The 72,089-nt window shown below is 45.9% G+C and overlaps 1 protein-coding gene across 1 annotated transcript; it reads right to left on the minus strand.

Moving 5' to 3' along the window:
* Positions 1-19,154: 19,154 nt before the first annotated feature.
* LOC134967003 (fish-egg lectin-like) lies at positions 19,155-50,326 on the minus strand. Its single transcript, XM_063944004.1, has 4 exons — positions 50,276-50,326; positions 35,374-35,601; positions 21,362-21,695; positions 19,155-19,412 (listed from the first exon to the last, which is right to left on the minus strand). The coding sequence occupies exons 1-4, from the start codon at positions 50,322-50,324 to the stop codon at positions 19,247-19,249; spliced, it is 777 nt and encodes a 258-aa protein (XP_063800074.1). The 5' UTR covers positions 50,325-50,326; the 3' UTR covers positions 19,155-19,246.
* Positions 50,327-72,089: the final 21,763 nt, after the last annotated feature.

Here is a 72,089-nt window from a genome sequence, read left to right on the forward strand (position 1 = left end):
GCAAGGGTCCCCTTTTTACACATTATGACAGGTGTCCCCATTTTACAGAGAGAGAGAGAGAATACTTACAGAGGTGATTCCCGCTCTTCAGCCCGCCTCACCAGTCGCTCCTCGTGCCGGCCACCTCTCCCTCTTCATAGCTTGGCTCCTCCTCCTCCTCAGTACTCCACTCCGGGGGGTGGAGTTTCACGGAATGACACGGTTACGTCGTGACGTCACGGTGCAATTGCATCATTCCACGAAACTTTGCCCCCCGAGCTGGGTACTCGGGGAGAGGGAGGAGGGGGAAGCCATGGAGCCACAGTCAGTGCCGCGGCAGGCGCCCCATGCGATTGCACGGCTCGCCCGCCCCAAGAAACGGCCCTGCACACGAGTTCCTGGGTCAAGAGGGAGCCCACACTGCACACAGTGCACCCATTTCGTCTATACTTACCTTTCTGGCATCCATCGGCGTCTCCACGTGTGGGCCCTCTCCTCCCCCATAGCCGGCAGTGCCAGAGACAACAGCGCTTGCGCAGGTGTCTGGGAAAATGGCATGGCGGACATTTTTCCGGAGACCTGCACAAGCGCTTTAGACTCTGACACAGTGCCAGAGTCTCTCTAGTGCTCATGGCACTAACTGCTCTGCCGGCTACGGAGGAGGAGGGGGCCCACACGCGGAGACGCCGATGGACAGCACACTGGTCCACTCCTCCGTAGATACACCCCTGGTATGAGTAATATGTAACCTCTGATTTTTTGAACCTTCTGATCCCTCTAGGTGCTTGTTCGAAGAACCATATTACACTCTGGTTTGTTTTTCCAGATTTAGTTTACATCATGTAGACCACATTTCCAAGCAAAAGGCCAAATGTTTGGAATAAATGGGATAATATACCACTACTGTACATTAATATGAATAGTATGAGTCGCTGAGCAGTTCTGCACCATATTAATGTATCTAACTTAAGCTTTTCTCCAGATCATGGAGCAAACTCCTAAGATCACTGCGGAAGCTCTGAGGAAGCATCTAATATCTTCAATGACATATATTTTACATGTTATTTCTTATGCTACACATGTTTTCCTAATGTCTTTCATAGGAGCCAACTTGTTAAAATGAATGGGGGTCTTCATAAGGGCCATTACTAAAAGTTTGTGATGTATAGATACAGTATGGTGAGTGTCTGTGGCAGTACAAATTTTGGGGGTACTCATGGAATCATAAAACCCACAAAGCTTACTCCTATGATGTCCACCAAAGCTATGATTAATGACATCAGAGCATACTGTATATACAAATATTATATATTTGCATATCTTAGCATCACTTGTGTATTATAAATACTGCCCATATAAAATATTGATGTCAAAGTGATTCTGGAAACAGAATGAGATCTGCAGGATGCTGAGGGCACATCATAAAACAGTGCAAACCTCATCACCACATAGACTAGTGGGCATCAGAGTCGCACCCACAGCGGGCAGCCACGAAAGCCTGAATTACTGCCTTACGCATTATTTACTACCTTATGTATTATATACTACCCTATTACTACCTTATGCCTTATATACTACCTTATTACTACCTTATGCCTTATATACTACCTTATTACTACCTTATGCCTTATATACTACCGTATTACTACCTTATGCCTTATATACTACCTTATTACTATGTTATGCATTATATACTACCTTATGCCTTATATACTACCTTATTACTACCTTATGCCTTATATACTACCTTATTACTACCTTATGCCTTATATACTACCTTATTACTATGTTATGCATTATATACTACCTTATGCCTTATATACTACCTTATTACTACCTTATGCCTTATATACTACCTTATTACTACCTTATGCCTTATATACTACCTTATTACTACCTTATGCCTTATATACTACCGTATTACTACCTTATGCCTTATATACTACCTTATTACTATGTTATGCATTATATACTACCTTATGCCTTATATACTACCTTATTACTACCTTATGCCTTATATACTACCTTATTACTACCTTATGCCTTATATACTACCTTATTACTACGTTATGCATTATATACTACCTTATTACTGCCTTATATGCTACCTTATTACTACCTTATGCATTATATACTACCTTATTACTACCTTATGCCTTATATACTACCTTATTAGTACCTTATGCCTTATATACTACCTTATTACTACCTTATGCCTTATATACTACCTTATCACTACCTTATGCCTTATATACTACCTTATTACTACCTTATGCCTTATATACTACCTTATTACTACCTCATACATTTTATACTACCTTATTACTACCTTATGCATAATATACTACCTTATTACTACCTTATGTCTTATATACTACCTTATTACTACCTTATGCCTTATATACTACCTTATTATTACCTCATACCTTATATACTACCTTATTACTACCTTATGCCTTATATACTACCTTATTACTATGTTATGCATTATATATTACCTTATGCCTTATATACTACCTTATTACTACCTTATGCCTTATATACTACCTTATTACTACCTTATGCCTTATATACTACCTTATTACTACGTTATGCATTATATACTACCTTATTACTACCTTATGCCTTATATGCTAACTTATTACTACCTTATGCATTATATACTACCTTATTACTACCTTATGCCTTATATACTACCTTATCACTACCTTATGCCTTATATACTACCTTATTACTACCTTATGCCTTATATACTACCTTATTACTACCTCATACCTTATATACTACCTTATTACTACCTTATGCATTATATACTACCTTATTACTACCTTATGTCTTATATGCTACCTTATTACTACCTTATGCCTTATATACTACCTTATTACTACCTTATGTCTTATATGCTACCTTATTACTACCTTATGCCTTATATACTACCTTATTACTACCTTATGCCTTATATACTACCTTATTACTACCTTATGTCTTATATACTACCTTATTACTACCTTATGCCTTATATACTACCTTATTACTACCTCATTCCTTATATACTACCTTATTACTACCTTATGCCTTATATAGTACCTGATTACTACCTCATACCTTATATACTACCTTATTACTACCTTATGCCTTATATACTACCTTATTACTACCTTATGCCTTATATACTACCGTATTACTACCTTATGCCTTATATACTACCTTTTTACTATGTTATGCATTATATACTACCTTATGCCTTATATACTACCTTATTACTACCTTATGCCTTATATACTACCTTATTACTACGTTATGTATTATATACTACCTTATTACTACCTTATGCCTTATATGCTACCTTATTACTACCTTATGCATTATATACTAGCTTATTACTACCTTATGCCTTATATACTACCTTATTACTACCTTATGCCTTATGTACTACCTTATCACTACCTTATGCCTTATATACTACCTTATTACTACCTTATGCCTTATATACTACCTTATTACTACCTCATACCTTATATACTACCTTATTACTACCTTATGCATTATATACTACCTTATTACTACCTTATGTCTTATATGCTACCTTATTACTACCTTATGCCTTACATACTACCTTATTACTACCTTATGCCTTATATACTACCTTATGCCTTATATACTACCTTATTACTACCTTATGCCTTATATACTACCTTATTACTACCTCATACCTTATGTACTACCTTATTACTACCTTATGCATAATATACTACCTTATTACTACCTTATGTCTTATATACTACCTTATTACTACCTTATGCCTTATATACTACCTTATTACTACCTCATACCTTATATACTACCTTATTACTACCTTATGCCTTATATACTACCTGATTACTACCTCATACCTTATATACTACCTTATTACTACCTTGTGCCTTATATACTACCTTATTGCTACCTTATGCCTTATATACTACCTTATTACTACCTTATGCCTTATATACTACCTTATTACTACCTTATGCATTATATACTACCTTATTACTACCTTATGTCTTATATGCTACCTTATTACTACCTTATGCCTTATATACTACCTTATTACTACCTCATACCTTATATACTACCTTATTACTACCTTATGCCTTATATACTACCTTATTACTACCTTATGCATTATATACTACCTTATTACTACCTTATGCATTATATACTACCTTATTACTACCTTATGTCTTATATGCTACCTTATTACTACCTTATGCCTTATATACTACCTTATTACTACCTTTTGCCTTATATACTACCTTATTATTACCTCATACCTTATATACTACCTTATTACTACCTTATGCCTTATATACTACCTGATTACTACCTTATGCCTTATATACTACCTTATTACTGCCTTATGCATTATATACTCTATTATTACTACCTTATGCCTTATATACTACCTTATTACTACCTTATGCCTTATATACTACCTTATCACTACCTTATGCCTTATATACTACCTTATTACTACCTCATACCTTATATACTACCTTATGCCTTATATACTACCTGATTACTACCTTATGCCTTATATACTACCTTATTACTACCTTATGCATTATATACTACCTTATTACTACCTTATGCATTATATACTACCTTATTACTACCTTATGCATAATATACTACCTTATTACTACCTTATGCCTTATATACTACCTTATTACTACGTTATGCATTATATACTACCTTATTACTACCTCATACCTTATATACTACCTTATTACTACCTTATGCCTTATATTCTACCTGATTACTACCTTATGCCTTATATACTACCTTATTACTATCTTATGCATTATATACTACCTTATTACTACCTTATGCATAATATACTACCTTATTACTACCTTATGCCTTATATACTACCTTATTACTACCTTATGCATTATACACTACCTTATTACTACCTTATGCCTTACATACTACCTTATGCCTTATATACTACCTGATTACTAACTTATGCCTTATATACTACCTTATTACTACCTCATGCCTTATATACTACCTTATTACTACCTTATGCCTTATATACTACCTGATTACTACCTTATGCCTTATATACTACCTTATTACTACCTCATGCCTTATATACTACCTTATCACTACTTTATGCATTATATACTACCTTATCACTACCTTATGCCTTATATACTACCTTATTACTACCTTATGCCTTATATACTACCTTATTACTACCTCATGCCTTATATACTACCTTATTACTACCTTATGCCTTATATACTACCTTATTACTACATTATGCCTTATATACTACCTTATTACTACCTCATGCCTTATATACTACCTTATCACTACTTTATGCATTATATACTACCTTATCACTACCTTATGCCTTATATACTACCTTATTACTACCTTATGCCTTATATACTACCTTATTACTACCTCATGCCTTATATACTACCTTATCACTACTTTATGCATTATATACTACCTTATCACTACCTTATGCCTTATATACTGCCTTATTACTACCTCATACCTTATATACTACCTTATTACTACCTTATGCCTTATATACTACCTTATTACTACATTATGCCTTATATACTACCTTATTACTACCTCATGCCTTATATACTACCTTATCACTACTTTATGCATTATATACTACCTTATCACTACCTTATGCCTTATATACTACCTTATTACTACCTTATGCATTATATACTACCTTATTACTACCTCATGCCTTATGTACTACCTTATTACTACGTTATGCCTTATATACTACCTTATTACTACCTTATGCATTATATACTACCTTATTACTACCTTATGCCTTATATACTACCTTATTACTACCTTATGCCTTATATACTACCTGATTACTACCTTATGCCTTATATACTACCTGATTACTACCTTATGCCTTATATACTACCTGATTACTACCTTATGCATTATATACTACCTTATTACTACCTTATGCCTTACATACTACCTTATGCCTTATATACTACCTTATTACTACGTTATGCATTTTTTACTACCTTATTACTACCTTATGCCTTATATACTACCTTATTACTACCTTATGCCTTATATACTACCTGATTACTACCTTATGCCTTATATACTACCTGATTACTACCTTATGCCTTATATACTACCTTATGCCTTATATACTACCTTATGCCTTATATACTACCTTATTACTACCTTATGCATTGTTAATGAGAGAATTTGTATGGCTAAAGCAGGGTTTGCATGTCTGGAAGCTAGCGGGAAGCCAGCATTAGTATTGGCAGATGCACCAGCCCCATGCTAGATGAAGGGAGATCCATCGGATACATGGCTTCCCTTCACCATACGCACAACTAAAAGTCGCACTAAGCTTTGGATACACCGCTATTACACTTCCACAAAGAGAGGGGATCGCATTGTTACCGTCCAGTTACCGTCCCTAAACACCTAATTTCATGGAAGGACAGATCTGGCCAAATTCTGTACGACTCAGAATAGGACGGAGATATGAAAATATACATACATTTATATCAGTGCATGCTCTGTATGCAATATCTGGCCATTTGCATCTGTGAACAGAAATCCATCCAACTCAGAAATGGCCTGCAGCACTAATTGGTATGTGTTGTATGTATGTTTAACATATCACACTAGAGGGCGTCCTCTTCATTTTTCAGAACCTATAGTATGTAGGTTCACATGGCACACATGCACAACATTTTTTAGCAGGGTAAAAAAATGACGCACGTGCACATAAATTGGCTTCTAGGGACTGCATCGATTGCAGTCACTAGAAGTCCGGTAAGGCTGATGCATGGGCAGGGGAGTGGCTTCCCACTGGAAACGTTCTATACTAATCGCAGTCCAGACCGGCAGTCCTAGGGAGAGAAAACCGCATCCCCGGGGACTACCTGTGTGTAGCATGTGGTGTGATTAGCAAGGAACGCTTTCTATGTGAAGACAAAAAACAGAAGAGACCACCACACAAAAAGTGCACACAATACTTAGTATAAAGATTCACAGTCCTTCAATTTGGAAGATTCTCATAGTTTTCTTTGGTGTTCTTTTCCTTCTTGGTATCTCAAACCAGGGCTGTTTCTAGCTAATTTGGCTCCCAGTGCGAGATTTAAAAATGCGCCCCTCCCCATGACATCAAAAAATGTGCCCCCCCCCCCCACACACACACACACACACTCACACACACTTAGATCAAATAAAATACTTGGGCGTGCGCCCGGCAAGGGGTGTGGCCTCATCTAAATGGGTGTGGCCTCATTTAAATGGGCATGGCCTCGTCTGAAAAGACTACCTCACAATCCAGTTGTTTTTGACCCTGCTCCAACAGATCACAACCACCACAGAAAAAAAAAAATCTAGCATATGAAGCCCCACACAGTAATGCCCCCTGCACCATATTATGCCACACACCGCAATGCCCTTGATACATTAAATCCCCACACTACGGCAGGCAAGAGTCCCCATTTCACATTACGGCAGGTGTCCCCATTTCACACATTGAGAGAGAGAGAGAGAGAGAATACTTACAGAGGCGATTACCGCTCTTCAGCCCGCCTCACCAGTCGCTCCTCGCGCCGGCCTTTCCCTCTTCCTAACTTGGATCCCCCTCTGTACTCCGCTCGGGGGAGGGGGGAGTTTCGCGTCGTGACGAGGTTGCGTCGTGACGTAACAATGCAACCGCGTCATTCTGTGAAACTCCACCACCCGAGCGGGTTACTCGGGGAGGAATGGGAGGGGGAAGCAGGGAGCCACAGTTAGTGCAACTGCCCCAACAAACGGCCCTGTCTCAAACAAATGAGAACATGGACATCATAGTTTAAAAATGGAAGGTTACTGAGTCATACCAAAATATATGGTCTACCACAGCAATGGCAGACAAACTTAGCTTAAGGGGGGTAATTCAGACCTGATTGTAGCAGCAAATTTGTTAGCAGTTGGGAAAAACCATGGGGGTAATTCCGAGATGATCGCACAAAGCTACTTTTTGCAGCCCGTGCGATCAACTAGATGCGGCCTATGGGGAGGGATTTTTTTGCATAGCAAGGCTGCGAACGCTTGTGCAGTCCTGCTATGCAAAAAAAGTTTTGAGCAAAAGAAGACCAGGGTCAGACCTACTTACCCTGTGCGACGGATCCAGCGGTGAAGGTCCCGGAATTGACGTCAGACGTCCGCCCTCCAAACACCTGGACATGCCTGTGTTCGCCTCACCATGCCTTGAAAATGGTCCGTTGACGCCCCGGAACGCCTCCCGCCTGTCAGTCTTCTGGCGATCGCCGCTGCAATCACTTTTTCCGCTGGCGGCGTCGCTGCCCGGCGACAGCCGTTGTCAGGCAATGACGCATGTGCCCAATGCGGCCGCCGCGCATGCACAGTTCCGACCAGTTCGCACCGGTGCGATAAACTGCAGCATGCGAACGGGTCGGAATGACCGCCCATGTGCACTACAGGTGTGGCAGATATAACATTTGCACAGAGATTTGGGTGGGTTATTTTGTTTCTGTGCAGGGTAAATACTGGCTGTTTTATTTTTACACTGCAATTTACATTTCAGTTTAAGCACACCCCACCCAAATCTAACGCTCTCTGCACATATCTGCCCACACCTGCAGTGCACATGGTTTTGCCCAACTGCTAACAAATTTGCTGCTACGATCAGCTCTGAATTACCCCCAAGGGCAGGATGTCAAACGTGTTATACCGATGACTTGCTGTAATTCCACACTTTAGTCCTTAAGTAATCCGGCAATATGTAAATTAAAAAAGACTTTCCATAGTGTAAAGACGACAAACAATTTATTAAAACACATAGGAAACATGCGTACTGGCAAGTAATTCTACTAATTGCAGTTAGACACAAAAGCAAATTGTAAAACACAGATAGATGAAACTCCTACCAGATGTTATTGTCCACTCAAACAAGCAGACATAAAGAGCATGGATTATGGAAGATTACAGGCGTCCTTGGATACTGTCCATCCGGTACTTAGGTAAGTGTTCCACCTTCTGTAACCCTTTCCCCGCCAACGCCTTTCGATACCACCATATCTTTCTCAAGATGCCTTAGGTCAATCAGGCAGAAGCAGTCGCTGGCCGAGAGGGGGCGGGCCGGGGGCGTTTATCCGCCATTTAGTGGGCGCGGTCGGGGCAACGCAGGCATGCCCAGACTGTTGGGGGAGCGGGCCGCGGCAGCTCCGTGACGTCACGCGCAGCCGCTGCGACCCAGGCAGCAACGAGTAACTCCCTGCCACTGTGCGATGCTTTTGTACTTCTGCGACGGAGCAGGGACTGACATGGGGGGCGGGCTAGCTCTGTGCTGGGCGTCCCCCCGCATGTCAGTGTGCCTGATCGTAGCTGTGCTACAGTTACCCCCTATACTAATTGCAGACATGCTTATGTGTATACAGGCAAAATCCTGTATTATTGCCATTGTTGGTATTTCAGCCACAATTCTATATATCTGTTTTGGGATATGCACATACATTTCCCTATATGGTTATCTTCCAGACAGAAAATAACTTAAAAGGTATAATACTAAGTTAAACCACAAACACCAACGTGCAATAGAATGACAGTAGTAAACAGATATGGTACATACAGGTCTAGCCGATGCCCTGTCCTGTTCTCACCCACCTGTTACTGATTCCTACCTTGTCTGTTCCAGGCTGTGCGGTGTATAATTCCTTCTGCAGGAGAGCTGCTATAGAAGCCCTTATCTGTGCATTTCAGAAACTGATATCTGTCTGCAAACAAGCTCAGGAAATCACTGAACAACACGGTATAATATATTACGCTCAATATATTATATCTCTGATTCTCAATATTTGTTCATTTTTGTCTTTGTTACTTGTTCATCCCTATAAATGTTGAGTCACAGGATTTTGGCTATGAAAGACTTAAGGGAAAACCCATATTATTGCCTTATGAAGACTTAAAAAAATCCACTGGAAAAAATGTTGTTTTGGGTGGTGTACTAATCAGGTGCTGTTATTCCTAAATGGCCTGTAACACCATTATTGCATACTTGCCTACTTTTGAAAAAGCATTTCAGGGAGATTGTGAAAGTAACACCTATCAGCGCGGGCGAGTACCGCTACATCGGGGAGGCGTGTCATGAAAATGACTTACATCCAAATGTAAATGAGCCCCAAAGTTAGTAAGATCTATTTGTTGAAGAAAAGACACTGATATTTTGCAGGATTTGTTTGTGTATTGTGACTTACAAGAGGTACAATATACTGTAAGTGGCCATAGGGATCCATTGTGCCTTATAACCAATGCAGGGAAATGGCACTAAGGATCCCATTTGAATGTATGTATCTCTGATTTCTTTTTCTCCCAAGAATGAGGGAGATTGATGGACTTTTCAGGGAGTGAGGGAGATTGCTGCTATTTCAGGGAGTCTCCTGCAGAATGAGGGAGGGTAGGCAACTATGCATTATTGTATTCGTTACCAAAAATACACAAAAATGTGTCATCTCCCCCGGGACGTTCAATTATTGCTGCCGGCAACTCTTTGATGCAGAATTGTTCTGTGTCTTTAGATGCGCTGTTGCAGCCCTGCATTGTTGGACCCCCTGGCTATTTACCTGATACCACCTCTTTCTTGAATAAGTTGGCTGAACTACATGCTATCCTGGAGGGCAGGTTTTTGTGTAGCCTTGATATTTCCAGTTTGTATACGGTAATACGTAATGTGGATGGAGTTCAGGAAGTGGGATACGGTCGTTAGGTCACCCCAACTTAGGTCGACAGTCATTAGGTCGACACGGGCATTAGGTCGACATGTTCTAGGTCGACAGGTCACAAGGTCGACATGTGTTTTAAAAAAATGTTTTACATTTTTAGACTTTTTCATACTTTACGAACCACATGGATTACAATTGGGAACGGTAACATGTGCCGAGCGCAGCGGTAACTGAGTGAGGCACCTTGGCCAAAGTTCGCTCACCATGCGAGGGGACACGGTGCACTCATTGGGGTTCCCCGTGACTTTACGAAGAAAACGACACCAAAAAAAGTCCAAAAACTCATGTCGACCTTTTCAACTGTCGACCTAGAACATGTCGACCTAATACCCATGTCGTCCTTCAGTGGTCGACCTAATGACTGTCGACCCAACGACCCATACCCAAGGAAGTACATGATGTGGAATTGTTTTGTGATCTCCTAAAAATGATTCTCACATGTAACTATATCATTTCTTATGGCAAGTATTTTTTTATTTTTTTTGCAGCAGTCTGGGTGTCTGATGGGGTCCAGTGTATCTCCATCGTACGTGAATGCATTTATTGGGGCCTAATTCAGACCTGATCGTAGATGTGCGATCAAAATCTCTGACATGCGGGCGGGTCTTGCCCCCCCCTCCCGCTGCAGGTGGCTACCGCCATATTTTGGGCTGCAGTGGCTGTATGTGACTTCACGCGGCTGCCGCAGCCCACCACCACAAATGGTCCAGACACGCCGAAAACGCTGCCGCAACGCCGCCGACATGCCCCGCAACCGCCTCCGCCTGCCAATCACACAGAGGCCACTGCACAAGTGAGATGCCTTCGCATCTCAGTTGTGTGCGCATGCGCAGTGCGGCTGTTGTGCATGCGCACACCTCACTGGGCTTCAGCCTGCGACCACTGCCGCTGCAGCAGCTCGGTCTGAATCAGGCCCTATGTTCCAGACACAAAAGAGTATATATTTTTTTTAGAACCGTCTGTATCTGACATGATCAAATTTAATGTCAGGTACCGAGACAATTTGTTTTTTAATATGATCAGGCTCTAGGGAACAATTTGAATCCTTCATTGGGAGTCACAATGCATCAAACAGTCCGATTAAATTAATTTATGTCATGGAACAAGATGTGGTCAATTTTTTGGGATGTTGAAATTTCCATACATGAAGGCAAGCTTTGTACTAATAGAAAATGACCGACAGGAATACATTGCTACACTCTAGTAGCTTTCATGGGGCCTATTTATCGCCAAGGATGCGGATGTGGCGTGATAAAATCGCCCATATCTACACTGCGATAATTAATGACATCGTACGGATGTATTCATTATCGCATGCAATGCGAGCAAGCTCTGTCCCTGCGATAACAATATGCAACTTCATCAGGGTATTTTTCAGGGATAAAAAATACCCTGATGTCCTGCTGCGCCCGCGCTGCCGCTGCCACAACGCCCCCCGCCCCCACACACACGGTAAATATACTTACCAGTACAGGAAGCCTGGCTCTGGATCCTGTGTGCTGCTATAACCCCAGGTGCTGTAAAGTGAGTTGCCATTTTGCGGCGTCACATTACTGCACTGGAGGTCACAATGCAGCACATGGAGAACTCTGCACCCGGCAGCCCGCACCAGAGCACCGATCACTGACTCCCTGGACTGGTAAGTATGGTTTGTTTGTTTTTTAACATTTTGATCTTTGTATTCGTTTTAACCAGTAATCAGCTTGTGTGTCCATCGGTCACACAGAGCTGATCACACTGGCCTGGGGGGCAGAGAAAGCTGGGCAGAAGTAGGGATCTCGCAGTGCAGCCCTGTGATTTTACCAGCCTGAGTTAGCGTCAATATCACAGGGCACACTGCAGTGTTTTGTTTTGTTTTTTAAATTTAAGTAAATCCGCTAATATCGCATTTCCCATTATAACTATGGGGCATGCGGTATGGGTTACTAAAAAAATGACAATTAAAGGGTTTGGAGCAGTTTTTCACAGTATTTTTTTTTTTTTTTGTAAAAATAATGTTAATAAATAGGTCAAGTCTTTAAATTACGGGCTCCCATATTCCCAACTAGGTGATTCATCACGCCCTACGGGCGCTCTTCACGCCGTCGTAAGGGGCTACGCCCCCTTAACCCTTGCACACCCTTGTGGCATGCAATATTTTTATTATATTACCTCCAATCATAATTTGTGTGAGTGGTTAAATATTGCACGGACAAAGGGCGTGCAATGGTTAAGGGGTCGTAGCCCCTTGCAATGACGTGAACAGCGCACGCAGGGCCTGATGAATCATCTAGTAGATGCTGTGGTTGGGGGGGAGTGGCGGGTGCGGGGAGACGCAGATGGGGGAGAGGATCCAGGGATGCCGCAGGTTGGGGAGGGGCGGTTGTTGGGGTGCCGTGTGTGGGGGAGGGGCGAGTGCATGGGTGCCATGGATGGGGGAGGGGGTCAGGAGCCACTGCGGGAGGGGGAGGGGGTCCGGAGCCACCGCGGGTGGTGAAAGGGTGTGTGGGGGTGCGGAGGATGGGGCCTGGAGGTACTGAGAGTGGGGGAGGGGCGGGTAATGCTTCTCCTCATGGAAGCAGCTAAGCTGCTGTCCTCCCTTTGGCAGTGGCTCCCCCAGAGACTCGCACAGCAGCCAGTCACTATTGTTAGCTGACTGCAGGGGCAAACGCAGGATTTATTCAGGGGGGTTTCCGTGGGTGTGTATCTGTGAATGGGTATATATGTGTATGTATATATGTGTGTGTGTGTGTGTGTGTGTGTGTGTGTGTGTGTGTGTATATATATATATAAATAAATAAAAGAAAGAAGAAAAAAATAAATATATATATATACGGTGAAATACAGACGAATGGAATCCCAATATCCGCAGGTATTCCCACTCGGTTAGTTGCTCCACGCCACCAACCGAGTGGGAATCTAACCTGTGGCAAGCAAAGCGAGCAACCGTGCCCGCAGCGAGCCCACGAGGGTTCTCGCCACCTCGCTTCCGGCAGACGGGATGCCACTGAGAACTGGCACCCCGTGTGCTGGTAAAACATACTGATATTTTATATATATATATATATATATATATATATATATATATAAAATATACATAGACGTGTATATATATATATATATATATATACATAGACATATATATATATATATATATATATACACACACACACACACACACACACACACACACACACAGACATATATATATATATATATATATATACACACACAGACACACATATATATATATATATATATATATATATATATACACACACATGCCACACACATTCATACATACACCAACACACATGCGTACATACACAAATACATACACATCCCTGTAAATACACACTCACACTTCATATACAGCACTGGTGGTATACATACCACCAGGGGCTCGGAGCAGTGGGAGACACGAACAGCCTATTCTGTGAGGTGGGAGAGAGCTGCTGCTGCTGAGCATGCGCAGCCAGCAGCTCTCCCCGGACATTCTCTGCAGAGAGCTATGTAGCTCTCTGCTCCTGCAGTAGCTCCGTGGTCGCGGTCGCGGCTTTTGCTGAGACGGAGACACTGCTGTCTCCGTCTCACAAATAAACATTTGGCTCATCAGGGGGGGTTTCCAGGTACTCGGAAACCCCCCCTGCGTGCGCTACTGCACTCACTGAATCAATGTAAAAAGTGAGAGTGCTGTGCAGTGTCAGTGACACTGCACACCCACTGCACTGCACAGCACTGTCACCTTTTACACTGATTCAGCGTCCAGACATTACCCTCCGTGATATCACCCACTCTATACGTTACATTAGCCATCTCGAGGCTTCCAGGCCGGCAGGCCAGGTGCTGTGTTGTGGAGACAGGGCCTCTTGGGATCTGGGTGCGGCTGTGGCTGGGAGGCACTTCTGTGACATCACGCGCAGAGGAGGCTCTGGGGCTCAGAGAGTATGCGGCGCAGAGAGGGCTATGAAAACCTTCCTCTACACCGCTTTCATACACATCTATGCCGGTGGCCGCAGCAGCTTTTGTTCCACCTTCGGCGCGGCTAGGGAGTGGTGATTGTCGATGCAGGAGGGGGCAGGTGGACCGGGAGCAGGACATAGGTGGATCTGGCACTGTGTGGGCAATTGTGTATCTGGCACTGTGGTGGCATTTGTATATCTGGCACTGTGGGGGCAATTGTGTATCTGGCACTGTGGGGGCAATTGTGTATCTGGCACTGTGGTGGCATTTGTATATCTGGCACTGTGGGGGCAATTGTGTATCTGGCACTTTGGGGGCAATTGTGTATCTGGCACTGTGGGAGCATTTGTGTTTCTGGCACTGCACTGCCATGTGTATCTGGCACTGCACTATTGGGGGCATATGTGTATCACGTTCCATTTTAATTGGCAACACCCATTTTTGGGCGGGCACTCAGTACCTCTAGCGGGAAGAACTACTGGGGGTAGCAGGGTCATTTTTAAGTTGAGAATTTTTGTATGGCCCCCTAAGGATTTTATAAATATCCAAATGGCCCTTGGTAGAAAAAAGGTTCCCCACCCCTGCATTACAGCATGCCGGATCTGTGATCACAACAAGGCTAATAAACATATTGACAAAATTATCAAAAAATGTCTTGTGATTTATTAGATGCTAAACAGAGAGCCTTGGCAAGACCCAGGGAAGATCTTCTTTGTACAGGGAGCAAGCGTGATTCAGGGAGACGCTTGTCCTGGGTGAATTATTTTAATGTAGCCAGTGGTGACATCAAAGGGGTCTGTAAACGATTGGAGCCAATTGTAAAATCAGATGATGATTTGAATCTGCAAGAGGTGAATGTAACGCTGTGTTATACATGGTGTTGCAATAGCCATGATTGGGTAATAAAGACCGATATTACTGACATGACTGCAGTCACCCCTTCCTCACACTTTTTAAGTTGGAAAATTTATGCTAGAGCGGGCCACAATATGACCAATTTGGGCTAAATGATTATAGATCATGTGTCTGACAGCATGCGGGGTAGCAACCGATCCTTGAAATGATTAAAATGTGAGTCGAGGTGGATCCATAGACTGAATACATTGGCGCCTAAGGGCCTCAATGACAACCTAGGATTAAATGCGTTTATTTGAATGATTTATTACCAGTTATTTATATAGCGCACACATATTCCACAGCGCTTTACAGAGAATATTTGCTCATTCACATCAGTCCCTACCCAGTGGAGCTTACAATCTATATTCCCTACCACATGTACACACACACATACACATTAGGGTTAATTTTGTTGGGAGACAGTTGCCCAACCAGTATATTTTTGAATTGTGGAGGAAACCGGAGTACCCGGAGGAAACCCACGCAAGTACAGGGAGAATATACAAACTCCACACAGGTAGAGCCATGGTGGGAATCGAACCCATGACCTCAGTGCTGTGAGGTAGTAATGCTATCCATTACACCATCCGTACTGCCCTAATATATATATTACTATAGAGGCTCTTTATTAGGGGGTCTCCTATAATGCAGTAATACAATGTATGTTTTGATGTTCTCATAACCATAATATATGGGCAGGATGTTTACCCTTTAGCGGTCACTTTGCTTATGCAAGTGCCAGTTGTCTTGGTTACGAATGATATGAGATGGGCATCATTCTTCCGGTTCCTGGAATGCCACTGGCGGAGACACATGTGGTGGGGTTATAAGTTGAGCTATGCTTGTTGTAAGTTTATATGCCTGATGAGGATGTATGATTAAACATTGAAACGTTGCATTTTGACCTGCGTCTGTGACTGAGTTGATTATCGAGTTGATTATCCGGGTGCCGATGTTCTGTAACTGCATGTTTGGACTCACTACCTAGTCTCAGGGTATGGCTCGACCAATGTTTGTAGTACAGTACATCAATCTTCTTCCTCAGTGCAGTATTAGGAACATACAGTTGGATTTTGGTAACCATATTAGTACATTACATTATATATTTTAACATTTCACTTTCAGGTATTTATTCCCAACTTCTGGACATATGGAAACTTCTCCGGTTAAATGATCTCCAAATTCGAACGATTTACACTGTGTATCGGAATCGGTAATATGAGAACACACCCTTATGATAAGGAACTCTTCTAGAGGTATTATTGTAACAGTTCTAGAGGGTATATTCATTATCCTTTATTTATCAAATTGGGACAGTCTGGGAGTGAATCTTAGCTTCTTAAAATTGCGAACGATGTATTCGCAATATTGCGATTACAAACTTCTTAGCAGTTTCAGAGTAGCTTCAGACTTACTCGGCATCTGCGATCAGTTCAGTGCTTGTCGTTCCTGGTTTGACGTCACAAACACACCCAGCGTTCGCCCAGACACTCCCCCGTTTCTCCAGCCACGCCTGCGTTTTTTCCGGAAACGGTAGCGTTTTTTCCCACACGCCCATAAAACGTCCTGTTTCCGCCCAGAAACACCCATTTCCTGTCAATCACACTACGATCGCCTGAGCGATGAAAAAGCCATGAGTAAAAATACTAACTTCATAGAAAATTTACTTGGCGCAGTCGCAGTGCGGACATTGCGCATGCGCACTAAGCGGAAAATCGCTGCGATGCGATGAAATTTACCGAGCGAACGACTCGGAATGAGGGCCTATATACAAAGAACTGAGTTTTTCATCTTTGGGAAAAATACCGTTCAAACGCTGTGGATATACAAGCTATGTTGCACTTAAATTAGTAGTGGAACTATTATTAATTGTTTCTAATAGGTTTGAACACTGGATGTTTAAACAGAGAAATATTACTATATTATTATTATTATTATTATTATAAATTTTTAGAATGAGCTCATAATGAGTATGCATGCATATTGAGTTTTTAATATACTGTCGTATGGGACATAACGTTTGTACTAAAATAAATACCAGAGAAGTGATGAAAACGTGTCTTTATTCATATACGCACCTGGAGGGATAGCGCAATCAGTGGCGGTTCTTGCCACGGGCAAGCAGGACTTTTGCCCGGGGCGCCGCCTTCCGGAGGGCGCTGGCGCCATCCGGAGGGCGCCGCACCGTGGCAAGATCCGCCACTGCTGCCCGCTGTGTCCCCCATCCGCCTCCGCTGCCGTCCCCGTCCTCGGCGCCTCCTGTGAAGGGAACTAGACGCTATGCGTCTAGTTTCCCTTCGTGGAGAGTAACTGCTGAGCGGTGCGCGATGACGTCATCGCGCACCGCACAGCAAAGGTCCTCTCCACGAAGGGAACTAGACGCATAGCGTCTAGTTTCTCTTCGTGGAGAGGACCTTTTGCTGTGCGGTGCGCGATGACGTCATCGCGCACCGCTCAGCATTCAAGCGGCGCTTTCAATGTACAGGGGGCGTGACTCACCACGCCCCCTGTATTAGGCCACGCCCCTTTCCTGCCCGGGGCGCTCTGCGCCCTTGAACCGGCCCTGAGCGCAATCAGTCATTTCCCTTTTTTTTTAAATCTATGTTTACCTTCAGCAAATGTGTATATATATGAACTTTAACTATATTAATGTTTATTATTTTAATTATTTATATTAATTACCTTATAGTTCCCTTAAACCCATAACATACATATAAAATGATCTAATTATTTCAATCCCATTCACCTACAAAGAATACTACTATATTACATTTATATTCTCTGTAAAGGGCTGCAGAATATGGCAAACCTCCCAACTTTTAAAGGGGAGGAAGAGGGACCCCTGCGCGGCAAAGCCACGCATGGCCCGAAAAGGGGCGTGGCTTATCGAGGATGGGGCGTGGTCTCGACCGAGTGGGCATGGCCGAATGCCACGGACCCGTTTTCGGCATTTTGGGGGTGTGCCCAGCGCTCCCCGAGCAGCTGTGGCAGCCCCCTGCTCCCCTCCCAGCATTGAATAGATGCGGCATCTATTCAGTGATCACCGGCTGCTTTGCAGAGCAAAACAGCGGATGATCAAAGCCTCCCCCAACTGCCCCCCTGCTCCCGGTACACAGCAGTTTGTGCAGTCTCTGTACAGCCCAGGACTTACTCTTCCAGTGCGATGATCGGGGCCGGAGCTGACACCAGAAGCCCTCCCTTCAAACGCCTGGTCCCTCCTGCGTTTCTCTGGACACTCCTTTAAAACAGTCAGTTGCCACCCACAAACGGTCTCTTCCTGTCAGTCACCTTGCAATCGCCGGTGCGATCGTTTTTCTTGCACATTCTGACACTGACCGCCAATCCACATCGCTACGGACCACATGCGTAGTTCAGACCTGATCGCAGGCTGTGCGAAAACGCAGCCTAGCAATCAGGTCTGAATTAGGCCCTATGCGTGCACTGTAGAAATAACCATTCCTAAGTAAAATAATACAAAATAATATAAATGGATGTTTTACATTGGGACATAAAGGAGAAATATTTGATTTTGCAAGCTTTATTTGGGTACACCGCTTTTATTACACTGTTAAATCCATTATTTGAGAATTTATTTTAATTCTGCTGTCATAAATGTATTTACTCTGTTATCAGATGTTCACGATCACCGAGCCACTGACTTTACACCTAAAGATGTCTCCATTCTGTGAGAGAAGCCACAGGTAACCAGCATCATAGGATACGTGCTTGATACTAAAAGTAAAATTTACTAGTGCCCACGATGTTCCAGTAGGACTAGCAGAAGTGACACCATTCCTGGAATAGAGAGAGAAGGCTGACTGAGTATCAAACAGTGACATGATTATTGCAGTAATAATAATAATAATATGATAGTTATAATAGATAAAAATTAGATTGAAAGTCACCTGTCACCTACACACACAAATGGAGGCAGACATTTTGTGAACTGGACCAGTAAGTGTTCATAAGATTTCAACCTGTCAGCTCACTAGGGGCATATTCGTTATCCTTTGTTTGTCACAATTTCTATATTCCCCATACTAAAGTATGGGGATGTAGAAATCGTGACATTCATCAAACTCTGAAAATGCTTTCTTTTCAGCGTTTGAAAGTGAATCTGTTCGAACAGCCCCAGAATCTCTTCACAAGATGCCGTTTACAGAGGTACAGAGTGGGGTAGGAGGGGAGCTGTGTCTTCAACAGACCTGTGGTGCCGGGCAGCATCGGCAATAAGGTATTGGCGGAGAAGGAGGGGGCAGCGGCTGCAGCGGACCTCCGGTGTCGGTGGAGGCGCTCAATAAGGTGCCGGCGTGGGGGGGTGGAGGGTAGTGACCAGGCAGCCCCAGCAATAAGGGGCCAGGTGGAGGGGTGGGAGGCTGCAGCAGACCTCTGCTGCCAGCAGGGGGAGGGGGGGGGGGAATCGCAGTAAGGTTCCGGAGGGGGAGGAGGGGAGCCGCGATTGCAGCGGACCTCTGGTGCTGGCGTAGGGGAGGGTGCTGCTCTTGACCTCTGCAGCCGGGCAGCCAGAGGGGAAAATTATTACTTCCCAAAAATACTGACTTTGCAAAAAGTCCAGTTTTTCGGGAGTGAACATTTTAAGAGGGCACCATGATGAATCATGAAAATATTGTGAGAGAATGCAATGAGAATTTAAAACTAAAATTTCTCATTGCACAATTTTTTCATGATGAATATACCTGTAGGAACCAGTGTCCTTTCTCAGGGGGTAGATGTATATCCCTGGCCTTAGGGATAAACGTAATAGCCTGCAACTTGTAGGCATCAGCGAGTCTGGCCCGTGCTATAAAGTACAGTCGCAATCATACAAAAGTAAAACCAAGCGCTGGGTATAGTATATGAAGGCGCTATAACTTCCCAGTGAGCACTCTCCTCTGCTTAGCCCATATGCTTCGCAGGTCTGTTACACTGAAGTCCAGTAGGCAACCTAACTTTTGAGTGTACATTGAGATCAGTTTTATGAATAATCAAATTATTATTATTCTTTTTTAAATACCACTGCCATATTCTTTATACTGTAGTAACAGCATCTTCCAGCATATGAAGGGTTATGTAATAGGCTCTGAGATTATAGAATCAGCGTGATTTCTATGAGCTTGTCGCTAAATTTAAAGCAGCAATCAGTACGGTTTTGCCTCATAACTGATTGCTACTTTAAAATTAGCAGTGTACTCGCGTAAATCACTCCGGATCTATTATCTCGGAACTTATTACATAACCCGCACGGTAGTTTTTAATTTTTTTATGTACATTTCTGTGCTTTGAAAATGATTTAGAGGTAATAAGTTGCTGCGGTAAGACATTCTGCAGTGATACAGAATGTGAATTAACGCAACTCCATATTCATTTGTTACAGACACACCCAGGGCTATGAAGACATTGGTGGGCCCAGGCACTGGGAAATGTGTGTGTGTGGGGGGGGGAAGGGGGGGGGGAGGGGGGGTAGGTGGGGCCACTGTAGGTGATACAACTATACCCTGATCTATGGATTTGTACTGTGCACCCCTGGGAGGCGCATGGTTGTGCCTCCTCTGCACTTCTGAGCTCCTTCAGAATCCTGGGCATGGGTAATTTGGGCTCTTTCCATTCTTTTTGTGACTCCTGGTCACTCGGTCTTCTGGAAAGAAAGCTGCTACATCTGTATAACTAATATCTTCAAAAGCCTAATAAAATGTATTATAGTTGAACAATGTAATTTGCTTCATAAAATGAGCCCAGTGCTTTACCTGTAGAACACATATCCATCTGAGTTCACACCATACACAGAGCCATCAGTGCCGACTTCCACCATGACTAGATAGCCATCTACTAGCTGCCATTGAGTTCCCTGGCAGCTTGTGGGGCTCACGTTGTAGCGGTAATATACATTATTGTTGCTGTTCACTCCCCAACAGCCAAAGGGGCCACAGCTGTAATATTTCAGACTCCCATCTAAGCCTGTCCATGTTGGATTTGCAACTGGGGGAACTATTTGTCCCTGATTCAGGCAGTAAATTGCATTAGCCGAATTGACACCAACCACAAACTTGTTCCCTCCAGCATCCTCCTGCTTCAGGAGACCTGCAGTAAGAGAGCGGACATGGATTAGTGTAACGTGGATACACAGAGGTGAGCATTTGTGCACGTCACTGGTCTTATAGACTTAACTAAGGCATACCTCCCAACATTTGAAATACCAGATTAGGGACTCTTGCGCATGCAGCTGCCAAAAGACGCGTGGCCTATGCAAGAGGGGGTGTGGTTTTGCGGGAAAACAGCTATCTCGAGCCACGCTTCCCATTTTCGTCATTGTGGAGGCATGCCCAGCGCTCCATGCTCCCAGCCTCTCTGCATGAGCACAGCACCTATTCAGTGACTCAGTGAGTGACAGGTGGCCTCCCAGCTGCTACCCCCCCCCCCCGCCCCCCCTTCCACTATGGGACACTGCGGCCCACTGGTGGGACAGCAGGACAGTCTCAAAAAAGTTGTCACGGACTTGTAGTGAGGAAAATGGCTGAGGAGGCACTGGCTAGTACCAGAGCCAGATTTACACACAATATATAAGCCCAAAGGTTCATGCAGGCATTATACAATATATACAATGTATATACTGCTGAAAATGTGTTACGTTCTGATCAGAAATGTGGCAGGCACTGCCTCACCTGCCATAGACGTTTCACTCCAGAGTTTTGACTATAAAAACTATTAGAATAATACAATGAAGATATTTCTAATATACAGTATTTTTTATAGTTTTCATATACTTTATACATACCCTCCGACTGTTCCTTTTTGGCAGGTACAGTACTTTTTTTATGGTTTGTATCTACCAAAAAGGGCTTTGTACCAATTTTAGACTCTCCAAATGAACATTGAAAGTATAGGAAAGGGATGCCCCTTTTACCAGTGGCCACGCCCCCTTTCTTAATTTGTACCGGTTTTCATGTGTAAAATGTCGGAGGGTATGCTTTATATAGTCAAAACTGTGGCGTATCGTTAGTATGACAGGAAAGGCTCTGCCTCACACTCCTCATGGCACAGAAACTATATAAGTACCTCAGAGGTTATGCAGGGAGTAACTGACAGTAGACGAGGTTTGAGATACTGTGAGGTCTGGTTGCATCTTGAGTAAAAAAGGATGTAATGTGACAATACCAGGCCCAGATAAATAGCACGGTGATAAAGTACCAACCTAACTGACATTTTTTAAACACAGCCTGTAACGGCCTGAGCTAATCGCAATCTGTGAGTAAGTGTGGAGCTACTCAGAAACTGCTAAGAATTTTCTATTCGCAATTCTGCGAATCTTTCGTTCGCTATTCTGCTAAGCTAAGATACACTCCCAGAGGGCGGCGGCCTAGCGTGTGCAATGCTGCTAAAATCTGCTAGCGAGCAAACAACTCGGAATGACCCCCCATGTGCACTGCAGGGGGGGGGGGGGCAGATATAACATGTGCAGAGTGAGTTAGATTTGGGTGGGTTATATTGTTTCTGTGCAGGGTAAATACTGGCTGCTTTATTTTTACACTGCAATTTAGATTTCAGTTTGAACACACCCCACCCAATTCTAACTCTCTCTGCACATGTTATATTTGCCCCACCTGCAGTGCACGTGGGGGCTACTTCAGATCTGATCGCTGCGCACAGCGGGCAATCAGGTCTGAACTGCGCCGCAGTGCGCCAGCGCATACCTTTGCCTGATTGACAGACAGAGGCATTTGCTGGGCGGGAGGGGGCGGGCCGGCAGCGTTGGGCTGCCGTTTTGGGGGGCGCGGTCCGGGCAACGCAGGCATGACCAGACCATGCGGGGGGTGGGCCGCGTCGGCTGCGTGACGTCACATGCAGCCGCTGCAATGTACGTTACTTGCATTTTTCGCTTTACTTCAAAATTAGAATCAATCCAAGTCCTTTGACTAGTATTAAACTACACCATACTTGCCTACTTTTAAAAAAGCATTTCAGAGAGATTGTGAAAGTAACACCTATAAGCGTGGGCGCGTACTGCTTCATCTGAGAGGCGTGTCATGAAAATGACTTACATCTAAATGTAAATGAGCTCCAAAGTTAGTAAGATCTATTTGTTGAAGAAAATACACTGATATTTTTCAGGATTTGTTTGTGTATTGTGTTTTACAAGAGGTTCCATATACTGTAAGTGGCCACGAGAAACATTATTTAAAATACATGTAGCCACAGGGATCATTGTACCTTATAACCAATAGAGATGAGCGGGTTCGGTTCCTCGGAATCCGAACCCGCCCGAACTTCAGCTTTTTTTACACGGATCCGAGCGACTCGGATCTTCCCGCCTTGCTCGGTTAACCCGAGCGCGCCCGAACGTCATCATGACGCTGTCGGATTCTCGCGAGGCTCGGATTCTATCGCGAGACTCGGATTCTATATAAGGAGCCGCGCGTCGCCGCCATTTTCACACGTGCATTGAGATTGATAGGGAGAGGACGTGGCTGGCGTCCTCTCCATTTAGATTAGAAGAGAGAGAGTGAGATTGAGACAGAGACACTTGATTTACTGGAGCTTAGGAGTACTAGAGAGTGCAGAGTTTACTAGTGACTGACCACTGACCAGTGACCACCAGTGCAGTTTTATTTAATATAATCCGTTCTCTGCCTGAAAAAAAACGATACACAGTGACTCAGTCACATACCATATCTGTGCTCAGCCCAGTGTGCTGCATCATCTATGTATAATATCTGACTGTGCTCACACAGCTTAATTGTGGGGGAGACTGGGGAGCAGTTATAGGTTATAGCAGGAGCCAGGAGTACATAAATATTATTAAAATTAAACAGTGCACACTTTTGCTGCAGGCAGGAGTGCCACTGCCAGTGTGACTGACCAGTGACCTGACCACACTGACCACCAGTATAGTATACTATATTGTGATTGCCTGAAAAAGTTAAACACTCGTCGTGTGACTTGTGTGGTGTTTTTTTATTCTATAAAAAACTCATTCTGCTGACAGACAGTGTCCAGCAGGTCCGTCATTATATAATATATACCTGTCCGGCTGCAGTAGTGATATATATATATTTTTTATATCATTATTTATCATCCAGTCGCAGCAGACACAGTACGGTAGTTCACGGCTGTAGCTACCTCTGTGTCGGCACTCGGCAGTCCATCCATAATTGTATACCACCTACCCGTGGTTTTTTTTTTCTTTCTTCTTTATACATACTACATCTCATTATCATCCAGTCTATATTAGCAGCAGACACAGTACAGTATGGTAGTCCACGGCTGTAGCTACCTCTGTGTCGGCACTCGGCAGTCCATCCATAATTGTATACCACCTACCCGTGGTTTTTTTTTTCTTCTTTATACATACTACATCTCATTATCATCCAGTCTATATTAGCAGCAGACACAGTACAGTACGGTAGTCCACGGCTGTAGCTACCTCTGTGTCGGCACTCGGCAGTCCATCCATAATTGTATACCACCTACCCGTGGTTTTTTTTTCTTTCTTCTTTATACATACTACATCTCATTATCAACCAGTCTATATTAGCAGCAGACACAGTACAGTACGGTAGTCCACGGCTGTAGCTACCTCTGTGTCGGCACTCGGCAGTCCGTCCATAATTGTATACCACCTACCCGTGGTTTTTTTTCTTTCTTCTTTATACATACTACATCTCATTATCATCCAGTCTATATTAGCAGCAGACACAGTACAGTACGGTAGTCCACGGCTGTAGCTACCTCTGTGTCGGCACTCGGCAGTCCATCCATAATTGTATACTACCCGTGGTTTTTTTTTCTTTCTTCTTTATACATACTACATCTCATTATCAACCAGTCTATATTAGCAGCAGACACAGTACAGTACGGTAGTCCACGGCTGTAGCTACCTCTGTGTCGGCACTCGGCAGTCCATCCATAATTGTATACCACCTACCCGTGGTTTTTTTTTTCTTTCTTCTTTATACATACTACATCTCATTATCAACCAGTCTATATTAGCAGCAGACACAGTACAGTACGGTAGTCCACGGCTGTAGCTACCTCTGTGTCGGCACTCGGCAGTCCGTCCATAATTGTATACCACCTACCCGTGGTTTTTTTTTCTTTCTTCTTTATACATACTACATCTCATTATCATCCAGTCTATATTAGCAGCAGACACAGTACAGTACGGTAGTCCACGGCTGTAGCTACCTCTGTGTCGGCACTCGGCAGTCCATCCATAATTGTATACCACCTACCCGTGGTTTTTTTCTTCTTCTTTATACATACTACATCTCATTATCATCCAGTCTATATTAGCAGCAGACACAGTACAGTACGGTAGTCCACGGCTGTAGCTACCTCTGTGTCGGCACTCGGCAGTCCATCCATAATTGTATACCACCTACCCGTGGTTTTTTTTTCTTTCTTCTTTATACATACTACATCTCATTATCAACCAGTCTATATTAGCAGCAGACACAGTACAGTACGGTAGTCCACGGCTGTAGCTACCTCTGTGTCGGCACTCGGCAGTCCATCCATAATTGTATACCACCTACCCGTGTTTTTTTTTTCTTTCTTCTTTATACATACTACATCTCATTATCAACCAGTCTATATTAGCAGCAGACACAGTACAGTACGGTAGTCCACGGCTGTAGCTACCTCTGTGTCGGCACTCGGCAGTCCATCCATAATTGTATACTAGTATCCATCCATCTCCATTGTTTACCTGAGGTGCCTTTTAGTTGTGCCTATTAAAATATGGAGAACAAAAATGTTGAGGTTCCAAAATTAGGGAAAGATCAAGATCCACTTCCACCTCGTGCTGAAGCTGCTGCCACTAGTCATGGCCGAGATGATGAAATGCCAGCAACGTCGTCTGCCAAGGCCGATGCCCAATGTCATAGTACAGAGCATGTCAAATCCAAAACACCAAATATCAGTAAAAAAATGACTCCAAAACCTAAAATAAAATTGTCGGAGGAGAAGCATAAACTTGCCAATATGCCATTTACCACACGGAGTGGCAAGGAACGGCTGAGGCCCTGGCCTATGTTCATGGCTAGTGGTTCAGCTTCACATGAGGATGGAAGCACTCAGCCTCTCGCTAGAAAACTGAAAAGACTCAAGCTGGCAAAAGCACTGCAAAGAACTGTGCGTTCTTCGAAATCCCAAATCCACAAGGAGAGTCCAATTGTGTCGGTTGCGATGCCTGACCTTCCCAACACTGGACGTGAAGAGCATGCGCCTTCCACCATTTGCACGCCCCCTGCAAGTGCTGGAAGGAGCACCCGCAGTCCAGTTCCTGATAGTCAGATTGAAGATGTCAGTGTTGAAGTACACCAGGATGAGGAGGATATGGGTGTTGCTGGCGCTGGGGAGGAAATTGACAAGGAGGATTCTGATGGTGAGGTGGTTTGTTTAAGTCAGGCACCCGGGGAGACACCTGTTGTCCGTGGGAGGAATATGGCCGTTGACATGCCTGGTGAAAATACCAAAAAAATCAGCTCTTCGGTGTGGAAGTATTTCACCAGAAATGCGGACAACATTTGTCAAGCCGTGTGTTCCCTTTGTCAAGCTGTAATAAGTAGGGGTAAGGACGTTAACCACCTCGGAACATCCTCCCTTATACGTCACCTGCAGCGCATTCATAATAAGTCAGTGACAAGTTCAAAAACTTTGGCCGACAGCGGAAGCAGTCCACTGACCAGTAAATCCCTTCCTCTTGTAACCAAGCTCACGCAAACCACCCCACCAACTCCCTCAGTGTCAATTTCCTCCTTCCCCAGGAATGCCAATAGTCCTGCAGGCCATGTCACTGGCAATTCTGACGAGTCCTCTCCTGCCTGGGATTCCTCCGATGCATCCTTGCGTGTAACGCCTACTGCTGCTGGCGCTGCTGTTGTTGCTGCTGGGAGTCGATGGTCATCCCAGAGGGGAAGTCGTAAGCCCACTTGTACTACTTCCAGTAAGCAATTGACTGTCCAACAGTCCTTTGCGAGGAAGATGAAATATCACAGCAGTCATCCTGCTGCAAAGCGGATAACTGAGGCCTTGACAACTATGTTGGTGTTAGACGTGCGTCCGGTATCCGCCGTTAGTTCACAGGGAACTAGACAATTTATTGAGGCAGTGTGCCCCCGTTACAAAATACCATCTAGGTTCCACTTCTCTAGGCAGGCGATACCGAGAATGTACACGGACGTCAGAAAAAGACTCACCAGTGTCCTAAAAAATGCAGTTGTACCCAATGTCCACTTAACCACGGACATGTGGACAAGTGGAGCAGGGCAGGGTCAGGACTATATGACTGTGACAGCCCACTGGGTAGATGTATGGACTCCCGCCGCAAGAACAGCAGCGGCGGCACCAGTAGCAGCATCTCGCAAACGCCAACTCTTTCCTAGGCAGGCTACGCTTTGTATCACCGCTTTCCAGAATACGCACACAGCTGAAAACCTCTTACGGCAACTGAGGAAGATCATCGCGGAATGGCTTACCCCAATTGGACTCTCCTGTGGATTTGTGGCATCGGACAATGCCAGCAATATTGTGTGTGCATTAAATATGGGCAAATTCCAGCACGTCCCATGTTTTGCACATACCTTGAATTTGGTGGTGCAGAATTTTTAAAAAAACGACAGGGGCGTGCAAGAGATGCTGTCGGTGGCCAGAAGAATTGCGGGACACTTTCGGCGTACAGGCACCACGTACAGAAGACTGGAGCACCACCAAAAACTACTGAACCTGCCCTGCCATCATCTGAAGCAAGAAGTGGTAACGAGGTGGAATTTAACCCTCTATATGCTTCAGAGGTTGGAGGAGCAGCAAAAGGCCATTCAAGCCTATACAATTGAGCACGATATAGGAGGTGGAATGCACCTGTCTCAAGTGCAGTGGAGAATGATTTCAACGTTGTGCAAGGTTCTGATGCCCTTTGAACTTGCCACACGTGAAGTCAGTTCAGACACTGCCAGCCTGAGTCAGGTCATTCCCCTCATCAGGCTTTTGCAGAAGAAGCTGGAGACATTGAAGGAGGAGATAACACGGAGCGATTCCGCTAGGCATGTGGGACTTGTGGATGGAGCCCTTAATTCGCTTAACAAGGATTCACAGGTGGTCAATCTGTTGAAATCAGAGCACTACATTTTGGCCACCGTGCTCGATCCTAGATTTAAAACCTACCTTGGATCTCTCTTTCCGGCAGACACAAGTCTGCTGGGGTTGAAAGACCTGCTGGTGAGAAAATTGTCAAGTCAAGCGGAACGCGACCTGTCAACATCTCCTCCTTCACATTCTCCCGCAACTGGGGGTGCGAGGAAAAGGCTCAGAATTCCGAGCCCACCCGCTGGCGGTGATGCAGGGCAGTCTGGAGCGACTGCTGATGCTGACATCTGGTCCGGACTGAAGTACCTGACAACGATTACGGACATGTCGTCTACTGTCACTGCATATGATTCTCTCCCCATTGAAAGAATGGTGGAGGATTATATGAGTGACCGCATCCAAGTAGGCACGTCACACAGTCCGTACTTATACTGGCAGGAAAAAGAGGCAATTTGGAGGCCCTTGCACAAACTGGCTTTATTCTACCTAAGTTGCCCTCCCACAAGTGTGTACTCCGAAAGAGTGTTTAGTGCCGCCGCTCACCTTGTCAGCAATCGGCGTACGAGGTTACATCCAGAAAATGTGGAGAAGATGATGTTCATTAAAATGAATTATAATCAATTCCTCCGCGGAGACACTGACCAGCAGCAATTGCCTCCACAAAGTACACAGGGAGCTGAGATGGTGGATTCCAGTGGGGACGAATTGATAATCTGTGAGGAGGGGGATGTACACGGTGATATATCGGAGGATGATGATGAGGTGGACATCTTGCCTCTGTAGAGCCAGTTTGTGCAAGGAGAGATTAATTGCTTCTTTTTTGGGGGGGGTCCAAACCAACCCGTCATATCAGTCACAGTCGTGTGGCAGACCCTGTCACTGAAATGATGGGTTGGTTAAAGTGTGCATGTCCTGTTTTGTTTATACAACATAAGGGTGGGTGGGAGGGCCCAAGGACAATTCCATCTTGCACCTCTTTTTTCTTTTATTTTTCTTTGCGTCATGTGCTGTTTGGGGAGGGTTTTTTGGAAGGGACATCCTGCGTGACACTGCAGTGCCACTCCTAGATGGGCCCGGTGTTTGTGTCGGCCACTAGGGTCGCTTATCTTACTCACACAGTCAGCTACCTCATTGCGCCTCTTTTTTTCTTTGCGTCATGTGCTGTTTGGGGAGGGGTTTTTGGAAGGGACATCCTGCGTGACACTGCAGTGCCACTCCTAGATGGGCCCGGTGTTTGTGTCGGCCACTAGGGTCGCTTATCTTACTCACACAGTCAGCTACCTCATTGCGCCTCTTTTTTTCTTTGCGTCATGTGCTGTTTGGGGAGGGTTTTTTGGAAGGGACATCCTGCGTGACACTGCAGTGCCACTCCTAGATGGGCCCGGTGTTTGTGTCGGCCACTAGGGTCGCTTATCTTACTCACACAGTCAGCTACCTCATTGCGCCTCTTTTTTTCTTTGCGTCATGTGCTGTTTGGGGAGGGTTTTTTGGAAGGGACATCCTGCGTGACACTGCAGTGCCACTCCTAGATGGGCCCGGTGTTTGTGTCGGCCACTAGGGTCGCTTATCTTACTCACACAGTCAGCTACCTCATTGCGCCTCTTTTTTTCTTTGCGTCATGTGCTGTTTGGGGAGGGTTTTTTGGAAGGGACATCCTGCGTGACACTGCAGTGCCACTCCTAGATGGGCCCGGTGTTTGTGTCGGCCACTAGGGTCGCTTATCTTACTCACACAGTCAGCTACCTCATTGCGCCTCTTTTTTTCTTTGCGTCATGTGCTGTTTGGGGAGGGTTTTTTGGAAGGGACATCCTGCGTGACACTGCAGTGCCACTCCTAGATGGGCCCGGTGTTTGTGTCGGCCACTAGGGTCGCTTATCTTACTCACACAGTCAGCTACCTCATTGCGCCTCTTTTTTTCTTTGCGTCATGTGCTGTTTGGGGAGGGTTTTTTGGAAGGGACATCCTGCGTGACACTGCAGTGCCACTCCTAGATGGGCCCGGTGTTTGTGTCGGCCACTAGGGTCGCTTATCTTACTCACACAGCTACCTCATTGCGCCTCTTTTTTTCTTTGCGTCATGTGCTGTTTGGGGAGGGTTTTTTGGAAGGGACATCCTGCGTGACACTGCAGTGCCACTCCTAGATGGGCCCGGTGTTTGTGTCGGCCACTAGGGTCGCTTATCTTACTCACACAGCTACCTCATTGCGCCTCTCTTTTTCTTTGCGTCATGTACTGTTTGGGGAGGGTTTTTTGGAAGGGACATCCTGCGTGACACTGCAGTGCCACTCCTAGATGGGCCCGGTGTTTGTGTCGGCCACTAGGGTCGCTTATCTTACTCACACAGTCAGCTACCTCATTGCGCCTCTTTTTTTCTTTGCGTCATGTGCTGTTTGGGGAGGGTTTTTTGGAAGGGACATCCTGCGTGACACTGCAGTGCCACTCCTAGATGGGCCCGGTGTTTGTGTCGGCCACTAGGGTCGCTTTTCTTACTCACACAGCGACCTCGGTGCAAATTTTAGGACTAAAAATAATATTGTGAGGTGTGAGGTATTCAGAATAGACTGAAAATGAGTGGAAATTATGGTTTTTGAGGTTAATAATACTTTGGGATCAAAATGACCCCCAAATTCTATGATTTAAGCTGTTTTTTAGGGTTTTTTGAAAAAAACACCCGAATCCAAAACACACCCGAATCCGACAAAAAAAATTCGGTGAGGTTTTGCCAAAACGCGGTCGAACCCAAAACACGGCCGCGGAACCGAACCCAAAACCAAAACACAAAACCCGAAAAATTTCCGGCGCTCATCTCTAATAACCAATGCAGGGAAATGGCGCTGATGAGCCCATTTGAATGCATTTATCACTGATTTCTCTTTTTCCCCCAAGAATGTAACAGCTGCATAATGGGGGTAAGGTGTAATCAGGGAGATTGCTGGTCCATTCAGGGAGTGAGGGAGATTGCTGCTATTTCAGGGAGTCTCCTGCAGAATGAGGGAGGGTAGGCAACTATGATCCTACTGTACGTAACTACATTAATGGCAGCTTCTCCTGCCCTGTGTTGGACCTATAACTACTAGTCTAAACTCATCAAATTACAGGGCTGTAGATGTTGATTTAGTATTGACCTAAAGTATTTGAGCCTTTACATTAAACGTGTGTGTGATGATCAGGGCATTGTGGAGAGAATGCCCAGAATTCATTGTGTCCTGATGAAAATTTTGCTAAATAGAACCGAAATGTTGACAGCTTCATAGATATTCATCACCTGTTTATTCGTGTGTGTATTGCGTGTCAGTATACCGACGCCGGCATACCGGCAGCAGAATGCCAGCTGGTAGGGCGAGCTTAACAAGCCCCTTACGTGCTCTGTGGCGACCTGTGTTTGCCACGGGTTCTATTCCCACTCTATGGGTGTCGTGGACACCCACAAGTGGGAATAGTCCCTGTTGGTCGGCATGCCGACCGTCGGGATTGTGAGAGAACGGGATGTAGGGGGAGGTCATGTGACCAGCGGTCTCCTGACCTCCGGTCACATAACTACATCCTGTTTATTCTTGGATTTATAAATCCTGTGAGTGCCATGGTTCATCTACATTTATATTGTCTATTGTTTGCTGAGGGTACCCAGGCAATTTGCTGTTATTTGGAATTGCGTGGCAGCCATTTCTGTTACTTAATGAGGAATAAATACAAGAACAAATGATAATACATAAAAATAGTAAAATAGAGTCAGAGGAATGAATAGCAAGTGGTGGAATTGTGGGATAGGGCCAGTAGCGGATCTTGCCACGGGCAAGCAGGACTTTTGTACGGGGCGCCGCCATCCGGAGGGCGCCGCACCATGGCAAGATACGCTGCTGCACCGTGTGTCCCCCGCTGCCCGCTGCCGCTGCCCCCCGCCGTGAAGGGAACTAGACGCTACGCGTCTAGTTTCCCTTCGTGGAGAAGACCTTTACTGTGCAGTGCGCGATGACGTCATCGCGCACCGCACATCATTTCAGCTGCGCTACTACTGTACAGGGGGCGTAACTGACCATGCCCCATGTATGAAGCCACGCCCCTATTGCCCGCCCGGGGCGCTGAAAACGCTCGAGCCGGCCCTGGGTAGGGCACCTTGCATGTGCCTCAAGTAACCCTGAAGGCCCTTAATTAAGGGGTAAGCAGAGTAGTGGTTTAGTAAAGATTCAGGAATGGAGAAAAAACTGCACTTTCCGCCAGTTTGTAGGTCGAATTCACATTCAACCTATTCAATGCCCATTTCAATTTTTTGATTTGTCGAAAAATCTGCCTGGGTGAAAACCACATGGATCGGCGAATTCGCCACTGATCCAAGTTGAATTCACGGGCGTTTGACAGTTTTTGGTCCATTTTCGCCCATGCCGATTCGACCCAAAGAAAAACTGAAAAAGGTATGGTGAAAACGGAGCAAAAACTTTGAAAACGCCCGCTATTGAATACCAAACAGTGGAATTAGTGCCGGTTTCTGACTGTCGAAAAACTCAGCACTAATTGAATATCCCACTTAGTGGAGTTTGAGTAATTTAGATTCTTTAAACTCCAGCCAGCTAAACCATGTACAGATGTGTCCTCATACATCTAGCCTCAATACGCTACGCAGCGGGATATGCCTGGTGTGAGGGAGCCGTAAAGTCTTATCCAACTCTGCTAACGTCCAGAGCCTTTTTTGGGGGGGAGGGGAAGGGGGGGGCAAAAATGTATCTTAGTCGAAACACGATGCAACTAGGATGCACCAGGAGACAGTGTCACATATCAAATTAATCAGCACAGTCTCCTAATGTGTCCTAATGATGAAGACATATTTTTGACAAAAGACGCTCATCGCTAGCTGAGTCTCACAGGACCTGGCGTGCCAAGAGTGGCTGTTTGGCATGACTGTAGCAATGATGTACTGTATATGGGGTGTGATTCCGAGTTGTTCGCTCGCTAGCAGATTTTAGCAGCATTGCACACGCTAAGCCGCCGCCCTCTGGGAGTGTATCTTAGCTTAGCAGAATTGCGAACGAAAGATTAGCAGAATTGCGAATAGAAATTTCTTAGCAGTTTCTGAGTAGCTCCAGACCTACTCACAAATAGCGATCAGTTCAGTCAGTTTCGTTCCTGGTTTGACGTCACACACACACCCAGCGTTCGCCCAGCCACTCCCCCGTTTCTCCAGACACTCCCGCGTTTTTCCCTGAAACGCCTGCGTTTTTCCGCACACTCCCAGAAAATGGCCAGTGTCCGCCCAGAAACACCCACTTCCTGTCAATCACACTACGATCAGAAGAACGATGAAAAAACTTAGTTACGCCATGAGTAAAATACCAAACTTTTGTGCTAATTTACTTGGTGCAGGCGCGCTGCGTACATTGCGCATGTGCAGTTTGCGACTAATCGCTCTGTAGCGAAAAAAAATAACGAGCGAACAACTCGGAATGACCCCCATGGACACATCTACAGCGATTTACTCTATGGATATATAATCGGGGAGTGGTTTACTAATTACCCGGGCCTGCCCCCCCCCCCCCCCCCATTATCTGTGATTAGCAGCAGTATCAGACACCTCTGGCTGTGCAGGGGGGACTGATTGCCCCCCTCCTGAATCTGCCCCTGTCTGAGGGGTACATAGTGCCCCCCTGTGGAGTGCTCGGCACTGAAAATATTTTTTTGTTCCGGTTTGTTTTGTCATTTGCATTAGGCCATACCCCCAAAGGTACCCAAACCCACCCCACTCTCTACAGCTCTGCACATAGTATGTCTAGCCTAAACAAACCAGGCTTCAGTGGATGGAGGACAGGGGGACCACTATTTGATGAGGATGACAGCCTTGGCTGTGAAGGGTCTAGGGTCTTGTGGTGTTCCCTCTCCCAAGCTCCTGTGAACCTGGGTACGGGGAGTCCTAAAGTTTTATAGCAGTAACCTATAGATCATGGAGCATGGGTACTGCTGGGTGGAGCAGAGGGACACAAACTGTATTGAGGTGTCTATTCATAAAGCAGTGAGCCTGCAGGCTGTGGAGAAGTTGCCCATGGCTACCAATCAGCTGCTTCGTACAATTGTATAGTATGCAAATTATAAATGTTACTTCAATGCTGATTGGTTGCCATGGGCAACTTCTCCACTGACTCACTTCTCCACACTTTTCACTGCTTTGTGAATAGACCCCTCCGTCAGAGAAGCTGGAAGGGATGGATCTGAAAACTACTAACCAACTGGCAGAAGCATAAAGGCCGTGAAGTGGACCAATTTAAATTGCACTGTTATATCTGGGGCCTTAACTGAGCCCTAGAATACAGCCCCCGGGAAGCAGTGACAACATGACTTCCTGATTTCCAATAAAGAGTCCCCATTCCTGAACTTGGTTGGTGCTACAAAAGAGCAAAAATTCTCACTTCAGAAATTGACATTTACAAATAGTATGTCAACATACTAGACCAGGCATGTCCAAACTGCGGCCCTCCAGCTGTTGTGAAACTACATATACCAGCATGCCTTGACACAGTTTTGGGGTCAGAGAATGCAAAAGCTGTGTCAGGGCATGCTGGGATGTGTAGTTTCTCAACAGCTGGAGGGCCGCAGTTTGGACAGGCCTGTACTAGACACATTGAAATGTATGATATTGAGCATTAAGGTTTTATGAATCTGTAGGAATCGGTCATCATTTCTGGTGTTCTTACCTGACACAAGCATCCAATTGTTATTTACGTACGTGTAGATATTGTAATTTTGGTTGTTCCCCCAAACACCAGCTGGGCCCACCGACACATGGATGAGACTTCCTGGAATATTCTGCCAGTTATTACTCACATAGCGGTAAATGCTGCCACCATTATTCACACCCCACACTTGTCCACTACCAGCGTCCACCTGCTTCAGATTTCCAGGAATCACCTTGCATTGGGGTTCTAGAAGGAATGGAAAATAACAAAAAACAAAGTGAGCAAGTCAATGTCATATAACACCTATTATTATGTAGGACTAGGAAGTAGGTGATTCATTGCGCCCTACGGGTGCTCTTCACACCGTCGTAAGGGGCTACGCCCCCTTAACCTTTGCATGCCCTTGTGGCGTGTAATATTTTCATTATATGGAGTATTACCTCCAATTATAATTGTGTGAGTGGTTAAATATTGAACGGACAAAGTGGGTGCACTGGTTAAGGGGTTGTAGCCCCTTGCAATGGTGTGAACAGCGCACGCAGGGCCTGATGAATCACCTAGTAGGTGGTGTTGTTGTGGTAGTGGCGGGTGCAGGGGGAGACGCGGATGGGGGACGGGGTCCGGGGGTGCTGTGGATGGGGGAGGGGCGGTTGTGGGGGTACCCCATGTGGGGGTAAGGCAGGTGCGTGGGTGCAGTGGGTGGGGGAGGGGGTCCGGAGCCACCGCGGGTGGAGGAGGAGTGGTTGCGGGGGTGCCACTGGTTGGGGAGGGTGCGGTGGTGCCGCGGGTGGGGGTGGGGGAGGGGCGGGAGTGCTTTGGGTGGGGGAGGGAGTCCGGAGCCACCATGGGTGGTGGAGAGGGTGTGTGGGGGTGCCACGGATGGGGCTGGAAGGTACTGCGAGTGGGTGAGGGGCGGGTAATGCTTCTCCTGCTACTCCTCCTGGAAGCAGCTAAGCTGCTGTCCTCCCTTTGGACACTCGCACAGCAGCCAAAACAGCCAGTCCCTTTTGTTAGCGACGGTGTCCCAACGCGCCACATTACAGGGAAGAAGATGCACTCAATAAACTACAGCTCCCAGCAGCCCTTAGCGCCAGAATGCTCTGTGCTAAGTGCTGCTGGGAGCTGTAGTTTATATAGTGCGTCTACTTCCCTGTAATGCGGCGCATTGGGACACCGGCGCTAACAATAGTGACTGGCTGGCAGAACTGACTGATTCGCTCAATGTAAAAGGTGAGAGTGCTTTGCACACCCACTGCACTGCACAGCACTGTCACCTTTAACACCAATTCAGCGTACAGACATTACCCTCTGCGATATCACCAACTCTATCCATTACATTAGCCATTCCTGGACTTCCAGGCCAGCAGGTCAGGTGCTGTGTTGCGGAGATAGGGCCTCTGGGGATATGGGCGTGGCTGTGGCGGGGAGGCACTTCTGTGACATCACGCGCAGAGGAGGCTCTGGGGCTCAGAGAGTATGCGGCGCAGGGAGGGCTATGAAAGCCTTCCGCTCCGCCGCTTTCATACACATCTATGCCGGTGGCCGCAGTGTGAGCGGGCACCAGGCTGGGGGAACGAAGGAGGTCTCTTACCTTCGTCTTCCATGGGCAGGCGGCGGGATGTGGCGGCGCGGCAAGCTTCCGGGACGGAGGGGCTTGCATCTGCTGGGATTCAAGCCCCTCCAATCACGTCGCGGCCATTTGAATTTGGCGCCGGGGCGGGAGCCAATCGGGACTCGTGCCCGATCAGCCAATAGGAACAGGCCGCGACAAGCCAATCAGGGCTCATCGCGTCGTAGCTCCGCCCCCTCCCAGCATCATATAACAGACGCTGTGGAGCGGGAGAGCTCAGTCGGGCGCCAGAGACGGAGTGGTGAAGAGCTCCAGAAGAGGAGAAGACGGCGGCAGAAGAAGACCTGGCGGCGGAGGAAGAGCCAGCGGCGGGAAGAAGAGGAAGCGGCAGCCGAGGAAGATGAGGAGGCGGAGCCCGGGATCCAGCGCAGAGGTCCGGCGGAGAGTGCTGCATTGTGTGGGCAGCAAAAGAGCTAACGAAGCTCCCCACTGCAGCCTTTCCCTACGGTCCGGGTAGGTGGCCTTGGGCCAACTGCTTATCCCCCTAGACCACCAGGGTGTCAGGCATTAGGCGTGTGGCCACGGACGGGCAATAGGCCCGAGCAGTAGTTAGGAGGAGAGGGGTCCCACACTTATAAGTAATCCTGGCATTAGGCCAAGACTACACCTCACTTGGTAGGCAGGCACTAGGCCTGTGGCCCTAGATAGGCGGGCATTAGGCCTGAGGGGCAATATCGGCAGTAGGCCGCGGGAAAGCTAGGATTTGGATTGTGACCTCTGCTGTAGGGAGCTCTATTCCAGGGTTGGCACATCGTGGGAGAAGTTCACAATACAGATTCCCCCTCTTTATCTGGTTACCCCCAGTGTGTGGGCTGTACGGTAGCTCGCTCAGGGTCAGTTGTAGGTCGGGTGTGGAGGGCCGGCTGGCCCTCATATTCTGTACACCACTTTAGTGTTCAGAAAGACTGTGGAGAGACTGTCCGGACTCACGCGGTCTATCCTGTGACTCTGGTGTGGGCGGTGGCCCCCGTAGAGAATTAGGTTGCTCAGGCAATTATCCACTGGCGCGAAGCAGCTGAAACTTCCACCAAACCGGACTAGAGAGGTAACTCACATTTTGTTCTATTGTCATTTTTGTTATCCTGTATGTGCTTGTACTGTTTGCTGGAGTTAGGTGAAGTAGCTAACCAGGTTGTACTGTTTAGTAAATAGGCTCAGTTCCGTTGTTTGCCATTTGTTAGTTTGTAGGGAGGCTGCTGTCATTCTCTTTCCAGGAACAGCGACTCACGGCAGGCAAGCTGACAAGAGTACCAGTGTGAGTATACTCTGTGTGTGTCTTAGTCCGCTTTGAGCGCCGGTTTGCGAGACCCCACTAGACCTAGCGGGCTCGCTTTCACCTAGGTGCGCAAGTGACGTTTGGGTGGCTGAGGCCCGCGGGCCAGTGATGACATTCACCTAACCGGTGAACATTGTGGCCACCCCGGTGTGCTCTCTTCCCCGTCGTGGAAGGAGTGGACACACGGTGATAGTGTTTCTTTTCCCCCTAGCCATCGGCCCTCCAGGCTGAGTCGCCGTCTTGAGGTCTAAAGAAAGGATTTCACCAGACGAAGTGAACCTGCGGTCGGGAACAGAGGAAGACAACTTGAGGTAAGGAGCGCGGTACTCCTGCACGGCAGCAGACACTACACGGTACCGCCACCCTTACAGCAGCAGCTTTTGTTCCACCTGCGCCACGAATGAGGAGTGGGGATTGTTGATGCCGGAGGGGGCAGGCGGACTGGCAGCAGGACATAGGACCCTGCAGTAAAAGGATTTTTTTTCCCTATCTACAGCACAGAGACTTGCTTCATACCCTCTAGCTGGACCTTTTTGGCAGGTACAGTACCTTTTTTTATGGTCTGTACCGATTTTTGGCTCTCCAAACTTGAAAGTATAGGAAAAGGGGCATGGCCACGTCCCTTTACCCGTGGCCACACCCCCTTTTCGAATTTGTAGTGATTTTTATGTGTACATTGTTGGAGGGTATGTTGCTGCAGGTGCAGTGGGGCCTATTTTGGGGTGTGGGTCTGGAGCTGCAACTCCATCAGTCCCATTGTTAATCCTGCTCTGGGTACACACAGCAGCCAAAGGGCAGAACCTCCCATTGGATGTAACTTGTGTGAGAGGGCATTTCTCGCCCAATCAGCTGCGGACTGGGTGTGATAGACCTGCTTCTAACCCAATGAGAGCTCCTAGCCACGCCCAGCATTATCCACACAGTCACAGAGTGACAGATCTGTGTAATTATATAGGAGATAATATATCTGTATTATTTAACGGGTATTCACAATTAAAACTACAAATTGCATCATACTATCAAAACTATGCTATGCATAACATATACAGGTTGAGTATCCCATATCCAAATATTCCGAAATACGGAATATTCCGAAATACATACTTCCCCCTAAGTGCCTAACCCAACCAGTGATGCCTAACACCCCCCCCCCCTCTCTGCAGCCTAACCCTAACCCCCCCCTCTCTGCAGCCTAACCCTAACCTTCCCCACCCCATAGCCTAACCCTACCCCCACCCCTCCCCTCGGAGTGTGCCTAAACCTAACCAGCCCTCCCACAGCCTAAACCTAACCCGGCCATTAATACTTACCTTCTGAGATCCTGGCTGTCGGGATTCCATACCGTTGTAAGTGTTCTGACAGCTGTTGGGATTCCGGTGTAGGTATTACGGCTGCTGGGATCCTGAATGTATACCCATTGCCACTCTTCACAGTTTAACTTAGTATACCGTACTACACAAAGTTTGTGTACTCTATTAATATATCCTATATAATAAAAGGCTAGCACTGCTTTTCACCTCTATGGGGGGGCATTCAAGTGTTTTGCTCACCAGCGGCTACTAGATGGCGCTTGACAAGCAATTCAAGTTGGGGTGCGCACTGCTGCCGGCGCTGACATTACTGTCATGCTGTCATTTTGCGGGCTGGTTATTCGTATGACATATTTTCAAAATACTGGTAAAGAACCCTTGTTCTTTACCATCTTTTTATGGCGATACCCTATAGAAGCCTATGGGCTTCTAACCACATCCTGCCGCTGCCCTGAACCACTCACGACAACCCTCCCCCCAGCATACCTCCGTCTAGTAAGCCTTCTGGTGAGGCTCCACGGTGCTAGTGCGGCCCCCCCACCTCCCTGCACACGTCACCCCCCGGGTCTGGGAGGTGACAACATCGGGGGCCTCTGATACCGCATTGCGATGTTAATCGCATATGTTAGTAGATATACCTGTCTTACAGAAAGAAACTGGTGGGAAGCTTTGGTCACATAAGAGACCATGGATTGGATGTCGCATACCTCCTCTTCTAGGGGAGTGTCTATCCTCATAAATAAATTGGTCCCATTCTTCTGTAACGCTGTAAAAATAGACCCAGGGGGTCACTTTTTTTTTAAGATTGTACCATTCATTCACTCCGTATTTCCCTTTTAGCTGTGTACATTCCTCCTCCTTTTTCTTATGAGGTTCTGAAGCGTGCTGCTGAATTTATAGCCCTATCTTGTGATAGCCCAATAAGTTGTCTTCTCTGCATCTCTCACTCAATCTTCTGTATCTCTCTTCTCTTCTCTGTATCGCTCACTCATTCTGCTAAAGGATTGATGGCGTTTGTGGCAGACCTGGGCTGGTCGACCCCTGGCATGAGAAAAATCCAGGTGTGCACCAAAACAATACAATTGTTTTTCTCATTCCCATCATTCATTTTCCAGGATAGACTTAGTCCTGGTCTCTAGGAACCCGCTACCCTGTGTTTCTCTCATAGGCCTAGAATTATCAAGCCTTGGAGAATGATAAATTGCAGGGTGATAAAGTACCAACCCATACTTCCCAACTTTTTATTCGTAGAAAGAGGGACACACACGCGGTGAAGCCGCGAGCGCTCCAGAAAAAGGGGAGTGTCCGAAGAAAAGGGGGGTGGCTTCATGTGAGGACCCTCGATCGTGAGCCACGCCCCTGTTTTCATCACTGAGGGGGCATGCCCAGCAAACTTTGAGCTGCTGGCATGCCCCATCTCCCTCTGACTCCAGTGAATGGACGCTGTTCGCATGCGCACAGCGTCTATTCACCGCTGCTCTGCTAAGCAGGGCAGCGAGTGAATGAGCCTCCCAACAGCTCCCCCCCCCTCCCACCACCACCACTGGACACTGCGGCCCGCGGGTGGGACAGCAGAACAGTCCCCAAAAAACGGGAATGGGGAATAGAACCTGTGATGAGCACAGCGAACCACCGAGCCTGCAGCATGGTGAGCGCAGCAAGCCCGCAAGGGGCTTCATTACGCTCGCCCCTCTGCCGGCATTCTGGCGGCTGGAATCCCATACCCAACCACGTCACGGAGCAGCAGCTTGGCCAGGGACAGCACGCCGGTGCTGCTCACGCTCAGTTCACTATACCACGAGACTGTACATGCAGGACCTCGGCGGCCGCTGAGGTATAGTGCGCAGACTGAAAAAGAAGTCTGTGTGGGCAGGGCCGGTGCTAGGGTGTTTGGCACCCCCCTGCAAACTATTAATTTGTGCCTTCCCTGCCATACTTTATGAAGGGACGCCATGCGCCGCAAATAAAGGGTGTAGTCTCACAAGGAAGGGGAGTGGCCACACAATAGTACCCTTGTTTCAAATTACGCCACACAGTAGCACAATCTTATCCACATTACTCCGCTCATAGTGCCCCTGATTCATTTTACACCACATAGTAGTGCCCCTTATAAACGTTACGCAACACCGTAGTGCTCCTTAGTCACAATACACCACACAGTAGTGCCTCTTATACACATTATGACACACAATAATACCCCTTATACACAATGCCCACAGTAGTAGTGTCCCATATTCACATAATGCCCACAGTAGTAGCGCCCCTTATACATAATGTTCACAGTAGTAGTGCTACTTATACACATAATCCCAACTGTAATGCCGCTTACACATTATGCCACCCAGATACAGCAGTGGTGGTTCCAGAAGAAAATGATGGGGTACCATGAGAGGGGAAGGCAGAGGTTAGTGATATGGTAGATGCTTTGCCGAAAGGACCTTTCTCATCAGGTGCTAGGCTACGTTATCATCTATTGGGAACAGTAACCTATGGTGGGTGAAGTGACAGAGGGACATATACATCGGGTGACAGGAGGACAGGGACATACACAGGGTGTCAGAGGGGTATACACATAGGGCAGCAGAGGGTCAAACCGTCTGGTTTCGGGATTACAACATGGTCGAATAATAACACCCTCTTGTATAAGGAGGGGACCCTTGACCACCACCTGTTGAAGATACAATTTGTGAATTGCAGTTAACACTGGCTCCCTCTCTTGGGGGGAAGCCCGCCGGGCCATCGGTGAGGAGACATCTTCTCACAGTCCAGCCTGTATTCCTGCGACACAATTTCTATTGCCCAGGGATCTAACAGGGAGTGAACCCCCTTGTGGCTGAACTTACGAAGGCGTGTCCCCACTGGGCCTAGCTCCGCCTGTGGAGCCCCAGCGACATGCGGTGGATTTTTGTAGAGGCCGGGGAGGACTTCTGTTCCTGGGGACTAGCTGTGTTGTACAGCTTCTTTTCCTCTGCCCCCGGCTCTGACAAGAAAGGATGCACCTCAGACTTTCTTGTTTCTTTATTCGAAAGCTGCATTTAATAATGTCGTGCTTTCCTAGGCTGTGCAGGAATATAGGGTAAACTAGCAGAATTACCCACTATAGCTGTGGAGACCAGGCCCGAGAACCTTTCTCCACACAATCCTCAGCCATCCATATGCCTCTTAAGTCGGCATCATCTATCCAATGTATATTCTACAGGACACGTCAAGCAGAAATCGACATAGCTTTGACTCTAGGACCCAGTATACTCATGTCCCTTTGGGCATGCTTTATAATTATATATCTATCAATTAAGACAGCATCTTAATATATATATATGCATACTAGGGTCTCAATCTCTGCTGATAAGGTACCTGTCCACCCTGCCACAGCGCTATTTGAAAGAAAATAGACAGGGCCGAAATCTGGACTTTTATGGATCCCAATTTTAGGCCCATAGTCACTCCTGACTGTAGGAAGTGCAGAAATAGACCCCGCTGGAATTTTTTTCTAGGAAGCTCAGGAGAGCCCCTAGTGTGCATCCAGCTCTGGCCGGGCACAGATACCAACTGAGGTCTGGAGGAGGGGCATAGAGGGAGGAGCCAGTGCACACCAGATATAGTACCTAATCTTTCTTTTAAGAGTGCCCAGTCTCCTGCGGAGCCCGTCTATACCCCATGGTCCTTACGGAGTACCCAGCATCCACTACGGACTATGAGAAATAGAATTATCGGTGAGCAAATTCTTTTTTCCCCCTCACCCTATTAGCCACTCACCTGGCTGGCCGCCACTGCTGTTTTTCTTGGCTGCGCGTGGTCCTCTCCTGTGTGTGTGGTGCTGGCTGGGGTTTCCTGCTGTTAAAAGCAGACAGTGCAGCACATGTGGATATGCTGATTTTAGGCTCCAGCAAACCGCTGGGTCCTAGTGCCCGGTGACTGTCTGCCACTCCTACGACCAGGCTACGTCTGCCCCCCAGCTCTTGCCCTTCAAAATGCCAGAAAAGACAGAAGGGCCCGTGCCCCCCTCCCCTCTCTCTGGATCCGCCTGTGACTATTGGAAATCTACTTACAAAGCGCGTCTGATACCAGGGTCACAGGGTGGCATAACGGCAGCCCATGGGAGCCACATTATCAGACTACTGTATTCAAGCCTTGACAATGTTGACAGGTTCAGTGTGGAGAAGGAGAGGGGGACTGAAGAACAGAGCTGCACTGCACGGGTCACCGGCACCGCTGCCTGTCATATAGTTTGACAGGCACAGCGGCGGCCGGCATCGGACATCCCCACATGTCCCAGCCAGGACCTGTAGCTTGTCCCTCACTGTGTGGGCGGGGGTCCTCCTTACTATGTGCACTGGCGCCTGTAATATAGTTTGAAAGTTGCAGTGGTGGATTGCAGCACAGTACATCCCAGCAAGGCAGCACATCCCTATGTGTGGGCCCCTTATGTGTGGGGGCCCTGGGACGGCCGCCCCTGTCGCCCCTCCCTTAATCCGGCCATGAACAAGACCGTTGTGTTTGGCAGCATTACGGCGCCTCCCACTTTTGTCAGTGTTGCTGGGAGCGCGATGGTGATGTCATGACGCGAAGAGAGGATACTGGGTGCACTGTCCACGGCGTCCCTTGCTGGGTGCAACAGTGTGGCTGTTTACCTTCACTCAGCTCGTGTGATGCATCAGCATTGAGCGCCTTTTCTTCTTCACAGGCTGGGCTGCTGGGCAATGCGTGGGGTAATTAATTTCTAATATAATGTGGACACTGCTATATATTTCTATCATTATGGGGGTATTATTATATATTTCTATTGTAATGTGGACACTACTATATATTTCTATTATTATGGGGGTATTATTATATATTTCTATTGTAATGTGCACACTACTATATATTTCTATTATTATGGGGGTGTCAAAGTCAGAAAAATATCTCTATGCACACTACCATATTTGCACCTCACACAGGTCCGTGCTGCGCATGCGTACGCTCTCCCGTACGTGCGCATACTCACAGTCGCGGGCACCTGCAGGTGCACGGTATGCGTATTTACGGTAGAGTTTATGTGATCGTAGCGTGCGACTCAATCGTTACATATTTTCACTATATAATGTATTTTGTAGATCATGGTCCCTTTGATAGATTCTGAAAGTTTGGTTAATGTAGAATGTTCATGAACAGAGAAATCCCTCTTTGTTTGATACGAAGGGACAGACAGGAGTAATACAGTGGTGTTTAGTACCCATCGGAAGAGTATTTAATTAGCAATATTCCGGTGTTGGTTTGAAGCGGATTAATCGCTCGTGCGAATAGTTATGGACATAAGAAGTTTATGAACATTTACTGTATTTGCACTTACTTATCCATGCGGCGGGAAACCCAGTTTCCCTCCCACCTGAGCTGTTGAAAATAGTCACGGCCCACCTGTATGAATCAACCTATGACCTTTTGTTATAATGCGAGGAGGAATTCCTGTGTCCAATGAACAATGAGATTGTAGGGACCATTGAATTGTATTGTGTGTGGGGCATAAATAGACAAGCCGATCACATCCAGCTCTCACTCTTCAACGGTTATCATTGCTGAAAATCGGGAGCTGGATGTCCAGAGGCGCATGCGATCGTTTCCCCTTGTGCGTAAGTGTTTCTCCGCAACCATATTGTTCTTACTGTTATTGTGGGCCATTTCTCTCTCTCTTTTTCTTCTCCTCTTTCTCTCTTATTTTCCCTTAAAACGTAATTGTATTGTATTGTATTTCCTGTGTAGTTATCTGGTTAGGTAGTCTATGTTATATTGTAGTGTATGACTTGTATTGTGTTAATTCTTTTGCAAGTATATCATTCATAATATATATTTATTAGGCGTTGGACCCTAAGCCCAGGTATCTGTGTATTTCTTATAGTGTTTAGTATTCTCAGAGCGTCGGTGACGCTCGAACAGCATTTGAGTTAATAAGGTTACACTAGGTTGCATCTACACCCTATTTCTACACTAAGGTTTTACTGCATAATATACTGTTTATGGTTTAGATATAAAGGTTTAACATTGTGAGCGTCAGCGCCGCTGGTGATCTCCTCGTGGTCCCGAGCGTCCGCTACGCTATAGCGAATCATTACGTTAGACGGCAGCCAATAGCGTGCCTGCCTGTGATCTCTTGGCCGTGAGCGAACGTGACGCTTGAGCGTCTTGACTACGGCTAAGCGATTGCTACGCAACGAGCGTACCCTTACGGTACTCCATACGTGAATAGCGTACAGTGTTCTTAGACCTCACAAAGGGTTTTATATAAGATAAATATCTAGCTTTATCAGGGGTATTACTATATGTTTATATTGTGATGTGGACACTACTATATATTTCTATACCAGTGGCACTATTACAGTATATATTCTTGATATAATGGAGGCATCAGTATACAGTGCATCCGGAAAGTGTTCACAGCGCTTCACTTTTTCCACATTTTGTTATGTTACAGGCTTATTCCAAAATAGAATAAATTCATTTTTCGCCTCAAATTTCTACACACAATACACCATAATGACAACGTGAAAAGTTTTTGAGATTTTTGCAAATTTATTAAAAACAAAAAAACTAAGAAATCACATGTACATATGTATTCACAGCCTTTGCCATGAAGCTCAAAATAGAGCTGTTTCCACTGATCATCCTTGAGATGTTCTTACAGCTTAATTGGAGTACACCTGTGGTAAATTCAGTCTACTGGACATGATTTGGAAAGGCACACACCTGTCTATATAAGGTCCCACTCTTGACAGTGCATGTATGAGCACAAACCAAGCATGAAGTCAAAGGAATTGTCTGTAGCCACAGGTGGACTCCAATTAAGCTGTAGGAACATCTCAAGGATGATCAGTGGAAACAGGATGCACCCGAGCTCAATTTTGACGAACACTCTAAAGTTTAGAGAACACAGGTTCTTACTCTGAAAATATTGTTTTTTAAGGTCCCAGAATAAATTTCAATGGGTTAGGTTCAATGTCCACCTTTGGACTCCCATGTATATTCAAAGTGCTTCCTATAGGAAGCCAGCTCTCTTCCTATCGCAGCCTGGTCTGGCAGTCCCGAAAGGGAGGAAACACCTCCCAATGGGACTGCATGTACTATCTGTGACTGGTATGTAGGTTTTCCAATAGGAAGTCACTGCCAGTCACAGTGTAACCAGTACAGTCTCACGGACCGCATCTAGTGAGCAGGGTGGCGGATTTTACCTGTGGTGGGGGTGCAGTCCTGCAGTCCCTAGGAATAATAAACCACTGGTTCTTTATATGCTTTATTATATATATAGACCAGATGTGCCTATTCATTCTTTGTCTGCAAATGTATGGTTTTGATCCCACGCTATATCGGCACAGATTTTTTTGTTTTTGATATGTCAAACTTTAATAAAAACTCAATTTAAAAAAAATGGGGAACATCTTCAGTAAAGAACTTATGATAAATAAGAGTAAAATTACATTCTGTCCAGACTAATATATCACTATTTAGAGAAGATGACCAATGATCAGTAGACTACCTGCATTACCTGTGCATTGTCTTCTACAGTTTATCTTTATATCCAGACAGGGCCGGTTCTAGGCCTTAGGGCGCCCTGGGCGGAAAATAGGGGCGTGGCTTCATACAGGGGCGTGGTCAGTTACGCCCCCTGTAGAGTTGTGCCCCCATTTGTGCCCCCAGTAGCGCCATTTGTGTTCCCAGTAGCGCAGCTTAAGAAAAAAAAAATAGGATACTTACAATAGGATACCTGCTTCCGAGTCCCGGCCGTTTCAGACCTCCTCCGCCGCCGCTCCTCTCGTCGGATCTATGGGAGAGACGTCATGACGTCTCTCCCATTGCACAGCATAGACACTAGAGGTCAATCATGACCCCTAGCTTCTGTGCCAGTCCCACAATGCTGTGCGGTGCACGATGACATAATCGCGCACCGCACAGCAAAGGTCCTCTGCACGAAGGGAAACTAGACGGATAGCGTCTAGTTCCCTTCACTGCGGGGGATACAGCGGCAGCGGGGGGCACAGTGGCGGATCTTGCCATGGTGCGGCGCCCTCTGGAAGGTGGCGCCCCGGGCAAAAGTCCTGCTTGCCCATGGCAAGATCCGCTACTATTCCAGATGCTATGAAATAAAAATTGACAGCGCTAAGCATGATAAAGTGATGCTGCTATATATGGGATCTGCGATTTCACCAACAATATGAAAGGCAAATGGATCTTAGATTATTTTAAATACATGAAAAGTGACCTCAAGTTACCCCCAAATAACCTTTTTGTGTTTTGTTTTGTTTTTTGCATTGTTGTTGAAACAGTTTGTAATTAAAACAGTGAAAAACTGAGCTTTCCATTTCCCAGAATAATGTCAGCACGTCAGAATGGCGTAGAGAGATTGGTGAGCAACGAGCAGAGAAGACTGTTGTCTCTACACCCCTTCCCCATTCTCCCTGCCCCCTTCACTCATACTGGCCAATCAGAATGGAAGAGAAAAAAGTCTGTCCCTGTTTCAGGCTACTGCGTCCCCCTGCCCCTGCTCTGTCCCCTAACCTCCGCTTCAGCTCTGTCTACACCCTGGTCACTCTGTCCCCCACCCCATGCCCCCACACTGCACCCACCGCCGCCGCTGCTTTTCACCCCCCCTTCCCACTTCTCATCAAACCATGGCCCCCCCAATCCAGCCAATCAGATGAACCCAGGGGGCAAAAAAAATCTGCTCCCACACCATCACTGTTGTCTCAATTGTATGTGCCGGGTCTCTTCTGCCTCCAATCCCGCTATATACAGTGAGGTGACTCGCACACAACCAACTCAGTCTGTGTGTGTGTGTTCCGCCTAGGGATGGCCATCGACCATCGATGATTCGAAATCAGTGATGGTCTATGCCTGATGTTAAATCGATGGGGGGAAACTAGATGTTCCCCAATGCTACCAAATTTTTCTTTTTCTTTCTTTATCTCAGTGTCAGGGCACGGAGCTTAGCTCCACCCTCTGACACCTATGAAGCCTCTCCCCCAGGCTCTGATTGGCCCGCCTTTCATTACACAGTAAGGCAGGGGTGACCATCGATGGGTAAAACCATCAATGGATCCCTTCCAGATGGTTTGACACCATCGCGGTTATCCATCAATGGTACCATCGATGGATAACCCACCGATGGCCACCCCTAGTCCTGCCTGCTAGACAGCAGCATCCCCCCCTACCAAGACCCCCTACGCCACTGCTGCAGTGATGACCCTGGCACATTTGCAGAAAGAACCTGCTTCCTGACTCACTGCTAACAGAGGACCGCAGGAGGAGAGAGGACCATTGCAGCCCTAGATTTTGCATCGCTTTGCCGGAAAGGTAAAGAACCATGAATTGCTATTTATCAAAGATATATATATATATATTGCATTGAACCTATGCGATATAAAGAGAAAATTAACAATTTTCTTACCACTTCTTTTATGAATAGACCCCAATGTAAGGCACTGCCAAGCCTGTGTGGTGCCCTATAAATATTAATAAGCTATCATAGTAATATGATAACACCGACATTCACTTGGAGCTCTGGTACAAAGTAAAAAGCAAAGTATGAATTTCTCCGCTGCCTTGCAGACAGCTGAAGCTACTCACACATCTTTAGGACAGCTGGGCTGATTTATCAAATGTCATTAACATCTTATTGCCAGTATTATGATTTATGCCACTTCCTCCCTGTGTATTAAAGGGCTAAGACTGGCAGAGGTTTTTACCTTTTGCACGCGGAAGCCTGTGTAACACGTATAACACTGGTTCATTACCGCCACAATAACTGGTTTGGTTTAAAAAGATGTTATAGGGGGAATTCAATTACTCATGCATAAAACATTTTTGCAAAATGCCACTTTACAGCGATTTATTGCCTAATGGTGTTTTCGAGCTATTCAACTAAGTTCTCTTTTTTTGTGTGAAAACTGACCCGGGATAAGTTCTTGGATCCATGTGTTTTCTATTGCCTCTGGGCAGGTGCTGGTGGTCATTCCTGTTTCTTCACGCTGGAATCTCCTGTCTCGCCCAGATCTCACCGCTTTAACTCTAGTCAGAATGACAGAGAAACCCCTCCCCAATGAACCCAAACAAATGCTATCACATGTTAGGACGGTGAATGGGTGTTTATTAATCAGGAACGTAACTGGTCACTGCTGTGGGTTGAATCAGTTAAATGACAAGGTGCAACTCACGAGAGGATAGAACAATGCAAACGGTAGCACATATAGCATATTACAATGCAAGATCTATCACACAGCACATATGATAAGGCAAGGTTGCAGTTCCAAAATATATGGAATATAAAATAGAGTCTTTGTGAGTATTAGCGGCACTTCTGTGGACATTATGTGTATAAGCAGCACTACTGTGGTCATTATGTGTAAGGGGCACTGCAACTGGGGGCATTATGTGTAAGGGGCACTGCAACTGGGGGCATTATGTATAAGGGGCACTGCTAGTGTGGGAATTGTGTATAAGGAGCACTACTGTGGGTATTGTATATATGGGGCACCTCTCCAGGACCACTTTAAGCCATAGCCTAACCCTAACACCCCCTCCACAGCCTAAACCTAACCATCCCCCCTAGCCCTAACCTTGCACTTACCTTAGGGATTCGTTGGGATTCTGACCACCTGGATCCCGAGTGCTAGAATCCAAACAGTGAGTGGATAAAATAATGTGATTTATAAGAAGAGTGAGGAGGTGTTACAGTACCTGCAGCGGCTCCTGCACACACCAGGAATAGAGCAAGGATGTGCAGCATGGTGACTGTGTAATGTGACCAGAGAAAAGTACAGGAACCAATTATAGGGTGATTCAGTCCCTCCCTTCATTGTGAGTGTGACAACTCTGAAATATGTGTGTACAGGTTGATGATGTGGCAGAGTCATTGTGCACACCAACGGGTGCCTTGAAACAATAACCAGCCCAGATTCCTGACCAGCAGAGCGGTTTATTGATGTTATATGAGATACAGCCATACTCATTGGGTGCCCAGTCTTTAGGTTGACAGCACTTAGGTCGACGCTCATTAGGTCGACCACTATTGGTCGACATGGTCTATAGGTCGACATGGTCAGTGGGTCGACATGAGTTTTTCACTTTCAAATTTTTTGAACTTTTTCCTACTTTACGATCCACGTGGACTACCATTGGGAATAGTAACCTGTGCTGAGATCAGCGAGGTTCCTTGCCCGAAGCATGGCGAGCAAAGCGAGCCATGCGAGGGCATATGGTGCACTAATTGGGGTTTCTGGTCACTTTACGAAGAAAATAACACCCACAAATGTTTTAAAAACTCAAGGCGACCCTAATCACTGTTGACCCTATGATCCACACCCACTCATTGTTATTCACACTGGTTCTCATGGAGAAGAACTTGTGTGGAGCTGGATGTCAGACAGCTCTCCAGCTGGTGAGCTTATGCAGATGCCAGGTAGCGGTGCAGGATCACTGAGAATACACTGGAAGGTTACTTAGGCACTAAGGAGGAAGATTTCTGTATCCTAATGTGGTTATCTAACAAGATGGTGTTGTGCATGCGCAGTACTTATGCCGGTGGCCATCTTGGTACAGGGAATGAAGCCTCCCTGAAGGAACAACATGGATTCAAAAATAACAACGCTTATCTGTACGACTAGTATTGATAAATAAATTCCGACATACCATAAGGCATGTGTGCACCATTCCCTTATTTAACATTGTACAGATCAGCAAATATTTAATGTAGAAAACTAAAGAAATATTTTGAGTAACAAAAGTCATCCTTTACAGGATGGGGTTGGATATGATATGCTGGCAACCAGGCGGTCAGAAGTTGTTGAGAATCTACAACAGCAGGGGCTAGGTAAGTATACGTACCTACCCCCAATGCCCCCCTAACCCTAACTCTCCCTTCCCACAGCCTAAACCTAACATCACCAAACCCTCCCCCCCCCCGCAGCCTAACCCTCTCCAGTGATGCCTAAACCTAACCCCATCTTCCCGCAACCTAACCCCCCCACCTCACAGCCTAACCCTCACTTTCCTACAACCTAACCCTCCCCCCACATCCTAAACCTAACTTTCCCTCTCATGTGGCCAAAACCAAGGAGTCTGCGCCATACTTACGTATGTCGACAGTCGGAATTCCGGTGTCGGCATTCCAAGTGATGTCAGAGTTTTGCTCACGTGTCTGGATGCTGGCACCGGGATTTTGAGCACCAGCATCCCGACCCCCGGCATCTTGACCACATAGCCAGATTAAGGGGGGGGGGGGAGTTGCAGGGCATACTGTACCCCGGGCCCCCCTTTGTCAGGGGCCACCCAAGCCAGAGCACACTGACATCACTACCTTTCTCTCTTATGCAGAAGCAGAACCAAGCAGCCAGAATGTGAGCAGGACAGTATGCAGTGCAGGCAGAGACACAGGAGTATCAGGTGTCATGAGCTACCTATGGGGCTTTCCGACAGAGGAGAGATAGGAGGGTGGAGAGAGCTGTTAGTGACACAGGGATCTCAGCTTCTCATCCTCCCTGCCTGGGTGTCTGGGTCCTGTGTAACCCGTTATCTAGTGAGGGTCTAGAGTGAGAGACACACAGGGAGTCCTCCTGAGTCCTGTCCCAGTGTGTAAGTAGTACAGAGGCTGCTGTTATTCTTGCATGTGATGCAATAAATTATAAATGTTATTTTTTCTATGTGTATTTTAAGGTTAAGTTGTCTGTGTTACAATACAGTGAACTTTATAAAAGAGTTGTCTCTCAATTAGGTGGAGCTATAAACAGTACCCAGGCATTATTAAACTATTAGTTCAAATCTAATATACTCCATTGGTTTAAACTCAATATACACAATCTATACCTCCTACCATGACCCATTCCAGGAGGGACAAATGCGCTGTACCTGGACTTTCATCTTAATTTATGATTGAAATAACCTGTGTTGAAACACCTTTCTGATCAATTAAATAGTTCAACACAGGTCACACCAATCTTATATTAAGAGGGAAGTCCAGGTAGAGGGCATTTTGTCCCTCCTGGAATGGGTCATATTGGGAGGTATGCACAATCTAATATACATCCCTCCTTCCACCAGGGCCCCCCTGTCTTAAGTGCCCCGTGCACCCCCAAGGCTTAATCCGGGCCTGCTTGACCACATCCCACAGGATATTGTGAAACCTTCAAAACAGGCCATGTGATAGAAGAGTCTACAAACCCAGCATCTATTTTCCTGGACAGGGACAGGGAGGTGGATAAGTGGATGCAAGGAAATGGTCTGTCTTATGGCACTGTTGCGGGTGTATCGCTGTAGTAGTTGTGAATTCAGACACACAATTCACATTGAAGGGCCATACTCTGACAGACCATCTGCACTAGCTGTTGCAAGTTCTGATGGTGTTAGAGAAACACCAAGTGGTATTTGAGTATCTATAGACACTGACAGTGGGCTTCTCAGTGCTCGCACATTCAGACGCACTGATGTAAACAGGGAAGGACCTATAACAGTGTCTGCGTACTGACGCCTGTAGCAATACCGTCAAAAGACGCACAGCCTGTGGGGCGTGGCCTAGCATGCAAGCAGTGAGGACGGGACTTCTATGAGCTCCTGCCAGCCCTGATATATTAATTATATTACTGCAGCTGTTTACAGCCCTAAACCGCCTATACTGCCCTCCTGTATTGCCCTGCAGCATCTGGGGCCGAGGGGACCAAGTCACGGAGCCGCGGGACTCTTTTAAGGGTCCCTGCGGGTTGTGGCATCCCCTCCCTGTGCAGCCGGGGACTAAGGTTTGGGCGCCCGGGGTTCCGGAGTACGTGGGTGGTCCGCGTCTCTGCGGGAGCCCGTCCACAGCTGTGGGCGGCGCGGGCGGGAACGGCAGCTCCCTTTGCTGCCAGGAGGCTGAGGCTGTATCATTCCCCTTCACTGCGCTGGACCCGGGGGATGAGGCTAAAGTCCTGCTTCTCTGCAGTTGGATGGGTGGATGCAGCACACACCACCTATAAGCCCCCAATTGATTGTATAATTTCACTGCCTACATTATTGTGGAGGATAGTTGCTGTAATAACCCCCTCTTAATGTCCAGGGCTGCTGTGGAGTCTCTATCACCTTCCCCGCACAGCGGCCTGGTTCTGAAAATCCCACTTGCTGCTATTGCCTGTTTGACACCTATGCATTGGTAGAACGGGAGCCGACACATTTCTACACACGACACGGTCGTTCTTCAACTGGATTGAGGCCCCGCTGTACTCCCCTTTCTACTGTATTAGGAGTTTCTCTAGAAAGTGTGACATCATGCCTCCAAAGAAGCATAAAGCCTCTAAACCGATCTCTCAAGTCTCCTTTTTTAAGACTTCTCCTTATCGCAACAAGCCTCCAGAGGCTGGAGTTCCTGCAACTGGATCGACACCCACGACCATGCTGTCCTCTCCTCTGGCGTCTGCATCCCCTTCCAATGACTCCCCCTCTTCACTCCGTCTGGAAGATAATGAAGCCTTAACGGTGGGCAGTATGAAGCTTTTGTTGCATCAATTTAAAGACGAAGTGACATCTGAGTTTAGAGCCATGTTGAAATCCTGCCAGAGCTCTATTGAAGATTTAGGTGAGAGGACCGGTCAACTTGAAACAAAAATGGGTGAGGTGGTGGGCTCGCATAATTCCTTTATTGACTCTCATGATACCCTCGAGGGAGAAGTGGCTGCTCTGCGGGATAAAGTAGCGGATTTGGAAGATCGCTCGCGCAGAAACAACCTTAAACTCAGGGGGGTCCCTGAATCAGTTTCCAATAGCAGTCTTCAGGACTATACTATAGAGATTTTCAAGAAATTGCTGCCCTCAGCCACTTCCTCGGATCTGCTTATAGACTGCATCCATTGGGTTCTGAAGGCTCGGAGCGCTCCAGAGGGATTGTCACGAGATGTTCTAATGAGAGTTCTTCCATATTAAAGAGTCCCTGCTCAAAGCGGCTAGACCTTCTTCTGACACAGCACAGGCCTTAGGCCAGCTTCAACTCTTTGGAGACTTGTCGCAGTACACCCTTACCAAACGGCGCTCTTTCCAACCTGTTACCGTAGCTCTTCGGAAGGCTAGCATTGTCTATAGATGGGGATTACCGACGCGTCTACTAATTTCCGGAGACAGTTCCACTATTGCTATTTCTTCGGTGGAGGAGGGTATGAGACTTCTTCGTAAATGGAATTTAGGGGGAGATCACGGGTCTGGCTCTCCTGACCGCCGACTCCAGCAGGACTGGTCGACGGTTGAGAAGGAGAGCTTTGCCAATGGTACACCTATTTACCAAGAACGGCTTTCGGGGGTCTGTCAAAGTCGAAAAATATCATAATGCATATGCCTTGTACTAACCCCATGCACATGCCCGCTGCGCGTGCACTCGCTCTGCCGTGCGTGCGCATATCCGCACTTTGCGTAACGGAGCTTTCACGGCCATGCGCCTTGGCGTGTGGTATGCGCATTTACGGTAGAGTTTGTGAGCGTGTAGCGTGTTCTTAGAACATTACATATTTAACCCATATAGCGTACATTTTAGATATAGTTTCCCTAGACCATGTCAGCGAGTATTACTAGTTTAAACAGTTCCTGGACAGAGAGATTCGCCTTTGCATGATAGGAAGGGTCAGATAAAGGTTGGAAGGTGATGTCTAGTATCCAGCTGTAGGGTATTTTGAGGGTAACATTCCGGTGTTAGTTAGAGAAAGATCGCTTGTTCCTGCGTATAGTTATGTACAAAAGTAGATTATGAACATTAACTGTATTTATTGTAGATTACATATGCGGCGGGAATCAAGAGGATACCACCCACAAGAGCAGTTGGGGAAAGACATCGCCCACCCTTTCAAATCCACCTATGACCTTTTCTGTAATGTAGAGACACATCTCTGTGTCCAATGAACAATGAGATTACAGTGACCATTGTATTGTGTATGCATGTTGTGTATAAAAGGACCATTGTTGCCTGGCCGGTCAGAACACTCTGAACGCTATCTACCTGATGAGCGGAGGACCGGAGCCAGGTTGCGCTTGCGAATTTTATTACGTACGTACATTCTCTGTAGCCATTATTCTGTTTAGATTTACTTGTTAGCCTGTAGTGTATAAATTGTATTGTTTTATCTTTTGGAATCAATCCACTGTGGCCTTAGAACCCGGTGGTTTCAACTACAAATCAGTGTTGTGTTTTCACTTTCCTGCATGGGCTTTAAAGTAGTTTAATCTGTATAAGGTGTATAAGCATTGATAAGGTGTACGCACTGCGGGTACTTGGTATCACCAGCGCTACTTAAGGTTTAAAGGTATAACATCATTACAGTACTTTACTGTTAAGGGTTTAAAGTGTAAGCATATCATTACATTGTATCACTAACAAGGTTTAAAGGTTATTCATTGTGTGTGCGCACGCTGAGCGTACTCCGTACACTCAGCGCGGCGTGTGTACGTCAAGTACGTACCACGTACGGGACTCTGTACGCAAATAGCGTATGGAGTGCGTAGCACGTGCACGTAATCTAGCGGCCGTTAACGGCTCCACGGTAATAGTGTATTTAAAGGTATAGCTTTGCGGTCTTAGATAATATCGACATTATCAATTGGGAGCTCGTCCGGTTCCTTCTCATACCCGCAGCCTAGCAGAGTTTTCGCAGACTTTATCTATCAGCAAAGGGCGGAGGAGTATCTCCTGTAAACCTTCTCTTGGTCGGGGGATACAATAAGTGCTGATTAGATAAGCGTCTGCCCTGCATGGTTTGAAGGAATGCTGGAGGGATCCGTCAGGTAAGAACGCAAAAGCTATTTTTCTTTTTAAAATCTGTAAATTTCTGTTTTGGCGCCAAATGCGCACGCATCACACGCACACACCTGTATTTTGTACTTTGCATATCTGCTCACACCATTGCCATAATCACTGATTACTAGATTTATTTTGATCTGTACTGGAAAATTTGTTGCTACTTAGTTAACATATAAAGTTAATATTTAAGGGAGTAAGTGTAAGACGCACACACAGCCTGGCCTAGTTGTAAAGGTTGATACAGTGGAAACTGTGTGTAGCGTTAAGTGAGCGATTATAGTTAAATATCGCTTACATTTATAGAAGTGTGGGATTTGTAGTACTGCGGACGTACGGCCTTTGTACACGTGTCTCGGACAGCGTTCGGGACTGCGTACGCAACGTAAAGGCCTACACACGTGGCGTGTTTACGCAACGTGCGTACAGGTACGCCTACTAAATACAAATCACACAATAGCATTGTTTTAGTTTAGGCGATACGGTAGCCACGCGATAATAGCACAAATTTGTTCAGTTTCCAATATTTAGTTTAAAAGAACCCTCTCCTACTGTGTCACCTCTGGGACTAGGCTGTTTTACCTGAATGAAAGTTAATTTTCTGTACAGAAAAACCAAAGTGTATATGAGTGAACGAGCGTGAGTGTGCAAACAATAAAGGTTTTGTGAACCCAGAATTCGGGATCCCGTAGGAGACCACATCAGGTGAGTGGACACTTGGTGGCGTGGGAGTGGCTTTCTCACGTTAACATTGTTTAGAGTACAAAGGAGCAATTAGTATAACAGCAGACCAAGAGGTCAGCGAAGTCAGAAATCTGCTGACTAAGTCAAGCGAAGCTCTGAATACCGTGGCCTAAAAGGTCAGCGGTGAGAGCGCAGCCCCAGGGGTTAGCGTAGTACCCATATAGGCCTGTTCTGAAAAGCTCCGGCTGAGGTTTTGCAGCCTTAAAAACGATTCCATTGGTCATACAGCGAATAAGTAGCAGTTACTTATACGCCGTGCGATTGTACCGCACGTTAGTTTGTGCAATAGTTAGTTCAACTTGATACCCATTACGCCATTTGCGTAAAATCGCGGGATCATAGACGCTAATTGTACACGCAACGTGATTTGTGTAACAGTTTTTTATTTTAAGGGAGTTTCGCTGGTCACTCAGGAAATCTCCAACGACCAATATTTACTGGGAAGGGTAAGTCACTCCCACACACTCTCAGTAAATAGAGGTTACATAGGGCCCTAGGTTGGGTACGACCAGTGCTGAGGACAGTGCTCAGGTGTATTGGCCAACGTGGGCGTGAGTGGGTGAGAGCGCTCTGAGAACTTTCACCGTCGCCTTACCACTGAGTATTTTGGTTTTTGTAGGAATTAGCTGAGAAGGCAATACCTGCAAAGAATGGGGGTCAGTTGCTCAAGTAAGGGACGATCAACCAGGGTTCAGGTTGATATTCCGCGGCCCAAAGGGTCGGCGAGGTACATAATGTGTGAGAAATATGGATCACACACAGAGGTTTTATGCAATGAATGGGAACATATGACTGCGGAAGATAGGGAACCATTCCTTAAGGTAGGCAGTTTTAGTCCTGAGGTGTTGCAAAATTTAAGGAGAAGGATATGTCTAATAAAATCCAGAAAACAAAGGATTAGACATACAGATTGTTTACATTTATGGCAACAGGAGGGTGATATGCAAAGGGGATTAGCTCAAACAGCTGGTTCCAACCCTAGCAGGAAACTGATAGCAACTGCACCACCACCACCACCGTACATTACAGGAGAGAAAATGGCTACAGAGAATGGCATACTAATATATGATAAGAGTGAACTTAATAAATGTGTTAATGCTAACCCGTGCAAGTTGTATCCCATCTTAAACTTCCCTCAGGACTGCGACCAAGAAGATGAGCCCAGCACGATATCGGCACTCTCTCTAGCAGCCACCATACAAAACACACAAGTGGGCACGGCCCAACCAGTAAGAGCAGTAGCAAAGGCCCCTAGCGGAGGGACAGGTGAGGTCGTGTCCACAGGTAAGTACGGTAAGTACATTATGCAGAGACAATTGCACCTCACATTGTAGAAGCAACCCAGAATGATGTAATTGAACTAAATCCTGTCAGGGTGATCGCAGTCCCCAATGGGAAGACTGACACTCAGGGAATCACTCCCGTCAGGAACATTGCTATGCATTGCCCATGGTCCCGGACAGAATTGAGGACAATTATGTCTGAATTTCCCGATCCCAGAAAAGATCTAGCCGCATGTCAGAGGTTTATTAGAGAACTAGGTAACGCCACCGAACCCACAAACAAAGATTGGCGGACAGTGCTACGGGCATGTTTGCCCTCCAATATTGACCCTGTGAAATTCATTGCCGACTGTAAATTAGACGCAGAAGTACCTCTCACTGATGAATACAATCAGGAGAACGTAAAACAGATCAATCTGCAGTTAGGAGTATATTTCCCAACTGTTGTCAAATGGAATAAAATCTTCTCCATTAGACAAAAAGAAGGTGAAACGGCTTCTGAATATTTCCATCGAGCACTGCAGGAAATGGCTAGGTACACTGGGGTCGCGGATATTAAGGAAAATGTACATCATAGAGAGGTAGCGGTGTCCGTATTAATGGACGGTTTAAAAGAAACGTTGAGAACAAGGGTACAAACCACTCAACCAAATTGGAGAGGTATCTCGGTGGCTGCATTAAGAGAGTCCGCTATTGAGCATGATCGGAACATCATTAGGCACAGGGAGTCACAGGGGGATAAGCTGATGACAGTAAGTATAAAAGCCCTGACAACGAAGCCACATCAGCCTAAACCCCAGACCCCTGATGGTAAGTCGTATGTGGTAAAATGTTTTAAATGTCAGAGGGAAGGACATTACGCACTGAACTGTAATTTTAAAGACCCACATAAGGTATATCGACCCCCTAGACCAGAACATGACACACAGTATGACGCACGTAATTGGGATCAGGGACCGCATAGGAGGAGTTATGAGCCACATGCAGGGGAAACCAGGAGGTACCCACCTAAGAGGAACTGGCAAACCTCTGGAAATTCTCAGCTACCCCCCTCACATATTGTAGCTGCCAGCATGCTGCGGGAGGGTCACAACTTGCAATAGGGGTCAGGCCACACCTGTAGTTTGCAGCCAGTGAAGTTGATTGCTAGCCTTGGAAATGAACCCGAGGTTATAGTTGATGTAGCTGGTAGATCACTACCTTTCCTTGTAGATACAGGGGCGGCCAGGTTAGTATTAAATTCAACGGTAGGTATGAAAACAATGGGTAAAACAATTTCAGCAATGGGGGTAACAGGAGTAGTGCAACACTACCCTTTAAGTAAACCAGCAGAGATTACGATAGGGCCTTTGCAGACCAAGCACTCCTTTTTGCTAGCTGCATCGGCTCCGACTAATCTACTTGGGAGAGATTTATTGTGCAAGATGAGGTGTGTCATATATTGTACTCCTGAAGGTGTCTTCTTAGATATACCCGAGAATCACGTTCAGGAAGTGCAGGATATGTTAGACACCCCACAAAGGTTAATGTCACACTCTGCTGTTATAGACAGGTGTCCATCCAAGGTAGAGGAAATAATCTCCCAGATACCTGAATCCCTCTGGACCAAAGATGGACAAGACACTGGATTGATGGCAAATGTAGTTCCTGTAGTAGTTCAAGTAAAAGATGGTAGGATAGCTCCAAAAATCCCACAGTATCCTCTGAAGCCAGAGGTGGAATTAGGAGTTTACCCAGTCATAGAGCGCTTGCTACAACAGGGCATTCTGGTTAGGACGTCCAGCACTGCCAATAGTCCCATCTTCCCTGTGAAAAAGAGTGGGGGGAGGGGTTACAGGCTAGTGCAGGATCTAAGGGGGATAAACAAAATAGTTGAGAGCCAATTCCCCGTAGTGCCAAATCCAGCTGTCATCCTCATGCAAATTCCTCCTACTGCAAAGTTTTTCACTGTCATTGACCTCTGCTCCGCTTTCTTTTCGTCCCCTCTGCACCCTGACAGCCAATACTTGTTTGCATTTACATACAGAGTAGTACAGTACACCTGGACTCGCTTACCCCAAGGTTTCATTGACAGCCCAAGTATTTTCTCCCAGGCTTTGCATGCATGTTTACAATCCTTTCAACCTGAGAGCGGATCAGTATTAATGCAGTATGTAGATGACTTACTGCTGTGTTCTGACTCACTCGAATCGTCCTTGAAAGACACGAAACAGCTTCTGTTTCACCTTTCTAATACGGGACACAAGGTTTCAAAGGATAAGTTACAGTTGTGCCAGACCAAAGTGAAATACTTGGGACATTGCTTAACACAAGGACTGAGACACCTCACCGCTGATAGAATACAGGCGATTCGCGACATGACTCTGCCACAAACCCAGCAACAGATCCGCACTTTCCTAGGAATGTGTGGGTGCTGCCGAAACTGGATCCCAGGGTTCTCCATACTGGCTTTACCTTTACAAGAGATGGTCTCTTCAAACAAACCAGATCGGATTTCGCACACAGATGAGTCCGAACTGGCATTTGAGAGACTCAAACAGTGCCTATCACAGGCACCTGCATTAGGTATGCCAGATTATGGGAAACCCTTTGAATTATACGGTACGGAGAGTGCTGGGTGTGCGGCAGGTGTTCTAACCCAGAAACATGGTGATGCCAGCAGGCCGGTAGCTTACTACAGTGCACAGTTGGACACCGTAGCACGATCTCTCCCCACATGCTTGCGAAGTGTTGCAGCGATAGCTTTGCTAGTGAGTAAAAGCGAAGACGTAGTGTTGGGACACAGCCTGACCATCCATACACCTCATGCAGTGCCAGCCTTACTAAATTCTGCCCAAACCAGACATGTCTCATCAGCACGGTTTACAAGGTGGGAATTAGCACTAATGGCCCCTGTAAACATCACCATAAGAAGATGCAGCACACTAAATCCTGCAACGTATCTCCCAGGTGTGCCTGGACAGGCACAAAGGGTGGAGGATGAGAGTGATGGTGAAGGAGGATTTAGTACAGACACTGACACACATGATTGTATGGAATATCTGAACTAAACTTTCACTGCAAGACCCGACATGAGTGACAACCCACTGGAAGGCGTAGATTTTACTTTTTACACTGACAGTAGTTGCCACAGACAGACGGACTCGGGAGACTTGTGTACTGGATACGCAGTCATAGATGACAAAGGTATCATAGAAGCCGAACCCCTGGGCCCACCACACTCAGCACAAGTTGCTGAGCTGGTCGCCCTAACCAGAGCGTGTGAATTGGCTAAGGGTAAGTCAGCCAATATCTACACGGATTCTAGGTATGCCTTTGGAGTAGTGCATGATTTCGGGGCCCTATGGTGCCTCAGAAATTTCATGACGGCAGCTGGCACACCCGTGGCGCATGCGACCCACATCAAAAGACTTCTAACAGCGATACAGGAACCTGACAGAGTGGCTGTTATCAAGTGCAAAGCCCACACGTACAGCCAAGACCCAGTGTCACTTGGTAACAGCCGGGCAGACGAAGCTGCTAAATCAGCAGCCAGCACCCCCAGACAGACAGACATCACACAACTGATGGTATTCAATACCGTCAACACACAAAAATTAAGTGAAATGCAAAATTTGTGTTCTCCACAGGAAAAGGCCGTCTGGAGGTCAAAAGGGTATGGCCAGGAGTCCTCAGGACTCTGGACAGATGGACAGGGTAAGTCAGTAGCCCCTAGAGCATACCTTCCGAGTTTAGCTGAGGCGGCACATGGTCTGACTCATCTGGGCAAAGAAGGTATGTGTAAGCTGGTGAGAGCCTACTGGTGTGCGCCAGGATTCTCTTCTCATGCGGGTAAGAGAGCAATGACATGTCTTATCTGCTTGAGGAAGAATATTGGAAAGTCAATACCAACAGAACCATCCCATATCCTGCCGACAGACGGCCCTTTTCAGGTAATACAAATTGATTTCATACAGTTGCCACCCTGCAGAAATTTAAAGTATGTGTTGGTTTGTATTGATGTGTTTTAAAATTGGGTAGAAGCATTCCCCGCTGCCACAAATACTGCTACGTTCACTGCAAAGAAAATCGTGCAGGAATTTGTGTGCATATATGGTATCCCTAGGATAATTGAAAGTGATAGGGGTACCCATTTTACAGGTGAAGTCTTTCAGGTAATGTGCAAACTAATGGGAATTAATAGTAAGCTGCATACTCCGTACCGCCCACAGGCGAGTGCGAAAGTGGAAAGAGTAAACAGCACTATTAAGAACAAGTTGAGCAAAGTAATGGCTGAAACTGGATTGTTGTGGCCAGAAGCTTTGCCACTTGTATTGTACAGCATCAGAACCACTCCCAGGTCCCCCCTTAACCTATCACCCTTTGAGATTCTTTTTGGTCGACAACCCCATGTAATGATTGACCCCCAGGATGATTTGAAATGCAATAATGAGGTGACTGTAAAATATTTGGTTAAGATGAGCAAGCAGTTGAGGAATCAAAACAGCAATCTAAAGCTGGTGATTCCTGACCTACCAAACAGCAATTGTCATGACATTGAACCTGGGGATTATGTAATGATTCGAAATTTTCTACGCTCAGATTGCCTTATTGACCGGTGGGAAGGACTGTACCAAGTCTTACTAACCAGCACGACAGCATTGAAGGTTGCCGAGAGAGAGACTTGGGTCCACTCGTCCCACTGTAAGAAGGACGCTGACCCAGAGAAAGCCCGTGACAAAGAGCAGAGTGTAGAGGAAATCGTATCACTGGAGTGCCTGTTCCGGGAAGGTTGAGAGGCAGGACTGTTGTCACGGCACCTGAGCACAGAGAACTACAAGACCAGAGGCGGTTGTCGCACCAAATTTCTTTTTCCTTTTTATTATTTTCTCCATCTCCCATTACCCTCCTTCCCCCCCCCCCCCCCTTCCTTGCTCCTTTTTCTCTCCCCTTAGCAAGATGGACTTACCCCAAGAGACTGCATTCCGGGTTTTCCTGTTGACCCTGTTGTTGACCAGAGCAGTCTGTTTCGGTGAGAGTACCAGAGAGGTCGAGAAAGGATCTGGAATGGGTTCTGATGGCAAGGACGGATTTGTAGAATTCCAAGAGCAACACATTTACCGAGCAAAGGCGAGTATCAGAAAACGATCTGGTAGTCATGAAACTAGGAGGTACTGTGAAGGGTTATTGGCTGAGGAAAATTGTATTTGTAGAAACTGTGAAAACATAGTTGAGGACGGGTGCATCCAGAGATGTCAGTCCAACCTTAATATCAACATGGACCGTCATCCATTGAGTGACTATCACTCATTAGTGGGTAAGGTTTTAAACCAAACAGAATGCTGGGTGTGCTCACAAGTACCTCAAGGTCAGAGTAAGTCAGGACTAGTACCGTATCCCTTAACAATAGATGAGGTACTTGAATTAAGGGGTGGGAGACTGGTGGACAAGAAATTTAATATTTCTAGGCCCCCTAGTTTGAAGCTCCACCAATATCATGTGGATAGGTCCTTAGTATGTTTCAACATTTCCAATCCCCGAAAGCCGGGAAATTGGGAAGTAACATGGAATAACCAAACCATGGCATTTTCACACAGAGCCGACAGAATGCCCGTAGACACTGAACTTATACGCCAAATAGCCGACGGTGGGAGGTATTTTCGGTACAGGTATACTCTAGGAAGTAGGACCATGCGGGTTGGAGAAGTATCTCCCGGGTACTGTGCGCATATCATACAGCCTGATACGTGTACTGAACAGATGAGAGAGTTAGGGGTAGGATTTTTCACTTGGAAGGTTTGCAATATGGTAATGTCATATTCTGTCCCATATGTTCTCCCCGATGATGCATATTTCATATGCGGGAGGAAGGCGTATAAGTGGCTTGCCCCAAACTCAGAGGGATTGTGTTACATTGGAAGAGTGTTGCCAGAAGTTATGACCATAACCCATAATAAGATGAAAGACGTTCACCGCAATGCTCAAGCTCCTTACACCCACACTCACTACGAACACATCGTTAAGAGACACCTTATAGATAGGACAGAGCACGCAGCCTCTGATTTGATCCACGAATCCACCGGGATTCAATTCCTACTCGCGTTAGATATCACCCGTACCGCCAGAGGAATTATAAATTTTAGGTATATTCATGCGCTAGCGAACCTGATAGATAATATCACCGAGATGTATGATGACACCTTCAGGTATACTGGGAGGGAGTTGCAAGCTTACAAAACGGAACTGATCCAGCACAGGATGGTTCTCAATTACATCACAGCGGTGACAGGCGGGTATTGTGTCACCCTAGCAACTCAGTATGGTGTGAAGTGCTGCACATACATTACAAACAGCACAGATGACCCAACCGAGGTCATAGATCAAAAGATGGACGATATCTTGCAATTGAAATGGGAGTTCCGAAGGAGACACAACCTTACCCTTACTGCTGTGAGTAATGAACTGACCGGCTGGGTCTCATGGTTGAACCCACGCAATGGGTTCTCAGGTTTAGGAGAATGGGCTCAAAATGTTATCGTGAGTGTAGGAAAGTTTCTCCTTTGTATCCTGGGAGTCGTTGTACTGATTGGTTTGATATTTAGATGTGTTCAGATGTTAATGCAGTGCAAGCGCAGTACCAAAGTGATGAGTTTGAGGAGCAGGGGCATTGTTACAACAACTGATTTAATTTATGACCCATCAATCGAGACAATGCTGTGATAAGACGTAATTCCACGGTCCGTTTCTTTCACCTGTTTCTCCTTTGTTTTTCCCTCAAGCAAAAATACAGCCATTCGGAAGAAGACTTTGATGGACATTCTAAAGACTTTGATGGACACACTAAAGACTTTGATGGACACACTAAAGACTTTTATGGACACAAAAGACTTTTATGGACACTCTAAAGACTTTTAAAGACTTTGATTATCACCCACAGCAAGGATACACCCATCCGGACAAGACTTCAACCAACACCCAAGAACGATTGCACAAATGTTATGTGAATGTATTTGTGATACGTGTCTTATCTTCATCTCTACAACCTTCAGGTAGTATCACACATAGTCGACAGGTGATATCCACATATTAGCATTCACATATGTTCCCCCTCCATGTATCATCAACTAAATGTGCACCCCATTTGTTGGAACAAGAAGCCGAAAAGAGCTCGGTAGTGTTTGTTGGCCCACTTACAGACCCTTAATACGGGATAAGAAGGATTTAATGTATACTTCGCAACACCTCGAAGCTTATCTAGAACATGTACGGCACGATGATACATGCCCCTCAGACATGGATTTCATACATACATACTTTTACTATCCCACTAGGTCATACATTTCCCGCCTACTCCTCTCCTCCTACCATCCAATTATTTTATAGATATTGTATTGTATATTTTTCTGTTTAATTTTTAGATAGTGGCAGTTATTGTTGACTGCCAAAGTCGAAAAATATCATAATGCATATGCCTTGTACTAACCCCATGCACATGCCCGCTGCGCGTGCACTCGCTCTGCCGTGCGTGCGCATATCCGCACTTTGCGTAACGGAGCTTTCACGGCCATGCGCCTTGGCGCGTGGTATGCACATTTACGGTAGAGTTTGTGAGCGTGTAGTGTGTTCTTAGAACATTACATATTTAACCCATATAGTGTACATTTTAGATATAGTTCCCCTAGACCATGTCAGCGAGTATTACTGGTTTAAACAGTTCCTGGACAGAGAGATTCGCCTTTGCATGAAAGGAAGGGTCAGATAAAGGTTGGAAGGTGATGTCTAGTATCCAGCTGTAGGGTATTTTGAGGGTAACATTCCGGTGTTAGTTAGAGAAAGATCGCTTGTTCCTGCGTATAGTTATGTACAAAAGTAGATTATGAACATTAACTGTATTTACTGTAGATTACATATGCGACGGGAATCCAGAGGATACCACCCACAAGAGCAGTTTGGGAAAGACATTGCCCACCCTTTCAAATCCACCTATGACCTTTTCTGTAATGTAGAGACACATCTCTGTGTCCAATGAACAATGAGATTACAGTGACCATTGTATTGTGTATGCATGTTGTGTATAAAAGGACCATTGTTGCCTGGCCGGTCAGAACACTCTGAACGCTATCTACCTGATGAGCGGAGGACCGGAGCCGGGTTGCGCTTGCGAATATTCTCACGTACGTACATTCTCTGTAGCCATTATTCTGTTTAGATTTACTTGTTAGCCTGTAGTGTATAAATTGTATTGTTTTATCTTTTGGAATCAATCCACTGTGGCCTTAGAACCTGGTGGTTTCAACTACAAATCAGTGTTGTGTTTTCACTTTCCTGCATGGGCTTTAAAGTAGTTTAATCTGTATAAGGTGTATAAGCATTGATAAGGTGTACACACTGCGGGTACTTGGTATCGCCAGCGCTACTTAAGGTTTAAAGGTATAACATCATTACAGTACTTTACTGTTAAGCGTTTAAAGTGTAAGCATATCATTACATTGTATCACTAACAAGGTTTAAAGGTTATTCATTGTGTGTGCGCACGCTGAGCGTACTCCGTACACTCAGCGCGGCGTGTGTACGTCAAGTACGTACCACGTACGGGACTCTGTACGCAAATAGCGTACGGAGTGAGTAGCACGTGCACATAATCTAGTGGCCGTTAACGGCTCCACGGTAATAGTGTATTTAAAGGTATAGCTTTGCGGTCTAAGATAATATCGACATTATCAGGTCATTCCGAGTTGTTCGCTCGCTAGCAGATTTTAGCAGCATTGCACACGCTAGGCCGCCACCCTCTGGGAGTGTATCTTAGTTTAGCAGATTAGCGAACGAAAGATTAGCAGAATTGCGAATAGAAAATTCTTAGCAGTTTCTGAGTAGCTCGAGACTTACTCACAGATTGCGATCAGCTCAGGCCGTTTCGTTCCTGGTTTGACGTCACAAACACGCCCTGTGTTCGGCCAGCCACTCCCCTGTTTCTCCAGACACTCCCACGTTTTTTCCTCGCACGCCTGCGTTTTTCCGCACACTCCTAGAAAACGGCCAGTTTCCGCCCAGAAACACCCATTTCCTGTCAATCACATTCCGATCACTTTAACGATGAAAATTCTTTGTTCGGATGTGAGTAAATCTACTAAGTTTTGTGCTAACATACTTACCGCATGCGCACTGCGTACCATGCGCATGCGCATTTTTGCCTTAATCGCTCCGTTGCGAAAATCGGCAACGAGTGAACAACTCGGAATGACCCCCTTCGTTAGGCTAGTGTTACCTTTTCCAGGATGTCTTACTGCGGAGACTGCAACAGTTATTACATGCGTTAATTACTATCATTGAGTTTGCTCTGCTATTCCCTTTCTCCAGATTAGATCATTCATGTGCAGTTTGGAGTTTTGTTTTAAGAGTCAGGGATACGTATTTTGTCTCATTCTGATATTTTAGCTGTTGACTTTAAATTGATCTGTTCATTCTAGATCTCAGTGATTTGCTTAGGATAGCATGTTTCTGTAGTTTTGCATTTCTATGTTCTATGGGGGTCATTCCGAGTTGTTCACTCGCTAGCTGCTTTTAGCAGCTTTGCACACGCTAAGCCGCCGCCTACTGGGAGTGAATCTTAGCTTATCAAAATTGCGAACGAAAGATTAGCAGAATTGCGAATAGACACTTCTTAGCAGTTTCTGAGTAGCTCGACACTTACTCGGCATCTGCGATCAGTTCAGTCAGTTTCGTTCCTGGTTTGACGTCACAAACACACCCAGCGTTCGCCCAGACACTCCTCCGTTTCTCCAGCCACTCCCACGTTTTTCCCAGAAACGGTAGCGTTTTTTCGCACACACCCATAAAACGTCCAGTTTCCGCCCAGAAACACCCACTTCCTGTCAATCACATTACGATCACCAGAACGAAGAAAAAACCTCGTAATGCCGTGAGTAAAATACCTAACTGCATAGCAAATTTACTTGGCGCAGTCGCACTGCGGACATTGCGCATGCGCATTAGCGACTAATCGCTCCGTTGCGAGAAAAAAATAACGAGCGAACAACTCGGAATGACCCCCTATATGTTGTGTGGATTTATGTATACTGAAATTTACAATCCTCGGCTATTTGATTGCGGGGAGGTTTGCCACCAACCTTTCTACTCAGTAGTATGAGGCGCTGGATGTAGTGGCGCCTTACTATGGCTCTGTATTTCTACGGGGTGTGTCCTTTCCTTCTTTCTTTTGTCTCTCTTTTTTCCACCGCTGTGTGTTCCCCTTGTGTGTATTGTCTCCCCCAGGGCTTTGTTTCTGCTATGTCATAGTGTTCATGATACGGTATTCTTCCTGATTGCACCTGTTGGTCTACGCGGTCGCCCCGCTTCCCGATTACTTAGATATGGTTAAAATAGTCTCACTAAATGTTAAGGGATTGAACTCCCCACTGAAGCGTAAATTGGCTTTGTCCTCCTTCCATAAAATGAAGGCGAATGTGGTTGCAATTCAAGAAACTCACTTTAGAAAATTAGATCCCCCTAGATTTCATGATAATCGTTTCCCTACCTGTTATACAGCTAGTGGTCCCACAAAAAAGGCTGGTGTAGCGATACTATTTTCCCTGAACTGTTCTTTCACCCTAGAATCTCAAATTGTTGACCCCGAAGGTCGGTACCTCATATTAATAGTATTACTTGAAAACATTACGGTCACATTAGTCTCATGTTATACACCGAACTCTGGTCAGCTTGCGTTCTGCAAGAAATTATGTTCCCTAATACAAAAGCACACTAAGAGGGCCGTTATGATATTGGGGGATTTTAATCTAGTTGTTGATCCGATTATGGATATATCTCGCGCTACTAGATGTACCCTATCCGGGAATCAGACCATCCGAGATGGAAAGGCTGGCCTTCGCCATTTACTAGGCGCATACGATCTTTATGATGCTTGGAGAACTAAACATCCCACTGTGAGGGACTATTCTTTCTACTCGCATGTTCACTCCTCGTATTCTAGCATAGATCTCGTTTTGACTAATAAAGAGACATTAACGCCCATTAGGGAAATAACTATATTGCCAATGACTTGGTCCGACCATTCCCCATTATTGGTAGTATGGGATCCGGAGGCCTGTAGGGTTTCTCCAGGGCCCTGGAGGCTGGGGAATTTCTTACTTAGCCACCCCAAAGCTTTTCTCACCATACGACGCTCTATACAGTTATACCTAGACACTAATAAGCCGGAGGATACTTCGATCTTTAATAACTGGTGCTCCTTCAAGGCAGTAGTTCGGGGATCAACCATTCAAACAGCTTCTAGGCTTAAACCCTCTCAACAAACTGATAGCTCGTTAGCTGAAAGTGAGGCTGCCAGACTTGAATTGCTGCATAAAGCTGACCCCCAAAATAGATCTGTTTTCAAGCTTTTGCTAGCTACTAGAGAAAAGGTTAACATTTTCTCTCTTCGGGATGTGCAACGTAATATTGCACGACAAAATCAGAGGTTTTATGTACTTGGTAATAAGGCGGGTCGCCTCTTGGCTCGGAAGCTACGAGGTAGGCGAGCTAGAGGTAGAATTCACTATGTTTGTTCCTCCACGGGATCTAGGGTATCTGACCCTTATGATATTGCAAACATCTTTCAGAGTATTATTCCCAACTTTACGGTTAACAATCAGACCAGGCTACTCCCCAACCCAGAGCAGCTGACATCCAGTCTTTCCTGAAGGGAATCTCCCTCCCGATGCTGGACACCGCGACCTGCCTGTCCCTTAGCTCCCCTTGGACAATAAAAGAACTAGAAGCAGCTATCGATGGTCTCCCGAGAGACAAGGCCTCTGGCCCTGATGGCTTTCCTTCTAATTTTTACAAATCATATAAAGCTGACTTGGCCCCTGTGCTGTTGTCTGTTTTTAATGAGGCATCGGATGCGGGGAGGTTTCCGAGGGAAATGCTTGAGGCACAAATAGTTGCTATCCCTAAGCCTGGTAAACCTCTTACATCCGTTCAAAATTACCGCCCCTTAGCTCTGTTGAACACAGAAGTTAAGCTTTTTGCAAAGCTTATCGCCAATCACCTTTCCCCGCTGCTACCATCTCTCATAGCTGCTGACCAGGTTGGCTTTGTTCCAGGCAGGCAGGCCCCGGACAACACTCGGAGAGAACATTGCGATGCACATAAAACGCCCCTTCTCATTCTTTCGTTGGATGCCGAAAAGGCGTTTTACAGACTCCACTGGGGATATCTGAGGGCTGTTCTGGATAAATTTGGATTCATGGGGAGATTTTTGGACTCTGTGTTTGCCTTGAACTCTGCTCCCTCTGCAAGGGTGTTTGTCAATGGTTGCCTGTCGGGGGGCTTTGATATATCGAATGGCACTAGACAGGGCTGCCCCTTATCGCCCCTTATATTCGCCTTGGCTATTGAGCCTCTGGCCGAAACCATTAGGTCCGAGCCGTCAGTTACAGGTCCAGAGATATGAGGTCTGACCAGAGCTGGCCCTAACCAATATGATGCCCTAGGCAAGATTTTGGCTGGTGCCCCCTAGCACCACGGCTGGTTCCGCCTCTGACCTTGCACTTCTTTCCCAGCACCATCACCCTTCATCCATAGCAGATCTTATTTTAGTGTTTGTACCCCCTATATTTTAAATAGGAACAGTTCACACATTTGGCGCACAGCCCAAAAAGGGGGGTGTTTTTGGCTGGCAAGGGGCATGGCCACACAATAGTAACCCCAATTCCAATTACGCCACACAGTACTGCACTTTATTCACATTTGATCATGATACTTTCCATAATTCATATTACATCCCACAGTATTATCACTTTACCTTATAAACGTTACTCCTCACAGTAGAGCCCCTTATTCACATTACATCCCAATGAATTGCTCCTTATTCACAGTACACCACACCCTATTGCTCTTTATTCACATTAGACGACACAGTGATGCCCTTTCTATACGCAACGCCACATAGTAGAGCACCTTAAACACATAATGCCACACAGTAATGCCCCTAACACATATGAGACACATTATTAATGTCCTTATAAACATAATGTGCCTTACACATTATGACAACCTTTATTAATGCCCTTTTACACATAATGTCTCTTACACATATGCCGCACATTATTAATGCCCTTATACACATAATGACACACATAGTGCCCCCTACACATTTGCTGCACATAATACAGAAGTACCCTGTTACACATATGCCACACATTATTAATGCCCTTATACACATAATGACACACATAGTGCCCCTTACACATACAGTATGTTGCACATTATTAATGCATTTTTACATGACACACATAATGCTCCTTACGCATATTCTGAACTCTACTGCACAACCAACCCACTCACTTGCACACATCACTCACACTGCCACTAACACTGTGACCTCTGCCACTGCTTGGATACAGATGTGTCCTGATAAATCTTGCCTCAATGCTAACGTCAGGCACATTTTTTTAATGAAAATGCATCTTATTTGCATTGCTATGTGGCTAGGATGCACAAGCAGCTTCTGTTGATTAAAATGATATGCAGCATGCCTATATTCTGTGTGAGACTGTGGCTGTATCTGCATATGAAATGGTACACACAGAATATAGGCATGCCACATATCATTTTAATCAGAAGAAGCTGCTGATGCCCCTAGGCCCTAGGCAATTGCCTAGTTTGCCTATGCCTATGGCCGACTCTGGGTCTGACTCATAAGATCAGTTTATTTGCCGACACATTTTGCTTTGTTTGACCCATCCTG

This window comes from Pseudophryne corroboree, chromosome 10, assembly GCF_028390025.1.
Source record: "Pseudophryne corroboree isolate aPseCor3 chromosome 10, aPseCor3.hap2, whole genome shotgun sequence".
Taxonomy (NCBI): domain Eukaryota; kingdom Metazoa; phylum Chordata; class Amphibia; order Anura; family Myobatrachidae; genus Pseudophryne; species Pseudophryne corroboree.

Coding starts and splice junctions, on each gene's coding strand:
- LOC134967003 (XM_063944004.1), bottom strand. CDS start 50,324: ATGCTGCACATCCTTGCTCTATTCCTGGTGTGTGCAGGAGCCGCTGCA. Junction 35,602..50,275: donor GTGTGCAGGAGCCGCTGCAG/GTACTGTAACAC, acceptor CATTCCTTCTAG/AACCCCAATGCAAGGTGATT. Junction 21,696..35,373: donor CAATTGGATGCTTGTGTCAG/GTAAGAACACCA, acceptor CTCTTACTGCAG/GTCTCCTGAAGCAGGAGGAT.